Source organism: Urtica dioica, chromosome 8, assembly GCF_054948205.1.
Source record: "Urtica dioica subsp. dioica isolate 48M chromosome 8, U.dioica_male_clone48M_v1_H2, whole genome shotgun sequence".
In the NCBI taxonomy this organism is placed as follows: Eukaryota; Viridiplantae; Streptophyta; class Magnoliopsida; order Rosales; family Urticaceae; genus Urtica; species Urtica dioica.
In genome coordinates this window covers 36,070,608-36,142,696 of record NC_142763.1, presented here as the reverse complement: position 1 = coordinate 36,142,696, position 72,089 = coordinate 36,070,608, and the positions used below count along the sequence as shown (strand labels likewise).

The following is a 72,089-nucleotide window of genomic DNA, read 5'->3' as shown; positions in this document are numbered from 1 at the left end:
CTTCAACAGAAAAATGTCTCACCTACAATGAACAAGTATTTATAGTTAGTTCTGGAAAAATAAGTAATTTTTGTTCTTTTTTATTTATTTATAATAATGTCAATAAACATTGGAACTTATTGGTATTAATGTCATTAAAAAATCACTGAGTTATAGAAAAATAGTTAGTTCATGTTTTTTTAATTCAAATTAATGTCAATAAACATTGGAACTTATTGATATTAATGTCAATAAAAAAGGCACAGTGAGTTATTGAAAAATAATTAATTCTTGTTCTTTTTTTATTCATATTAATGTCAATAAACATTGAAACTTATTGGTATTAATGTCAATAAAAAGTCACTGTGAGTTATAGAAAAATAATTAATTCATGTTCTTTTTTTTTATTCATATTAATGTCAATAAACATTGGAACTTATTAGTATTAATGTCAATAAAAAGTCACAGTGAGTTATTGAAAAATAATTGTGAGAAAGAACATATCACATTAGTATAGATCTTACCAACATTAAAGTAGAAAGAGCATGAAGGTTTAACCCATGTACCACTATGCTTGACATACACTAAAATATCACCCATTACTGCATAAAAGAGTGTAATCGGGATGTTAATTTCATATTTTAAACGTTTAAAATTCCTTTATAAACATTTAAAATCATAACAAAAAAAATTAAAAAACTGTGAAGATTTATTGACATTGATGTCAATAAAATTGCATTTTTATTGACATTGATATCAATAAATCTTCAAAGGATTTTCCCAGAACCGTTGAAGATTTATTGACATTAATGTCAATAAAAATGCAACAATGTCAATAAATCTTCAACGATTCCCATAAATTTTCAGAATTTTTTTCCAGATTTTCCATGCTTCCAAGAATCGTTCTTTTATTGTTTAGGGGAATTAAAATTATACCCATAATCGATAATAAGAGGAAAATCCTGATGATTATTGTTACTATTTACAGAAATTAAACAAGACTATTTCACATACGACATAAAAAAAATTATAAATAATTAATCACCTTGCTCTTCTGTTTTGAAACCAAACTTCAACCTGCCTTGGCTTCAGATTCAACTGCCCAGCAAGTTCCAATTTGTTTGCCTGCAATTATTTTTTTTTCCCACAAATCAAAATTACTATATCTCTATCTACATAATACCGAAAAGACATTGAAGATGAAAAGTTTAAGTCTTTATACAGCAATCGATATTCACACAGACAAACAAAAGAATTGCATAAGTACCAAAAAAAAAATTGGTAAATAAAACTAATGCAAAAATTATACACACAAATATATTTATACCCGAGTTAGGGTAGAATTTGATTTGAAATAACTTTCCAAAGTGCTCGTTTGGTTTTCTGTAAGCTTCAGCTTCTTTCTGCAGCCATTATTCTAATCGTCGCTTTTCATAGCAGCGTCACAATATGGGTATCAAACTATCAATAACCCGAGAGAGAGAGAGAGAGAGAGAGAGAGAGAGAGAAGAAGAGAGAGACCAGGAAATTCAAATACTAAAATAAAATAAAAAACGAAATGTTAATAAAATTGAGGGTATTTTTGTACTTAAAGAAAATAGGTAGTCATAGAATAGGATTAAATTAGACTTATTTGATTTTGGTCCAAAATCATTGTAGATGTCATAGAATAGGAATAATCCCTTTTTCATTTCAACCCAAACAATCGAAACCAAAAACTGAAACCCATTTCCGAAATAAATCAAATGGTTTTGCAGACGGAACAAAAAAGCTTCAGAACAACCAAAAATCTTTAAAAAAATGTTTTTGCATATAAATAAATCTTTTAGGCGTACCTTGTATTCAACCGTCGGGTTAGATATCATTCTTAGTTCTTCAATCGCCGGTTAGGGGTTTCTCTTGCCTTTTTTTTTTTTTTTTTTTTTCTTTTTCAAATATGTAGAGTTTGGGTTTGCGTATGATCTTTTGTATGCCGTGTAAATCAAATATCCCTTGATTTGCGCGACTGCAGTTGTTGCCGAATATTTGATTTGCTTTGTATTTAATCGGCTGAAAATAATAGGCGGGAATTGGTTGAGTTAAAAAAGTCTTTTTGTATCTCGTTAATAAGGTACCGTGGCTATTTACAGAAAATTAACAAAACGTTGGCTATATTACAAAACACTACAACATAAATGGCTATATAGCTAAAAGACCCTATTAAAAATTTGAAAAAAAAACATGATATAAATGGGAAAAAAAGAAAAAAATCATATAAACTATGGTTTCATCTCAATAACAATTTTCGTTCTACAAAGCTAATCAATAACAGTTGAAAATAGCACAAATAACAAAACAAGATTGAGTGAGAAAAACAACATTAGATCCCGAAAGGTTCGCCGCCGGACCAAAACAACATGGGTTTTCAGCATGTCCTCCGCCGGAGTCTCTTGCCGCCGGATCTCATAAGGTTTCGAGATCACGGCGACGCGGCCTTTTTGGTGGGCCATGGCAGCGGCGCTGTGGAGGCAGACCAAGGTCTTATCAGCGTTGATTACAGCGAAGTCGTTTCGGGTACCAGAGACTTATCTTGAACGAACGTCGATTTCGTAAGCCGTGACTTGTGGATTTGCAAAAAAAAAAAAAAAAAATCGATAATTACTCTTAAGCTTTGCGTGAGTTAGGACTCTTTTTCTCACTCAATAAAATACCTCGTGACACCTCTTTAATGACGTTCATGTAAAAAAAATGCCACTAAAACAGCATTTTTAATTTCCAACTTGCTTTCTTTTGGAATTAAAATCCAATAAAAGAGCGCCCCGTCATTTCGAGGAATCCGATGAGAGTTGGCGGTCGAGGAAGATCCATTAGGCCGTTCAGTGACCGATGCGGATCCTTGAAAACATGCCAAAATTTACATCTGAATATATCGTTAAGTTAATACCTCAGTGAACCTCCGCATTTAAAAAAAAAAAAAAAAAAAAAAAAAAAACCCCTCAAATCAAAGGTGTCCAAATCACAAATTAAAGATGTCGAATCCACATATGATAAGAATTACCTATTGCAGGCGGAAGCTAGACTACTAGAGTTTTGCAGAAATCTCAACACAATTGCTGAACATCGAGAATATTTCAAAAATTGATTCAAACAAGCTACATTGGATTAATCGCTCCATCCACGGACGATTAAATAATCGAAAAAAAAAGAGAAGAAGAAGATAGCATTTCAAAGCGAATGCCATATAGTTCTAGTTTATATCCAATTGAAGTTGTTTCCCATAGTTTCCAGTTTATTAAAAACGTGTGATAATTCGCAGGAATATGCATAACTATATCAAATTCACAAAATAAAACGCGGTTTAATTGACCAAAGATACACACACAAGTGACAAGGAAATGGTCTTCTTCAAAGTTTTTTCGAACACAAAAAGAGAGTATACTGATTTCATTTCCCAGTTCGTAGGAAATCAATAGAACAATCCGAGATAATCGATGCTTAAAAACCAACCTCAATTACTTGGAATGAAAATGTTGAACAAACAATTAACCAATGTAATGAACAAGTATGTTCAGATTCTTAACAAGTTCAACGCTAAACTCAACTTTATTGATCGTATTCCTGTGTTTGAGAAGAACAAGAAAAAAAACAAAAATTCACAAACAAAAAGAGAGGGAAGTTCATACACCGCCCTTGATGATCTTCCGTCTGGCCAAGAACCTGGCGATCGGTGGAGTCAGAGCTAGGGTGATCGGAACCCTAATCGGGAAGAGAGCCTTGTTGCAGAGCACGGCCAAGGCCAGAGCACCGCCACTCGACGTCGCAAGCTCCGCCGTCCGATTCGAATCCGGCGTCTCGATTTCGCCGGATTTGGGAGCGTCTTCCGGCGAGTGACCGACGTAGGGAATTTTCTGGAGGATGGACTCGACGTCGACGTTGCTCTTGATGGCAACGTAGAGGCCGGCAACGGAGGCGCCGGAGACGGTGAGGTGGACCCCGGCGGCGACCTTGCCGTACTTCTTCATGAGCTCACGGAATCGACCGCCGCTGCTGAAGAACGCCATTGATGGGAAGCTTGGAGCTCGGCGAAGAAGAGAGAAGAGGGTTTCTAGTTAGGGTTTAGCGGTGTCGTATTGGGTTTTTTCTTTTGGTAGGAAGGATAGCGAAATGAGTAGTGTCTCGATTTCAATTTTAGTAATTAGATCAGATTATCAGAACAATTGGCAAAGCTTTAGACTTATTTGTCATGTTAATTTGTCACATTGTTTATTTCCGTAACCATATTTGGAAATAAATTTGTTATTGAATTTTGTTTACGACTAGAATTGCCATAATATAGTTTTTTTTTCAATAAAAGAAGATAAATACAAAAAATTTACATTAAAAAAAGTGCAAAAAAATTCAAAATTTTGTAGGAGAAGTTGATGAAAATGTAGCACAAACAATCATTAATTCAACAAAATAACTCGTGAGTTACTCATCTATGCAAGTAACCAGTTATTATGAGATTATTACGAATCATGACTGTTGTAGATTGCGATTTTAAGAATTTTGCCCGATTGAGATCCACGTCCAAAGAAAATCATATCTTAGATTTAAGATTCAGATTTGAAAAAATATTCAAAATACGGATTATTGAAACATAATCAAAAGATAAAGTAAAAGATTAAAAAGAAAATAAAGATAAAAAGTACATTTTCCTAAGCCAAAAGTCTTCCATTGAAAGTTCAAGTCTTGATTTTTTTGGAGTCTTCGTATTTTAGGGGAGACGACAATACCAAAGATTGAAAGTTCAAGTCTTGATTTTTTTGGAGAGAGAGCGCGGCGGAGTTTGAGAGAGAGAGAGAGAGAGAAAGAATGTTTTAGTGTGATGAATATCCATAATATAATTATGACTATGAGTGATTAATTGAAGTAAATATTCATTTGCTAGTAATTTTTTTAACTACTAATTTTTACGGATCATCAAAGTCATATTTATTAGGGGTTAATTATATCTAAGGGCACCAATTTATTTTATTTTATTTTTAAGTGCATTACGCATCTGTCATAATATTTGTAAATTTTACTACACGACACAACACATATTTAAGGCTAAATCTAATACCAGAAATAAAATATTTGCTTATTTCGTAATGTTTGTTGATGTCCATTTTTTATTGATCGACAATCACAAATAAATAAATTTCAAAATACGATATTTATTTTTATGGGTTTAGAAAGACGTCGTATAAGAAACAATATGGAAATAAAAGCTATAATAATAAGAGGAAAATATTAATATTCTTTATTTATCGGTCAGCAAATTACAAATAGGACGAGAAGTCGAACTCAGGATGACGAGCTCGAGACTGTAAATATATGAATACAAAATATAATTGATTTGAGAACTAGGATTGGAAGCTTGCGCGTGTCGAAAATTGTCGTCTCCTCTTCTATTTATAGGCGAGATGGAACCATCTGGCCGAAGACACGTGTTCATCGATCCACACTCCTCGTCAGGGTTGAAGTCGTCTCAGATCCGGTCTTCGCGGCGTGGTCCTTTCTTTGATTGACCGATTCTTCTGGCCAAGAGGACGTGGTCGAGCTGGAGTCCTTCAACGAGCTAGGAAATGGTGCTGGACTTGGGCCGATCTATCGAGATCGAACTAGGCCCATAATTGATTCCGTGGGTCGGTCTTTAAATGGATTAGGACTTTGGTCGGGCCAAAGCCCATCCGAGATAATTATTTAGATAATTGAATTTTTATACCCCCACAATTAGCCCCCAAATATTTTGAAAATACTTCGAATATTTTGAAAATATTTACTGCGGAAAATTCGAACCACCTCGAATTAAAAAGGGGGGAAATCAAATATTTAGGGTCACGTGGCATCATGCGAAAACGCGTCTTCTTCACACGTGGCATATCACGATTGCACTTCGTAGGTCGAAGTCGAAGAGTCGGAAAATCTGTTGATATCTTTGCAAATATCAAGGAAATATCTTTGATTTTATTCGATTTATTTTCCGTAATCATTAGATTTTTTCGGAATTTCGGTTAATAATGAAATGTATAAATAACCGGGCCGAAGAGTCGCTACTTCTCATTTATATTCATCATTCGCGGTTAAAAAAGGTATCTCTCTCTCTCTCTCTCTTTCTAACTTCTCTCTTCTTTACTTCAATTCTCGAGTTCTCTCTCTAAGTTTTTTAAATTTGCTTAGAGTTCGGCTATTTTCAACTCTCAGTTCGACTAACAAACTCAAACGAGTTCATAGATTTAAACACTTCGCCCGTAAAAAAACCTTAGAACTAAATGTCGAGCTCGGGACTTCGACCATCAGGGTCTCAACCCCTAGGAAACGAGGACATCTTATTACCCTCTGCCGTGACCTCGACCGACCTTAAGAGGATCCGTGAAAAATACCATATTCCCCCAGAAATAAATATCCTTCTTCCTCATCCTGGGGCCACAGTTGATACTGTCGTGGAGGGTTTCTGTTGTATTTATGAGATCTGGCTAGAGAAGTGCGGGCTAATATTTCCTATTCACCCCCTCTTATTCGACTTCGTCCAAACTCTAGGGTTGACCCTTCCCCAAATGTGTCCGAACTTCGTTAGGATGGTGATGGGTCTGATAGTCGTGGCTCACGAGAAAAAAGTCGAAGTCTCATTGATGGATTTAGTCCGTCTTTGTGCAGTTAAGGCGAATTCGAAACACGATCCGAAGTGTTTCTACCTTTCGAGGGCTGCAGGCAAGGGAGTGATCTCGGGGCTGCCCTCGAAAGATAAATATTGGGGAAGGCGATATTTTTACTTCGCCGTAAACGAGCATTCACTCGGGGATCGAGCTCGTCTTTTCTCCTCGAAGTGGGCGAGCTCGCCGAGTATGCAAAAATTTAATTTATCTTTTTCAATTTACGTTTTATGGGAGGGTGAAATAAACTAACACATTTTTTTTAGAGAAAATCAAGGCGCCTTTCCAGGGAGTAGACTTCGTCGAGAAGCTCTCGATACTGCAGGAGGGCGTAATCGAGTGGTCGACCTTTACTTCTTACAAGTTTATTTCAGCCAGGCTTTGGCCTTACCTACCAACTCATTTAGAAGAATTCGAAGAAGGTTAGTTCGACAACTTGATCTCGTCCTTTTCTTGCGTTCCATATTAACCAAGTTTTCATCATTTTTTGTAATTTGTCGTAGGAGACAACATGAATACTCCAATCAGCGCCCATGAGGTGAGGAAACAAAAGAAGGGGGGCGTTGCTTCGACTTCGACCCCAACCCCAACTGTTCCTGCTAACGATCCTGAGGTCGAAGTGACCGGAGTTCGTCTGCTGTCCGAGGTTCCAGTCGTCCCGGTATCTTCTGGCGAGGTACCTGAGTCGGCCGAGGCCGCTCCGACAGTCGTCCCGGGAGCCGAAGCCCCCGGGACCGAAGAAGAGCGAGCCCCCAAAAGGGCCGAGGTCGTAGCGGTACCCAAGAAAAGAAAGACACCGGCGAATCGGGTCTCGGAGGGAGAAGTCCCTGGAGAAGGGGAGAAGAAGAAGAAGAAGAAAAAGAAAGATTCGGTCCCTGACCCCGTCGGCCAGGACGAAGAAGAGCCCACCCTTGAGGCCCCGGCTACCGTGGTAGTTCGGACGGATAAGGGCAAGGCGGCAGCAGAAGGGAGTCGGTCTTCGTCGAAGTCGAAGTCCGGGGGACGCTCTGACTCCGCTCCTTTTGCGTCCCGAAAGAAGAAGCATATCGTCAACTTTCATCATGCACAGGATCACATGCTGTGCGACGATATCTATTCTTCGGCGGGGTTTCTTCGCCAGCTGACCTGTTCCGGCATGGTGCTTCCAAAAGTCCCAGAACTTACCTAAGCGGACTGGTACAGGATGATGGCTTTGGCCATAACCGGGGTGAGTGTCTTCATCATTCTCTCTTTTTTTTTGTCGAACTGTTGTACTTTGCATAATTTCGGATGATTTGTTGAAGTTGAATTAACTGGGGTTTGGTACTTTCAGCTGTCGACACAATTGAACCGAGGTGTTTTTCGCTATGAGAAGCGTCTCCATGATGCCAAGGTCGAGCAGGAGAAGCTCGCCGAGGTTCAGAAGGGGACGGAGTCTTTGCAGAACGAGCTCCAGGGGATGAATGACAAGATCGCCACTCTCCAAGATGATCTTCTGGCTAAAGATGCCCTATTGGAGAAGTCATACAACAAGATTGAACGCATCAACGGCAAAGTTCTGTACTTGTCTGTTGACCTCGACGATAAGAAAGAGAAAATCAAAGGGTGGGCGGCTCGTTCTGGCGGCTTTGAAAGAGAAAAGGCGAAGCTAGCGGCCGACCTGGAGGTTCGGGACAAAGAGATGAAGGACGCTCTCGAATAGCTTGCCCGGATGAAGAGGACGGCGAAGGCGGAGCGAGACCGGGCTGTGCACGCGGCGAAGAAGGTGACCTCGCTGAAGTATCGTGAACAGATACTTAAGCATCGTGCGCAGAAGGAGAAGATGGACGAGGTTGTCATCATCCTTAAGATGCTTGAGCAGTGCCGGGGGAACAAAGAGTTGATCTCGGAGGCCTTGAAGGGAGAGATCTCAGATTGGGCGGCCGAGATGAAGGATACTGAGGATGACATCGCTCAGTACGAAGCCGATTACGCGGCCATCGCCATTCCTGAGATCGAGGACGTCCCGTTCACCCCGTACTCGAACCGATTTCCCGCCGACGCCCCCACGACCGAGGTCGAACCCGCGGCAGCCCTTAACAAGCACGGCTCGATGCTTGATCGAACTGAGGAGGTCCTCAACTCCATCCCGGAGGGGAATGAAGAAGTGGCGGCGTTTACACCCACTCCAGAGCGTCGAGACGTCGAAGTCGAACCCCATGACCAAGCTTAAGTCCTCCAGCCGTCATTTTCTTTGATTTTAATAAAAATGTTTATTTTATTTCTGGGGCCCGTGTGTTTTGGGCGAAGTTTTTATCGTTTTTGATACAATTATTGGGGGCTTCGGTACCTCTTATTTTATATTTAAATTATTTTTCTTATTATATTTTGTGCAATGCAATTTTATTTTTTAGAATTTTGCCAAGTCTTTTAGCTCGCCAAATTTTCTTTTGCATGCACAAATGCTTATTTTATGTCTGTTATTCAGTCTGTTCGACCGATCTGAAAATGTTTAAAATATTATTTTGTTCGCCTCTGAGATAACTCGGACTTGCAAAATCTGTTAAGTCTTTTAGGTCGCCCGTACTCGGCCTAAAATGTTTCCCTTAAAGATTTCAGAGGATTCGCTAAGTCTTTTAGATCGTCAGAAATCTAAAAAGTTTCCCTTAGGCTGAGGTTCTGAATTAGTTCGTCTTTCAAAATACGTCAAGTTGTTCGGATTATTGCCGGTCCGAAACGTTTCCCTTTAGATTTGAAGCCGAAGTCCGCAGATAAATTTGGTTAAGATTCTGTTAAGTCTTTTAGATCATCGGAGATCTAAAAAGTTTCCCTTAAGATTTTCGGATGAGGTCGACCTTTTGGGGTGCGACCTCCGATCTGGATGACGCTGTGAGATATCGGTTCTCGCCAGAGACATCGTGAGGTATTTGCACTGTTGGCCTAGTCCGAGGTCGGGGTCATCGGCCGAGATACGAGCTCTGTAGCTCAAAAAGGTGGGGGACTATGCTTTTGTAGAGAAAGGCTGCCTACGTACCCTTATGTAGGGATCAAGTCAGACGTAGTTCGATTCTTACTAGTTTTAACAGTAGTATTTTTTGAGGTTCGAGACGTTCCATGATCTTAAAATAGGGATTCTGTTGAGTGTTTCAAGTTCATAAACGCCGGGGTAAGTTACTCTGGTGACCCTATATGGGCCTTCCCATTTCGCCCCGAGTTTTCCGGCATTTGCCTCGACAGTGTTTTGGAAGATTTTTCGGAGGACCAAGTCCCCTACGTCAAATCTTCTCGTGTTAACGTCTTTGTTGTAGAATCTAGCGATGGATTGCCTATAACGGGATAATCGTGCTAGGGCTGAATCCCGCTTTTCCTCCACAAGATCTAAAGCATCGCATAGTGCCTCATCATATTTTGGCTCATCCTTAGGTGCGTGTATTACCCTAAGGGTTTGCACCTGGTGTTCGATTGGGATGACAAATTCGACTCCATGGACGAGGGAAAATGGAGTTTCCCCTGTCGGCCTTCGCGGGCTGGTTCGGTACGCCCACAACACACCTGGCAGCTCTTCTGCCCACCGCCCTTTCTTGGCATCGAGCCTTTTCCTTATGGAATATACTATTGTCTTATTTGTTGCTTCCGCGTGCCCATTTCCTTGAGGATATCGTGGTGTTGACATTCTTACCTCAATGTTATTATGGAAACAAAAGTTCCTGAATTTTTTCGATATGAACTGTGACCCGTTGTCCGTTATGATCTCGTGGGGAGTTCCATGTCGACAGATTATATTTTTCCAGATGAATGTTGTGACGTCGACATTCTTTATTAAGACGAAGGCGCAAGCTTCCACCCACTTTGAAAAATAATCTGTTAAGATTAATAGAAATCTTAATCCGCCAAGGGCGACCGACATTGGTCCCACAATGTCCATAGACCATTTCATGAATGGGTATGGCTCCGAGATAGAGGACAACTCTTCCGCGGGTCTTTTTATGTGGGAGCATGGCGTTGGCATTGATCGCAGCGGCGCGAGTGCGCCTCGCAGTCTGCTAGCATGGTCGGCCAAAAGTAGCCTTGCCTCTTTATTTTGATGGCAAGCGCTCGCCCGCCCGCGTGACTTCCACATTTTCCTTCATGCTCGTCTTCCAGGATTCGCTTGGACTCCTCCATCCCGACGCACTTGAGGTAGGGTCCTGCGAAGCTTCTCTTGAATAGGTTTCCATCTATGATACAAAACCTCGCGCTTCTCAGCATAAGTTTACGTTTTGCCGTCTTATCGGATGAGACCGTACCAGTCGTGATGTAATGTAATATTTCATCTCTCCAATCCCCCCTTCTATTATTATGACCGTGGTATTGGTCATGACAATGGAAGGTTGTTTGATTGTTTCGACTGGGATGATCCTTTTCAGGTCCGGATCCGAGGTAAATGCCAAGGCAGCCAATGCGTCGGCCGAAGTATTCTCGCCACGAGGAATCCTTGTCAGGGAGAATTCTTCGAAATGTTTCGTAAGATCTTTCACGACTTTCAGGTAAGCTTCAATTCGTTCATCCCTAGCCTCGTATTCTCCGGAGTATTGGTTTGCCACGAGTTGAGAATCGCAGAAAGCTTCCACTTTCTTTGATCCGACTGCTGTAGCCAACCTAAGTCCGGTAATTAGTGCTTCGTATTCAGCTTCGTTGTTTGATGCGACGAAGTCGAGCCTGAACGATTGTTCTATAGTCTCACCGTGAGGGGATGTCAGGTGTAATCCCACTCCTGCCCATTGCTTTTACGATGCCCCGTCCACTTTAAGTGTCCAGGTGCCTTCGACCTCGGTCACGGTGGGGCTTTCCCTCGGGAGTTCGATGATGAAGTCCGCTAAAACTTGCGATTTTGCGGATGTCTTCACTCGGTACTCAATATCGTATTCGCTCAGCTCAACGGCCCACTTAGTTAATCTTCCTGATTGATTGGGGCTATGTAGGAAACTTCTGAGCGGATGTGATGTCATCACTATTATGGTGTGAGATTGGAAGTATGGCCGAAGTTTTCGCGCAGCGAAAATGACGGCCAAGGCTAACTTCTCCATAATAGGATATCGAGTTTCAGCATCGACTAACGACTTGCTTGTATAAAAGATTGGTCGTTGGTCCCCTTGCTCTTCTCTGACGAGTACTCCACTAACTGCCGCTTGAGACACTGCGACGTATAGATAGAGTGGATCCCCTGCAACGGGTTTTGCCAAGATTGGGGGTGTCGATAGATACTCTTTCAATTTTTTGAACGCCTCTTCGCACTTGTCGTCCCATTCGAGCTACTTGTTTCCTTTAAGGAGTCGATAGAAAGGAAGACATTTATCTGTAGACCAAGAGATGAAGCGGTTGAGGGCAGCGATGCGTCCCCTCAACCTTTGAACTTCACGCCTATTACGGGGTGAAGGCATTTCTCGCAAGGCGTATAGCTGATCTGGGTTAGGTTCAATTCCTCGTTGGGTAACTAAATACCCAAGGAACTTACCGGATGAGACTCTGAATGAACATTTGGTGGGATTGAGTTTCATTTGATACTTATTCAATACCTCGAAACATTCCTCCAAATGTCCTATATGGTCGTTCTCCCTTAGGGATTTTACGAGCATGTCGTCGATATACACTTCCATTGTTTTCCCTATCTTTTCTTTGAACATTTCGTTGACTAACCTTTGATAGGTGGCGCCAGCGTTTTTTAGTCCAAAGGGCATGACCTTGTAGCAATACATGCCTCGGTCGGTGATGAAAGCTGTTTTTTCTTGGTCGTCTGGATGCATCAGGATTTTATCTTGAGAATGCGTCCATGAACGACATGATTTTATGTCCCACGGTTGCTTCGACTAGCTGGTCGATATGAGGCAGCGGGAAGCTGTCTTTGGGGCATACTTTATTTAGATCGGTGAAATCAACGCATACCCGCCATTTCCCATTCTTTTTCTTCACGACGACAGTGTTCGCCAGCCAATCCGGGTATTTTACTTCGCGAATTGAATCTGCATTGAGTAGTCTTTCGACTTCGTCGTTAACAACCCGTGCCCTATCGGGATCGAGTTTTCGTCTTTTTTTTGTTACAGGTTTAAAACTGGGATCGACGTTAAGTTGGTGAGACGTGACATCGATGCTTATTCCTGGCATATCTTCGGTTGACCAGGCGAAAGTGGACTTGTTTGTTTTAAGAAACAGATCAGCTCTCGCCTAATACCACCTTTAAGCTTAGTTCCGATTCCGACACACTTGGAAGGATCGGAGCCATCGAGCTGTATTTGGACTGTTATCTCAGTACTCGGCGCATCAAGGGAGTCGGGTTCTTCTAGAGTAGAGACACTCTCGTCCGACTCCACGTTCATTTATTGCTATTGTTCTTCTTTAATTGTTTTAGCGCAATGTTTGTGGCTAGTGAGATAGCAACTGCGGGAGGTTGCCTGATTGCCTCGGATCTCTATTATCCCCTCAGGCGTAGGGAAGCGAATACATTGATGAAAGGTTGAAGGCACAGCCCTCATCCTATGTATCCATGGTCTTCCCAAGATAATGTTGTAAGGGGAGAGACAGTCTAGTACCTGAAATTCTACAATTTTGTTGATTCCATGTGTTTTTACGGGCAACCTGATCGTTCCTAAGGATGGAGTATTGGACCCATTGAAACCTGTCAAATGGGTTTGTTCCCTTTCAATCTCGTCTTCGCTGATTCCCATCCTGGCCAGGGTATCTTTGAAGATAAGATCTACGGAGCTGCCTCCATCAATTGGAACTCTCGCGACCTCACAGTTAGACACGTCAATCGTGATTACGAGTGCGTCATCGTGCGGTTCGGTTGTCCCTACCGCTTATTTTTCGGAGAACGAGATTTGTGTTGGAATTGATCTAGGGTTTAAGAAAAAGTTTAACGCTTCGGTAAGCGGCGGAATTTTAAAAAATTTATTTTGACAAGTAAAACGATTTTACTAACCTAGACAAAGAGCAAGCACATGTAAATAAAACTATTATGAGCATAAAAGATTACTAACCAAGTGATGCATGTCATCAAATGACCATGTCAAAAAAAAATTATTGACATTCATTTCATCCTATGTCTCAAAAGATAAAAATACATTTTTGACAATTTTCGTAAAACTTGTCTCGTTTTTGTTTTGACTTAGCTTCTAGTTTAACTATTCCTACTCGATGTGATTTGTGACAGTGACCTCATGGATCCAAATGAACAAAGCTTGAGCTAAACACTTGGACTCAAAAGTTCACAAATCTTTTTCCAAGTTTAGCTTAATGTCAACTGACTCCACTAAAGAGTTGACACTGAAAATCTCTCGGTTCAAATGAATTTATTTTCTACTCAAGAATTCAACTAAATTATGATGAGCGGATCCACTGAATATTATCTATGTTTACCCTTCATGAATATCATCAGCTAGTCGGGATTTACAAAATTACCATTTTACCCTTCTAGCTGTTATTTCCTCAACTCCTTTGTCGCGTGTGAATAAGTTAGAAACAATGTATTGACGAGGAGCTAACAAGTCACATTGTTTCATCCAAAAGAGTCAAGACTCAATTTGGACACTGACCAGTTCATTTATTCACATTCCAAGGAACAAAGCATGAGGTGATATACATTGCATTTAAGCAATCTTGTATATGAATTCCATATCTATGAGAACTTCACAAAGTTACTCATGACATCTTCATAACTTAGTACTTCACCAATTGGTCCTGTTCGGAATCACATAGTGAGTCCGAACTCTGACTTTCTCAAATGAGAATACGTAAGCTATGAAATGGCATGTCTCATTTCAGGATTAAGGTAAGCACGATGCAATTCATACGTAGTGACTTCGAGACATAAGAGGTTAAATGGTTTGTTCTTATTTGTCTCAGAAGTGCACTGGCCAATTCAGTACATTCGGAAGATACCTAGAAGAACTATAGAGTCTCCAACTCTCAATGCTCCATAACCAGACATCATAGATTCTCTTAACAATCGTACTGAGGTCAATAGTCCTTTGACCATTAGATTGCGAATATATCGTTTTAAGTAAACTACGAAGAGTTTGTTCATGCAAATCTACATTTGTCTCTTCGTAAGTTGTTAAGTTTGTTTATGGACTAAAGACTAATGTTTTATCATAAAGCTTCAAACAGACAAGGAGGAATGAATGAACGTTTCAACTTTTTATTAATGAATAAGCAATTACAAGAAAGAGTCTTCGTGAGACTTTATTACATCAAATGTACAAAATAAAGACTACAACTCTTCTTGTGGGCACCATTAACAACAGACTCCCACTTGACTAAAAGAAGATGTGTGTAGTCCTTCATGGTTAATCCATCTCGATGTTGGTTGAAGACCTTGTTCGCTAGGGCCTTGGTGAATGGATCTGCTAGGTTGTCCACCGTTGAGATCTTCTTCACTTCCACGTCTCCGCGTTGCACGATCTCTCGAATAAAATGGTATTTTCTCTCAATATGTTTAGAGCGCTTATGGGTTCGAGGTTCCTTTGAGTTAGCGATAGCCGCACTATTATCACAATAAAGAGTCATGGGCTCGTCGATGTTTGGAACAACTTCCAAATACTTAAGGAATTTTCTAAGCCATACAACCTCTTTGGATGCTTCACAAGCAGCCACATATTCTGCTTCCATTGTGGAGTCAGCAATGCAAGAGTGCTTAATACTCCTCCACACAACAGCTCCACCATTAAGGATGAACACAGATCCCGAAGTGGATTTCCTGGAATCCTTATCCGCTTGAAAATCGGAGTCGGCATATCCCGTCATAGTCAGGTCAGTACCTGAGTATGTAAGCATCAAGTTCCTAGTTCTTCGAAGATACTTAAGGACATGCTTAACAGCAATCCAGTGCTCGGGTCCAGGGTTGGATTGGAAACGGTTAACTACGCCAACGGCGAAACATATATCAGGTCTAGTGCAAAGCATAGCATACATGAGGCTTCCTACGGCAGAGGCGTAAGGAATTTTCCTCATGTCTTCAATCCCTTGTGCAGTCTTGGGAGACTGGTCCTTAGAGAGTGAGACTCTATGCCTAAAGGGTGTTTGGCCCTTCTTGGAGTCTTGCATCGAGAAGCGATCCATTACCTTATCAATATAAGATGCTTGAGAGAGCGACAAGGTCCGGTTTTTCCGATCTCGAAAGATTTGGATCCCCAGAATGTACGCGGCTTCTCTTAGATCCTTCATGTTGAATTGCTTTGATAGCCAGACCTTAACCTCAGATCATTTACCCACATCGTTACCTATGAGTAATATATCATCGACATACAGTACTAGAAACACAACTTTGCCTTCGTGTATTAACTTGTAAACACAAGGCTCATCTATTGACTGTTCAAAGCCGAAGCTTTTCACAGTTTCATCGAATCTAATGTTCCATGACCTAGATGCTTGCTTTAGTCCATAAATGGACTTAAGTAACTCACAAACCTTGGTCTCTTGACCTTTTCCACGAAATCGTCTGGTTGAGCCATGTAAATGCGCTCGTCAAGATTGCCATTCAAGAAGGCTGTCTTGACATTCACTTGCCTGATCTCATAGTCGAGAGCTGCAGCTATGGATTGGAGTATGCGGATGGATTTAAGCATCGCGACTGGCGTGAAGGTTTCTTCATAGTCAATCCTTTCTTGTTGGGTATAACCCTTAGCCACAAGTCGTGCTTTGAACGTCTCGACGTTCCCATCCGGACCCCTTTTCTTCTTGTATATCCACTTACACCCTACGGGTTTAATCCCTTCAGGAAGGTCTACAAGTTTCCAGACTTTGTTGACATACATCGAGTGCATTTCAGCTTTCATGGCGTCAAGCCAAAGGTTTGATTAAGAACAAGCCATTGCTTGGCTATAGGAAACAGGGTCATCCATGTCAGAGACGGCTACGAGAGAGTCTCTATAGGACATGTACCTTTCAGGCTTTTGAGTAGCCCTCCCACTACGTTGAAGTACTACTTGACAAGATTCTAAAGAGTTAGGTTGTGTTTCAGTTGGGGTAAGAACAGTTCTTACAGATGAGGTAGAAGCTTTCTCACCCAACTTTTCTTCAAGCACAATTTTGCTTCTAGGTTTTGCATCCTTCATAAAGTCCTCCTCAAGGAAACGAGCATTCGTGTTAACGAAAGTCTTATCGTCCTCGGGACTATAGAAAGTAAAACATTTGGTTTCCTTTGGATATCCAACGAACAGACACAATTCTGACCTACTAGCCAACTTGCTAGTCTTTTGCCTCAGCACGTGTGCAGGGCAACCCCAAATTTTGATGCGGCCAAGATTTACCCTACGGCCAGTCCATCGTTCATTAGGAGTACCAGGAACCTTTTTGGACGAAACTTGGTTCAGAATGTAAGCGGCTGTTTCGAGGGCATATCCCCAAAAGGAAAGAGGGAGTGATGAGTAACTCATCATTGATCTAACCATCTCCATAAGAGTTCGATTTCTTCTCTCTGATACTCCGTTTTGTTGGGGTGTGCCAGGTGCAGTAAGCTGAGAAGTGATACCTTCTTCTTTAAGAAATTCATCGAACTCTCCAGACATATACTCACCACCTCGATCAGATCGAAGGGTTTTGATCACTTTGCCAGTTTGCTTTTCCACTAAAGCCCTAAAGACCTTAAATATGTTAAAGGTCTCGGATTTGTGTTTGAGCAAATAGACAAAACCATATCGCGAGTAATCATCGGTGAAGGTAACGAAGTATTCGTATCCTCCGCGTGCCTGTTGCTGGTGCGGACCACATACATCAGAATGTACTAGTTCCAGCAACTCAGTGGCTCTTCGACCCTTATCGGAGAAAGGTCGCTTAGTCATTTTTCCTTATATGCAGGATTCCCAAGTAGGTAGTGAACCTATTGCAGAGGCTTGGAGTGGATCATCCCTCACAAGTCTCTTAATCCTATCTAGACTCATATGACCAAGTCTTAAGTGCCATAGGTATGTTGATTTTGTTAGATCGGAGGATTCAGAAAGTTTGATCCTCTTTGGCTCCCTAATAAGATCGTTATCTATTTCGGTGTCTAAAAGAGAAGGTTGAGTGGGATAAATATAAAAAAGACCATTCTTCATACATGCATCAGTGACAAAAGAATTTGAAAAAGAAATACGAATTCCATTCTTTATAAACTTTAAATAATAATCTTGCTCGAAATATTGAGCAACAAATATTAAGTTTTTCCCAAAGTAAGGAACATAATAAACATTATTCAAATTTAAAGTGCGATCTTCAAAAGATAGCGTCACGGATCCCACAGCCTTCGCAGACACCACGCTCCCATCACCCCACTTGAAGCAGAAGTCGCCATCCTCTAAGCTTTTGCTTTTCCTAAAACCAGTTAAGGAGCAACAAATATGGTTAGTAGCAGCGGAGTTAATAATCCACGATGATACATTATCAGCTACTAAACAAGCTTCAGTAATAAGTACAATACATTTTACTTTGGTTTTGAGGTAGGCAGGACAGTTCCTACGCCAGTGACCAGGCTCATTGCAGTGGTGGCACTTGTCGTTAGACTTGTCCACCTTCGGAGCCTTTGGCGCCTTCTTCTTCATTTGAACCTTAGGTTGGTTCTTCTTCTCGGCCTTGCGAGGTCTCTTCTTAGATCCAGAGGTGGAGGCAGTAGCATGTACCTCTCCTTGAGCCCTCTTTTTCATAGTGAGTCCCTCAGCGGTTTGAAGCTCCTTCATAAGCTCGGTAACAGTGTACTCTAGCTTGTTCATGGAGTAGTTCAGCTTGAAGGTATCAAAAGACTCGGGGAGAGTTTCCACGATCATGTCTATTTTAGTCTCCCCATCAATCTCAGATCAAATGATCTCCATTTTGTTTAGATAGCTAATGATCAGCATCATATGATCTCTAACGGGAGTCACACCCTTCATGCGACAGTTCATAAACTCTCGGACCGCTTGTTGCCTAGCTTGACGTCCTTGCCCTCCAAACATCACATAGAGATTATAGAGCATATCAGTGGCAGTCTCGAAATCACGATGTTGTTGTTGCAAGACATTGTTCATTGATGCTAAAATATAGCACCTCGCAATCTCATAGACATTGCAAGGCCGTCTTTTTCCTCTTGTATCGAATCTTCATTCGTTTGAGGACAGGGGTGGTGAGAACCCATTTGTGCTTGTCGACAGTAAGGACTATGTCGAGGTTACGTTTCCAGTCGACGTAATTGTCGCCTTCGAGTTTATTCGAGGAAATAATGGTTGAGAGAAGGTTGAGAGACATTTTGCCTATAAGAGTTGAAACAAGTTTATGATTAGTCTTTGGTTTAGGATTTAAGTTTTTAACATTTGATAAAATCCAAAAGTGTTATAAACCAAACGATAATTTACTCCCTCAAGAGAAGGCCGCAAAAAATCTTCATTTATAAGTAAATGACACATCATTAATGCTTAGCCAAGATGTCAATACACCAACTTTGAATAGCCACCTTTTAAATTGGTTTAATCACTCACATCCTTTCGCAGAGCCTCAAGGGAGGATTACTAGAGATTGAGCCTAAGTGTGAAACCAACCACTTAGTCCAAAATGTCAACTTTGAAAAACAATCCCCCAAGGGGAGGCCTTGTCATCATCGTCTCACTCTCGGACGTAGCTCATTGAGCAATGATCGAAGCAAAAACGCCTTCAGTACTCCCATTTAAGAAAGGGCCACTAGAGCGGCTCTTAGTCTCACGTTAATTGCTTCTTTCATTAGTGTTGGGGATCGTGGGTTACAAACACCAAGTATAACCATCACACTTAGTTTTTGGAGTTGGTACATCGACTCTTATAAGTTCGGAAACGGATTTCCTAGTTATAGAGCGATAGAGTGGACAACTATAAAAGAATCCTAGATTTTCATGTTCAGAGCAGTGTTAGTGCATAAAGGCACAAGGTACATACTCGGATCTTTTCCTATTTTCTATTCGGGAAAGTGCATGAGGGAAGTGTGAACTTCAACTCACTCGAAACATTTTTTCTCAAGAAAATTTTCTCATTAGAGTTCTATAACTCATGGTAGTGGGGCTGAAAATCCGGATTTCTAAAAAACTGGAATTTCGGAACAGCCGCGCACCACTGAGTAAAATCGCCATAACTGGCAGCTCCGATGTCCTTTCGGAACAGACCTTTAATTTGATTCAAGAATCATTAAATTTCGAATTATGAGCAGAGAGTTATGCCACTTTTACTGCGGGTTTTACCCCAGCTCGAAGAAAACAGAAATAATTAAAATTCGGTCTTATAGTGCGAAAAAGAATCGAGTGTAACGGAACGTTTTAGGAAGTTGTTAAGGCTTTTATTTGAGGTTTTATTAACATGGTAATAACATGGTATAAAAGGAATAACAACAAGCATAAAACGATTCAAGCAAATAAAAGAAACTAGCAAGACAATATAACTAGTCACAAAATTTACTCGAAATTTTCTCAAACTTAAAACACGGTTTTTAATATAAAAAATTAAAAACTTTTAGAACTGATTCTAATGTGTTTTAATAACATCTCAAACTCATAGAAAAACAACATGATTTTTAATTTAAAGGCAAGAGCAATAAATTTAAAAAAATCTAAGAAAACAATTCTAACTTATCACAAAATTAGTAAACTTTCGAAAACGATTTTCAAGCTCATAATTTTAATTACATGTACATGCATATCTTTGACCATAGCTCTGATACCATTTGTTGGAATTGATCTAGGGTTTAATAAAAAGTTTAACGCTTCGGTAAGCGGCGGAATTTTAAAAATTTTCTTTTGACAAGTAAAACGATTTTACTAACCTAGACAAAGAGCAAGCACATGTGCAAATTTTGCCTTATTCCCTCATGAGTCACACGGCCAAGACAGCCTTCTAGAAGGCTTGGATTTGTTTCCTTTTTTGTTCCTTGCCTTGCCTTTGACTCTCTTGGCCGAAATTCCCTTATGCATGGATGGGAAATTTGTTTCCTCTTTTTCTTTTGGCAAGTATCTTGATACATTTATGCACAAAATATTCTCTCTTTTCCCTTGGGTAGTAGGCGCCCAACATCATCTAGAAAAGGCTTCTAGAAGCTTTTCCATTTGTTCATGATAACATGAAAAATGCCAATTAAGAATTTTCAATAAAATTCTTATGAAATGAAATTAATCCACAAGGCCCAATAAAACTAATATTGGCCGAGTGATGCATGTCATGTCAAAAAAAAATTATTGACATTCATTTCATCCTATGTCTTAAAAGATAAAAATACCCTTTTGAAAATTTTCGTAAAACTTGTCTCGTTTTTGTTTTGACTTAGCTTCTAGTTTAACTATTACTACTCGATGTGATTTGTGACAGTGACCTCATGGAACCAAATGAACAAAGCTTGAGCTAAACACTTGGACTCAAAAGTTCACAAACCTTTTCCAAGTTTAGCTTAATGTCAACTGACTCCACTAAAGAGTTGACACTGAAAATCTCTCGGTTCAAATGAATTTATTTTCTACTCAAGAATTCAACTAAATTATGATGAGCGGATCCACTGAATATTATCTATGTTTACCCTTCATGAATATCATCAGCTAGTCCGGATTTACGAAATTACCATTTTACCCTTCTAGCTGTTATTTCCTCAACTCCTTTGTCGCTTGTGAATAAGTTAGAAACAATGTATAGACGAGGATCTAACAAGTCACATTGTTTCATCCAAAAGAGTCAAGACTCAATTTGGACACTGACCAGTTCATTTATTCACATTCCAAGGAACAAAGCATGAGGTGATATACATTGCATTTCAGCAATCTTGTATATGAATCCCATATCTATGAGAACTTCACAAAGTTACTCATGACATCTTCATAACTTAGTACTTCACCAATAGGTCATGTTCGGAATCACATAGTGAGTCCGAACTCTGACTTTCTCAAATGAGAATACGTAAGCTATGAAATGGCATGTCTTATTTCAGGATTAAGGTAAGAACGATGCAATTCATAGGTAGTGACTTCGAGACATAAGAGGTTAAATGGTTTGTTCCTATTTTGTCTCTAGAAGTGCACTGGCCAATTCAGTACATTCGGAAGATACCTAGAAGAACTATAGAGTCTCCAACTCTCAATGCTCCATAACCAGACATCATAGATTCTCCTAACAATCGTACTGAGGTCAATAGTCATTTGACCCTTAGATTGCGAATATATCGTTTTAAGCAAACTACGAAGAGTTTGTTCATGCAAATCTACATTTGTCTCTTCGTAAGTTGTTAAGTTTGTTTATGGACTAAAGACTAATGTTTTATCATAAAGCTTCAAACAGACAAGGAGGAATGAATGAACGTTTCAACTTTTTATTAATGAATAAGCAATTACAAGCAAGAGTCTTCGTGATACTTTATTACATCAAATGTACAAAATAAAGACTACAACTCTTCTTGTGGGCACCATTGACAACAATTTGAACATCTTATTCTAGTCTGACTCTGGTGGTTTGGTTACTTAACTGACGTTGATGTGCTTTGATTGAGTTAACCGTTCCGTTGCAAAACTTTGAGCCGTCCATTATGAAGTCAACCCTGTGTTTTGCGACAATCGGTGGGGAATTTGGTTTCCCTTCCTCATCGGGTCTTGCTCTCTTGGGGGAGGGGTTGCCCCTTCCTCTGTTGTTGTTATTATAGACCTTCTTCTTTGGCGGGGGTCTTAGATCAACGTCTTTCAGTTCCCATTTTGCATATTTTTCTGCTAGAGCCTTACGCATGGTTTCACAATTAACCGTGTCGTGGCCGTTAGCTTTGTGGAAACTGCAATACGCATTGGGGTCTCGTGTACATTTCTTTGCCAGGGGACCTCCCTCCTTAATGTCATCATCGACATTGAATGTGTAATTAGGAGGGGCGTGTTGCTTTCTGGCATGAGGTGTAGCGTCGTGGGGATTGATCCTACGAGGGTTGCCCCCAACATTTGCAGGCCTTACCCAAGTATTAGAGGGCGGTTTCTTTTCAGCCGCGCGTTGCCTCTCGTAGGAAGCAGATTCTTCTTCAGCTTTTGCATAATTCGCGGCTTTGTGAATTGCATCCTCTAATGTGAGGGGACGGTTAACAGTCATCTCTAGTTTCAGCTTTGAGTCGTGCCTTAATCCGTTCCTTAGAGAGGTTATGGCAGATTCGTGGCATACGTTAGAGATTTTCGAGAGTACGTCCTTGTAACGGGTGAAATCCTTCAAGGATTCGTTCTCTCTCTGCTGGATTCCCCATAAGTCTGCTATGGTCAGATCGTCCTCCACGAACATCGAATAGTGTTTCAGGAATGCAGCCGATAGTTTGTCGAAACTATCGATGGAGTTCGGCTCGAGTTTGGAGAACCACTCTAAAGCGGACCCAGACATGCTTTCAGCGAATAGTTGGCAGTACCCTGCCTCAAGTTCTCTCTCTGCGAGCATAACCCGTCCCATTGTGACTCTAAAGGACAAGATAAAAGCTTTCGGACTTGAAGTGCCACTATACCGCGGAAGGCGAACCTTTCCGGTATCTCTTAGCTGCACTTCAGTGATATTTCTGGCGAATGGAGTCCTCCTTGTTTCTTCAACGAGACGATCTATCTCGGGGGCCGAGCTGGTTGCAGAGTGAAATTCTGAGCGAACAGCTCTCAGTTCGGCCATTATTGATTCCTTAAATCGGTCTAGCTCGGTCATGCTGGGTTCGCCCCCGTGAAAAAGGCGATGTCCCGTATGTGCAGGAGTGACCGCGGTCGCACCTACCGGGCTATGACGGGTCTGATTCATCCCACCAAAACGCTGTGGGATGAACGTTTGATAGGTCGCCGAAGGGCGAGGTCCTGCATTAGTCGGGAAGGACCCGGATGACGCTCCCTCAAGGGGAGGCGGATGGAGACCGGAATGGTCGATCGTGACTTCAGCCGCGACTTCGCTAGCAGTCCCCCCAAGCTGAAAGCTTGTGCTGGGAGACTGGTCTGTTCCTTGGTCAATCTATATCCCAGAGAAATCCAGACGGACTTCGGGAGGGAGAGCCCGGCTCGTTTGCGCAACCGAGGCTACTTGACGAGCATATTCCGAAACGGTCATATCTCCGGATCCCACCTGAGGGTCCGAGGTGTTTTGAGGAGTCGATAGAGTATTCAACCGGTCATTAAGAGCACGGTTGGTCTCAGCTTGCTCGTCTATTTTTTTGGTCAGCATATCCAGGATTGCCCTGATCCTCGGAGGGATCTCCTCTCCGGATTCGTAATGAGTCGGAGTGGAAGACATGATAATAATTTTTTTTTACGAACTGCTTCTTTCGAGGTTGGTCTTTCTGAGTTTTCCCACAGACGGCGCCAAATTGTTGATGTCGATTTTTTTATTGATCGACAATCACAAATAAAGAAATTTCAAAATACGATATTTATTTTTATGGGTTTAGAAAGACGTCGTATAAGAAACAATATGGAAATAAAAGCTATAATAATATGAGGAAAATATTAATATTCTTTATTTTTCGGGCAGAAAATTACAAATAGGACGAGAAGTCGAACTCAGGATGACGAGCTCGAGACTGTAAATATATGAATACAAAATATAATTGATTTGAGAACTGGGATTGGAAGCTTGCGCGTGTCGAAAATTATCGTCTCCTCTTCTATTTATAGGCGAGATGGAACCTTCTGGCCGAAGACACGTGTTCATCGATCCACACTCCTCGTCAGGGCTGAAGTCGTCTCAGATCCGGTCTTCGCGGCGTGGTCCTTTCTTTGATTGACCGATTCTTATGGCCGAGAGGACGTGGTCGAACTGGAGTCCTTCAACGAGCTGGGAAATGTTGCTCGACTTGGGCCGATCTATCGAGATCGAACTAGGCCCATAATTGATTCTGTGGATCGGTCTTTAAATGGATTATGGGCTTTGGTCGGGCCAAAGCCCATCCGAGATAATTATTTAGATAATTGAATTTTTATACCCCACAATGTTTATGTCATTGGAAAGAACAAAAAATGTATTACGAAATGAGCGACTCTTTAAAACACTTAATAAATAATCATAAGTATAACAATACATCTTTGTACTGGACCCTCGAATTCATAAATTCCAAACGATAAAAAATAAAAAGGTAAGACGGTATCATAATAATTCTAACACCATTAAGATTTGATGCATTCAGCTATATTTACACAGCCGTCCAATCAGAGCAATTTTCTATCATTATCCATTATCACTTTCATCTATTGGAATTCCTTCCTCCGTCCATCCTTTACAACAGATACCAAAAACATTGCATGAAACATCAAATCTCATGGTTCTTTTAGCGTAAGTTAAAGTTGTCAAAAGAGTTGAGCGACCCCCTTTCTCAAGCCCAATGGAAGCCCAGACTCAAGCATGGCCAATGTATTTTTTGTTGGGGAAGCACAAGTTGTGGTATCAGATAAGAACACTCGCTCCAATACCAATTGTTGGGTAAATTACATCTATTGAGGGTTAATTACGATCTCATGTATTGAGCATAAACGATCATTTCAATATTGGGTAACCAATCTCTTAACCATACAATATGTCAAATACGGAATAAAAGAAAACGCAAAAAATTGATAATCTTTAATATAAACGATAATTACCAGGATACTCAAAATCAATCAACAATATGCACTTACTTGAGAGGAATTGTGCAAGGATGGGCCATTTTTGCCTTAGCCTAAGCCCCCCTATTTATGACTTTCTAGCTCACCCCAAATAAAAATATGCACTTACTTGATTTGATCTTATTCTATTTAATATGAGATATTGATTCTATGAATAGAGCAAATCAAGCATCTTCTAGATACTTAATAAATAAAATATCCATATCATATCTGATATTTATTTACTTATCATATTAAAATATTAGTTAGGTAATTGATTAATATGGAATATCTTTATGATATTATCAATAAATAACATAATTAATATTTTTTTTCACAATCAGGATTACTATTATATAAATAGAATAATAGAGAATATCTCCATGACACTCTCAATAAATAACATAATTAATATATTATTTGTTTCTCAATATAAAATATATTATTTTATAAATAGAACAGTAGAGAATATCTTCATGATACTCTCATAAATAATTACTATATTATATCATCACCAAGTTTGATCATATTTAATATATAATATTCATTTCATATTTAAGAAAAGCCTCATTCCTATTGGACTTTGATCAAACAAAGTCAAGTCCATGTATCTATATGTACACGCCTACCACAAGCTGTATTGGGCTTTGTGGGGTGGTTTCAATTTCTCTTTTACAATCCCAGTTAAATCTAAGTGATATTCTAAAGTTACTTAACACGTAATAACTTATTCGTAAAATACTTTATTACGAATGCGAAAGATATTTCAACCAAGTTATTCATCAATCTCGGCGTCACTCCTCAAGATGAGCCAAGACTGCACTCTTCTTGTTACGAGAATTATATTTTACTCAATTTTATGAGCGTCTATTGATATAGTAAGTTGATGAGTTCAATCCTCCAGGTTCAACTCGTATTGAGAAATGTCAATTATTTCGTTATACCTTTCTTGATACATATGAGCCTTAAGTATCATTGCTTCTCCAAAAAAAGAAAAAGTTCTTTCGTACGTACTTGCTACGAAAGTGCTAGCAATCAATTGATTATGGAATCAACCCTTAGGTGAGTGAACATTGACATTCTTTCCGGATTGCTGGATTCCTGTTAAAAATGCTCCAACTCAATCAATGCATTATCAACACTAACTTGGTTTGTGTCTCCTTATTACATCACACTCGCACAAATCATTGTCGATGTTTAAGGTAATAATTGGTTAGACGCAATCATTGCTCTAAATAGTTCTTAACTTTAATTATAAAGTTACATTCAACATAATAAATAAATAAAAACAATTAATATTATCTAAATTTCTAACATAGATTTATTAATTAGAAAATACATATTTTTCTTATGAACATTCAATTCCTTCATTTTTTGTATCATTCGTTTCTAGGGCAAACATTCATGCATATCACAATATCATAAAACATTCAATAATAAAAAAAAATATTTATTGACACAATCATGTTATAAAAAATAAAGAAATAAATCATAAAGAAAAATAAAAATTCATAATATCTTAAATAGCCATAAAATGGCTACAATCCAAAAAAAACTTGGATTATTATTCTGACACATCACGATGTTCATAAATAAATAATTAATCCACTATATGAAATAAACAAAACTAGCTGGATATTAGATTTTCAATTGTAGCACGAGCTTCTCTACAATTCGGGCTTGAATATGACATTGTTTAGCAAGCTCCTCGATTCTATCGAGCTCCATCATATCTGCTCTGCAGCATAAACTTTGAATGCTTGTGATTAATTATCCTAAAAAATTATTTTAGGATATCTTTAATAATGAATTTTAAGGTACTATATCAACATTCTTCTTATTGTTTTCAAGCTCGGTCAAGTGCAAAGGACAATGCCTTTTCCAATGACCATCAGTGTTGCAGTGGTGACGCTAATGCTATCAAGCTTCTTTTTTCCCCTTTTCCATTCCGCTTGAATTTTCTCTTTTCCTTCTTGACAGAAGCTTTCCCCTTTGAATTACTAGGATGTGCTTTAGATGACTCAGGACCAAAAGACCATTCCTTCTTGGTTTTAAGCAAAGAACCTTTGTCAGCATAGCGAGTCGACCCCTTGTTCTTACTATGTCGAGAAATAGATCAAAAGTCTGTAAATTCATTCAGCAACTGAGGCAGTCTATAACTCAACTTATTCATGATATAGTTGGATGTCAATTGTATAAAGTCACTCGACAAGGAGTTCGGAATCGGGCATGGATTTCAACTTCGGCAAAGTAATTAGTCATTTTCATGACATGATCCCTTACCCAAGTCTTAGCCATCATCCTTGTACTAGAATACTTATGAGTGAGTTCTATGTGGGCTCGCTCACTTTGCATCCCAAACATTTCTTGTAGTGAGTTAAGGATCTCCACATAAGTCTCATTCTCTTTCATTTTTGTTCGCAACGCATCAGATATGCTTGCGAACATGTAGGCTACGACCTTGTTGTTTTCCATAACCCACTTGTCATAATCCTATCTCAAGTTTCTAGAGGCATTAGCACCAGGAAATGGAGATATATCTTCAGTGAGAACAAAGCAGGTGCTTTCACTCACTAGTACATTATTCAGGTTCAAAGAAACAACTATCGAAAAGATTTAGGAAGTAAAAACATAATGCACACAGGCCGGGATAGAATACTAATATTAAAAGAACCCAGTTTTTATGTTCCTTGGTAATTCGACCAATAGTCACCCTATGTCTCCGTACAGGAACGTAGTAGTCGCACCTAGCCAAAAATTAATACCATTTCTAATTAATGAGAAATTATCATTCATGTACTTCTTCACAACTATGCTCACTAACTACCAGTTTTTAGGAATTGTGGCCACATGCAACAATTAAATTGTCTGTGCATGAGTCGACCCAACATTTCACACTATTAAGAACTTAGCCCAAGCGTTCTAATAGAGATTAGTCAGGAACATAATACATCTTCTTTTACCTATCGTCAGAGACCCAACCTTGTTATTAGAATCAGAAAAGGCCTTCTGTACGGAACATCAGATCATAGCATTCACTTAGAAGAGTTGCTGACACAAGGCGATCTTTCATCCTCACGGTGTTTGTATCAATGTTGGAGCCCAAGAAATGACTCAATATACTTTTAGTATTTTAATTTTTCTAACATTAATCGTTAATCTAGATGAGTCACTTTTAGGTTTTGTGACTTACTAGTCTTTAAACCCTACAGTTTTCCATCACAAACAACTTCCAGTAGGGAAGAAGGGACAGCGAGGTCCACTTCAGTACCTTTCCCGCTTAACCTCTTATCGGTCTTAAGACAAAGCATGTCTGATCCGTTCTGCTTATTCATTAAAACTTATTTCTAATTAATTAGATGTTTGACATGAATAATGACCTTGCATAATAATAAACCCCGAAAACAATTCAAGTTTACATAAAACAAGCTAGGCAAGCATAATCAATTCAAATGCAAGAATATTAAGTAAATAATAATCAAGTTGTGGTTTGTTATAAATAATGATCATTTATTATTTTGAAAAACATTTGAAATTAAAATGGGATTAACTTTGAAAAAAGTCTAGGCCCAAAACCCTTTGACCTTATTTTAATTTTAAAAACTGTGGTTTATTTTCAAAATAATAAATTACAACATTTGATATTGAGCAAATACAATTTGTGTATATGAATTAGGCCCAATACCATTGGCCATTAAAATTAAATTAAATTTAATAAGAAAAATAATTAAATTTCAAATCTATGGAAGTAGGCCCAATGAGCCCACATTCCCGCAAGCTCGGTCTCCAGGAGGTATGGACCAAGTCCATATCATCACATCCCCTTTTAAGTGTGGGCCTTAAACTCTTTTTCCATTAAGAAAAACACTTTTAAGCATAAAAAAGCTTGATGACATAAAAATTCTTGAAATACCTACTTTCCAGAAATACCCATTTTTCAATATTAATTTCTCTAAAAAGAAATCCGGAAATAAACAAAATAAAACCGGCTATAACCTAAGAAAGAGTATTTAGTTATGACAATGAATATAGACTTTGAATCTTTTATAAACCTTTAAAAATTCAAATATTTTATTTTAGAAGACAAAATCTTTTATTTAAAAAAACAAGAGTTCTTTAAAAAGAGGATTCACAACAAATCAGGTCAAATTTATTTGATATCCTTATAAAGTAGGATTTTCAATCCAATAATTTTTTTTAATTTATAACTGATCAAAGTAAATAAAATATTCTCATATAGAATATTATGAACATAGTCCATATTTCATCGAACCAATGAATCTAACTTTATTTTGATAATTAAAAACATGTTCTTGAATAGTTTTAGCTTTGAATGATCAAACATATCTCTTATATTTTGATAAAGGTTGTAAATCGAAAATCATGATTCTAGAGTCAAATGGTAAATTGGGAGAATCTAACTCTAGCTATAATACCAATTGATGGAAAAACATGTTGATATCAAATACAAACAATCGCTCTAATACCAATTGTTGGTGAAGTACAAGTTATGGTATCAGATACAAACAATTGTTGGGTAAATTACTTCCACTAAGAGTTAATTACGGTTCTCATACGATCGTTTCAATACTTCTTATTGGGTACCAATATCTTAACCCTACAATATGTTTAAAAATGCGGAATAGAAGAAAATGCGAACGATCGCTAATCTTTAGTGTAAACAATAATTATCATGATACTTAAAATCATTCAACAACAACAGATCTAACATAAGGCAACCAGAATAAAAACAATACCATGCGAGGAGTTCAGTTACATATATTTCGGCTCATCTACAGATCCTCCACGTTCCTAGCTTTTGAATCTCCTTGGAGACAATGTACCTATTAACTGAAGCCCCCCCAAATCCGAACATACATACGAAATCTCTATTTTCTCTTGTTCATTCAATTCGTCAATCTCGGCATCACTCTACAAGATGAGCCGAGACTGCACTCTTCTTGTTACTAGAATTATATTTTACTCAATCTTGTGAGCGTCCATTTATATAGTTAGTTCATGTGCTCAATCCTCTAGGTTCAACTCGTATCGAGAAAAGTCAATTATTTTGTTATATATATACTAAGTATCGTTGCTTCTCCAACAAAAGATTTTTTTTTATATGTACTTACTACGAAAGTGCACATAGTCAATCGGTTATGGAATCAACTTTTAGGTAAGTGAACATTGAACTTCTTTCAAGAATGCTGGATTCGTATTTGTGAATCATTTTCCGCTCGGATAATATTTAAATTCCCGAGACATACGTATTTAGGCATCTACAAGTAGGCGTTACTGCGCGAATGAGTCAAAGAACTCAGTAATACAACCTAGAAGGCCGTGATCACTTCAGAATTTAGACCAGATCTCACTATGATCATTATAGCGACCTTGATTAGTGTGTCGTAACGGTGCTTAAATGATACATCAACAACCAAAGTTTGTCTGGATCATACATATATCAAATGTGTACAATGCTCTCCCCAAGTGATCAACATTTCACTTGTGTTCCACATATGTGATTTTAGATCCAGTTACATGATTAATATATTCTAAAGTGATCTTATTTATTAAAGTATCTATAATATATTTAATTTGTTCTATTAATAAAATAATCATCTCACACTAATTTGAATAAGATAAAAGTAAATCAGGAAATTGCATATTCTATGATAAGCTAGAAAGCTATAAATAAGGGGTTGGGTAGTGCAAAAATCGCCCAACTAAGCCTTATTCCACACTACAAATTCAGCAACCCCTCTCCCTCTGGTCTGGATGTTTTTTTTCCTCTCTCCCAGAGTTGGAAAATTCGTTCATACCACTTCCCAAAGAAAGAATAATTATTCTGACACCTCGCTGGAATAATAAGTGAGAAAAGAGTTGACCCACACCTTGGTCTCTGTCCTTCCGGAGATTACATATCTTAAAAAGACTCTAGTTTCGATAATAAACGAGCAAATGATGAACCGAAAGATCCAAAGAGAAAGGAGTCGCCGAGGAGTCCGAAATCTTGGAGATTCAAATTAAAGACCCAAAGAGCAAGGAGCCGCAGAAGAATTCCAAAAGCAAGGAGATCCAAAGCTAGGAGCGTGGAAGATCTATAACTGAGCCGAAATGTAAGTATAATTAAATGGTCTTATGGTTTATCTTGACTACGCTTGTCTAAATATTCAATTTGTTGTTGAATAATTTTGAGTATCCTAGTAATTATTGTTTACGTTGAATATTAGCGATTGTTCGCATCTTCTTCTATTCAACACTAGTAACCATATTGCAATGGTTAATAGATTGATTACCCTATAAGAAGTACTGAAACGATTGTTCGCGTTAAATACATGAGAATGGTAATTAACGTCAGGGAAGTAATTTACCTATCAAATGGCATCAGAGCGATCGTTCGTGTCCGATACCAAACCTATATTCCCATCACTTGGTATCAGAACAATTTTTCGTGTTTAATAACAATTTGTAACTTCCCAATAATTGGTATCAGAGTTATTGTTCATGTTTGATACCAACTTGTGACTTCTCACAAATTGGTATCAGACCGATTGTTTATGTTTGATACCAACATGTGACTTCCCAATAATAAGGCCCAACTTGGGACTAAGACTATGGTTCTTGGGGATGAGGTTCGGGTTTGAGTCCGAGCTTTAAAAAATTTATTCAATAAAAACTCAGGCATGGGGATGAGCATGGCCCGTTCTCTTTCTCAAGCCAAGTGGAGGCCCAGATTGAAGCATGGCCCATGCTCTTTTATGGGGGGTTGGGACCGAGGAATGACATAAGGCCCAACTTGGGACTAAGACTATGGTTCTTGGGGATGATGTTCGGGCTTGAGTCCGAGCTTTAAAAATTTATATAAAAAAGCTCAAGCATAGGGATGAGCATGGCCCGTGCTCTTTCTCAAGCCAAGTGGAGGCTTAGACTCAAGCATGGCCCGTGCTCTTTTATAGGCGGTTGAGCCCGATGAATGACATAAGACCTAACTTGGGACTAAGACTATGGTTCTTGGGGATGATGTTCGAACTTGAGTCCGATCTTGAAAAAATTTATATGAAAAAAGCTCAAGCATGAGGATGAACATGGCTCGTGCTCTTTCTCAAGCCAAGTGGAGGCCCAGACTCAAGCATGGCCCATACTCTTTTATGGGCGGTTGACCCCGAAGACTGATATAAAACCTAACTTTGGACTACGACTATGGCCTTTGGGGATGAGGTACGGGCTTGAGCCCGAACTTTAAAAAATCTAAAAAAAAGCTCAAATTATAAACGTAATATTCACTTTCAATCCTTACAATATATTTTGTTTAATCTTAAAACGTATATCATCAATAATAAACTTAAATAAAAAAAAAGTATATCTAAAAACATGTTTTATAAATAAAAATTATTGTTACAAAAAAAAGAAGAAGAAGTGTTTTTATGTATAAGTATATATTTTATTTTAAAAAAGAATATTTTATATTCTATTCTAAAATGGTTGAGATAGGCTTGACTTTTTTTAGGGTGTGAGTTGGGCTCAAGTCCATGTAATTCCCTTAAACAAGCTTAATTCGGCCTAAGGGATTATTCCTATTCTATGACCTCCACAATGATTTTGGACCAAAATCAAATAAGTTCAATTTAATCCTAAACTATGACTATCTATTTTCTTTAAGTACAAAAATACTCTCAATAACTCACTGTGACTTTTTATTGACATTAATACAAATAAGTTCCAATGTTTATTGACATTAATATATAAAAAAAAAACAGGAATTAATTATTTTTCAATAACTCACTGTGACTTTTTATTGACATTAATACAAATAAGTTCCAATGTTTATTGACATTAATATAAATAAAAAAGAACATGAATTAATTATTTTTCAATAACTCACTGTGACTCTTTATTGACATTAATACAAATAAGTTCCAATGTTTATTGACATTAATATAAATAAAAAAGAACATGAATTAATTATTTTTCAATAACTCACTGTGACATTTTACTGACATCAATACCAATAAGTTCCAATGTTTATTGACATTAATATAAATAAAAAAAGAACATGCTCATGTTTAGAATTTCAAACAGAACATGCTAATAAAACAGATGGTTTATTGACATCAATGTCAATAAACTAGATAGTTTATTAACATCAATGTCAATAAACCAGCTACTGTCAACCCCGGCAACACCAAACACATGTTATCAAAATTGGGAATCAACAATATTGTATAAACACACATTTGAGCGCAGTTATCCACCCGACGTTCTCTCGATTCTACCCGGCCTCGCCTTGCCGACGCTCGTGCGACAGCTCCGTCATGTCTCGGGCCGTGTCCTCGTCGACCCGAACCGCCGCTGTGGGCTCTGCGTAGCCCGCCCTAATCGAGCCTAGACCCTCGAGAACAAAACTCAAACGAAGACCAAACAAAATCCATAACAACTCAGTTACACACGGCAAAAAAAAATAGCATACACGGTCAAGTCTCACGGCCAAGTCCAAAACACGTCCAAAAATCAGCAAATCCATGGTAAATTCATCCAAAATTCGAAAAAAGCCCAAATCAACAATCCCAAGCATAATTCCAAACACAAAATCGACTCACAATATCAACAATTCCCAAGATTATCAAAACCCCCAATTTCTAATGAACATACCCTGATTTTTCGGCCAAAATAATCAAGAGAAAATCCAAACAATAATCTTAATCCATGAATCCGAGTAACAACATCACAACCGAGCTCAAATCAAGTCCAGAGTACATCAATTTCACGAAATCAAACCAGAAAATCAAAAATCTCAATCTCATGAACAAACCCTAATCTAAAAATCCATTTTCGGGTTTGATTTTTCTTACCCAATTCCTGTGAAATTCACTCTCCTCGGTGGGTTCTCTTCCTTTCCCGGCGTTCGCTTCCCGGTCGGTCTCCACGGCGACGCGCGACGTTCTCGTCTCCTCGGCCAAGGCGCGCACGGTGGAGAACTGGTGGCTTGAGCTGTCGGCCGAGCTTCCTCTTCCTCCGCGAGCTCAACTCCGTCTCACTCTCACTCTCTCTCTCTCTCTCCCGAATTCTCGTTCTTCTTCTTCCTCGCTCAACTCGGCGACAAACCACGAGAACCCCAAACTAATTTTAGGGGTTTGAAACCCCCGTGATAAGCCTCGACGGAGTTCTTCTTCTTTTGGACGCAAGAGAGAGAGAGAGAGAGAGAGAGAGAGAGAGAGAGAGAGAGAGAGAAAGAGAGAGAGAGAGAGAGAGAGATTTTGGACGAAGAAGAAGAAGAAAAGAAACGCAGAAGAAGAAAAGAAATAAAGGATAAAAAAAGCAATGAGAAAAAATTGAAAGAAATAAAAAGATAAAAACGTAATTGTGTAAAAAAAACAAGTCATGTTTTTGGATTAAATTAGAGATATTGGATTTTGGTCCAAAACTATTGTGAAGGTCATAGTTTAGGAATCAAGCCGTGCCATACCAGCTTAAAATCATTAATAAGAAGGTCGGGCTAGGCAGTCAACGGATGCCCCGACCCAATTGAGGTTATTAGAATTGCTTTATGCTTTTTTCAAAAAAAAAAAAAAGAATTGCTTTCTGCTTCATGCCATTAAGAGCCACATGTATAATGTTAGGAAGTCCCATCATTATCATTTAATTTTGTATCGTGTTTTCTTTTCATTTTCTTATGTATTGTGACGGGTCAATTTCAAGTGGGTAATTTCTTATATAAAAAGTGCATTTTGGAAATGACTAATTCTTTTCCACACACGTTATGTATACTAGAATTTATAACCGAGTCGTAATTTGTAAATAATAAAGATATATAATTTTTTATACTTCATTAGAAGAAAAAAAAATCTTTCAATTAAATGAATAACGAAGAATAAAATAGTGAATGTGCCAAATGTACTATATGAATTTGAAAACAAATTAAAAAGAATTTAAACGAATCTTTACGATAAACTTGCGCAGTTTTATTGAACATTTCAAGAAAGAAACGCTACATTCATATTGCATTTGAAATTGTCAAAAAAAAAAAAACACAATGGTAACTTGACACTTCATTCACAATATTTTTTGTTTTTTTAAAACAAACAAAAACAAAACAGAAAGTAAAACTAAAATAAAAAAATAAAAATAAAAAACAAAAACAAAAGTGTGTACCTGGACCAGAATGATCCAACGAATATAAAAATAATATAGATCTCAATTTCTTTCTTTTTTGGGCGAGACCCAGTTCTTCTTTCTTTCTTTCCTTCTTTCTTCAATTTTGGTACCAGTACAACACGCTTTTCTGATCTAAATTATTTGTATATTAATCTTATCATTATTTCTAAACAATTTTGCAGGCTTTCATCAAGTTGCAGGAACAAGTCATAGGAAACAATCAACCACAATCAAGTAGTGTACCTTTTATATATAAGCCATCGCTTTTTTCACAATCACTTCAAAATCAAAGGTCTCGCCACAAAACCTCCAAGATATATCAAAAGAAAGTCATGAGAGAAAGAAATCCCCTCAACACCTTAAGTTTCTTATCATTAACCATAGTAATCTACACAACTTTGCTTGTGAAGTGTGTAAGATCTGAAGAGTTTGTTGTTGGCAATGAAGATGAATGGGACAGCCAGGGAAATTATCTAAATTGGTCACAAAGACACAATTTCACTGTTGGTGATGCTCTAGGTATAATCCTTTTTCACACTTGAAAATCCATTTAGACATAGCAAAATCATGTGTTACACAGTTTTTTATTTTTTGGGGTGTGTGTATAGTTTTCAAGTATGTTGAAGGGCAACACAACGTGTTCGAGGTAGACGAAAGCACGTACAGATCGTGCGACTCGAGCGTGGGAGTTTTGTCGAGGCACACGACCGGGAACGACAGAATTGAGTTGACTGAGGCGAGGAAATATTGGTTCATATGCGACATCGTTGGTCATTGCCTCGGAGGAATGAGGTTCGGGATCGAAGTGGGGCGATCTCGTAATTCCACGGACGATATTGTACCGAACGGTTCGCCATCTGGCGCACCACCACAGGTTACGGTGGCCCGGAGCTCCTGTGATTGCTTGTTGAGCAAAGGCTTGGGAAATTGGGTTTTGTTTGTAACCTTTTTCGTTTTTCTGTTTGCTCAAATTTCACTACCGCTGTAAAGAAAATATAATGGTTTAAAGTGAATTTTTTTGAACTGTCGGTCTATTTTTAACTATTGGTAGCTATATCCGTTGGTGGATAGGGGAAAAAAAAAAGCAGTACATTGGTTTGTGTTAAATGGCTATTAAGAAGATTTAAAATACTTTTATGACCATAAGAATTTTTTTGTAACTCACTAGATTGGCTGTAATTTTTTTTTTTTAAATCAGATGGCGAAATTGAATTATATATGACACGGTAACGCGTGTGATCGTGATATATATATATATATATATATATATATATATATATATATATATATATATATATATATATAGTATACACATCAAATTGTAGTAAGGCAGACGACCAATAGTGCTCTTGAAGTTTATCATCATTGTTCAATTTTTTAATGTAAAATAATAAACCTCTTGAAGATTATCATCATTGTTAATTTTTATGATTTAACTAACTATATTTAACCTTCATATCATACATTATGTAGACAAAAGAATCATAAATTATTAATTTCTAGTGTATGTTCTGAATTCAAGTAAAATATGACTGAATTAAAACTTGAATTAGTGTGATAAGTTTTGTTACAATTGTACCCAATTATTTATTTTTAAATTTCAATTATCCAATAATCTTTAATTAATTTTATGATTTAAATAACTTTATATTCTCTTCATGCTACATTGAGATGCTAATTAACAATTATTTTTTATTTTTTATTTTAATATAAGTTGTAATGTAAGTAAATTTTATTTATTTTTATTAGTTTAAAAAAATAAAATCTGTTAATTGCCTACATAATTTTTTCATATATAATTTTAAAGATAATAAAATGATAAATTGATTATACTTAAATTAACCTTATGCCCCCACCGAAGCCGATCACTCTAGATCCGTAACCTTAACTGTTTCATTTGTCATCTGAAAGAGAGTGCAAATTACATAAGCTAGCAATATATCACTTCTCATTCTTATTTGGAAAGTGGAAGGATTGATTAAGATGAAAAGATTTTACTATGAAAATAAATATATTGTGTTGTTTGATAGAGAGGAGGAAAAACAAAATGAAAGGATTGAGAATGATTAGCTTTTCGTGGGACCCACAAAAAAATTATCTCTCTCAATTTAGAAAGATTGAGAAAGATGGAAAAAAAATGAAAGTAAATAATGCAAAATAATACATATATATAATTTAATACTATAATTGAAATTTAAAAATAAATAATTGGGTACAATTGTAACAAAACTAATCATTCTAAGATTGTTTCCTTTGATTTTTAAATTGCAAAATAATAAATTTATTGTGTTGTTTGGTAGAGAGAAGGGAAAACAAAATGAAATGATTGAGAATGATTAGCTTTAGTGGGACCCACAAAAAAACTATCTCTCAATTTAGAAAGATTGAGAAAGATGGAAACAAAAAAAAAATGAAAGTAAATAATGCAAAATAATGATAATTACATGTATATAATTTAATACTATAATTATTATTGCAAAATAATAGCAATTTAGTAATTTTAGTACACAAAACATCAACCATTCCTCTCTATTTTAGTTTATATGAAAAAAACAAATGAATGGATTCTTTTCATCACATTATGCTAATCAACTTTTTAAAAATTTATAATTCACAATTTTCCTTTTCTTTCTTCCCTCGTTGTTACTCCATCCATTCAATTTTCTATCATCCCTACCAATCAAAAGCCTAGTTTTATTTGACTTTTTTTTTTTTTCAATGTTATAGTTTCATTTAATTTTCCGTTTACAGTTTCATTTAAAATAAGGCAATATCATCTGAAATTTAAAAATAAGATATTTATCGAATATTTGAAAGAGAGGTATATGTGTAATTTCTTCTCAGAAAGAAGGCTAGTTAGTCATTTCGCACCAGTAAAGCCTAAAAAGACGTCTTACCAGCATATACATATCAATAACTAATTAAAGAAAATTAAGACCGATAAACAAACTAATAGAATAATGATTGTCAACAGATATTAGTTAAGGTGTACTAAATTAGAGAGAAACATCAATGATGTGAAATTATAAATAAATAATCAGTAGGTTTGTTGGTGATGAAGGTGTTGTTGATAGTCAAGGAGACTTCCATTTCCATTTTCAGGGGGTTTAGACATGTCACACAATCCTCTTGATGGATTCCTTGTGAACTCCAACAAGATATCCCTCAAGTTATCAGCTTGGACTACCATTTTACTATCCTTCTTCTGCCACCCAAGAAACAAGAATAAAAACAAATGAAATTGATTTCATATCCCATTATAATAAGTAAGATATTGATAACTAGTTGATACATTTTACAAAAAAAAAAAAAAAAAGCAAATAACCACGTTTTATGATTTCACTGATGATAGGTAAAAATAAGACTATTTTAAAGATTTTGAAGGTTATTTGATTACTTTGCTATCAATAGCAAACTAAGTTACATATCAATCTGGTCACTCGCTTTTTTCTAATAAGTATTATTACTTATTTAATGAAACCATAGTACAGAAGTTAAGTCATTATGACCACTAAAATGTTATGTGAATGGATGGCTTCTTGTAAAAGAAAGAGAAAGGAATAAAAAAGAAAAGAAATGATTAAATATTTTTTAGTTGTGTTTGATATAGATGAGAGAAAAATGATAGATCTATGAATTATTTAGAAGTATATTTGCACAAAACAATATTTTTTCTTTTAAAATTGGAAGAATTAAAAATGCTGAGTCCGATAATTTCATAATATATACCTCCAAAACCTTCACCCTTTTTCTTTTTACCCTCTACCAAATAACTACAAATGTCATATTAATAATAAAAGAGAATCATCTCTCTCTCTCTCTCTCTCTCTCTCTCTCTCTCTCACACACACAAAAACTCAAACACGGCTTAAAACAAGATATCTAATTATAAACTACCATGTCTATGTCAAAACTCATAACTTGACAAATTAAAAACCAAAGCAATGATAATAATAATAACTTGTTTCACAAGAAATAAGAGTTAACCAAAGGAACATACCTCGACTTTGAGAACGTTAGACACAAGGTTTCTGAAGGTGGTGACATTGGCATTAGTGACTTCTAGTCCCAAAGAGTTCAGAGCCTCCAATAGCCTCACGAATCTCCCGGGCTTGTGCTCACAAAACACCTTCACATAGAACTCATTCCCATCTATTTGAGCCACTTCAACTTGGGGCTATATATAAATCATATTAAATAAACAAAAAAGTATTTAGTAAACATAATTGAGTATTGCCTTTAGAATTTATATATTTATTTACTACCAAACTCTACCTCCATTTGTGGCGCCTTGTCATTCGCAGTGGTATCAGAGTCGAGGTTTTGTTTCGATGCGGTTATCTCATTGTTACCCGATGCTTCAAAGGAATAAATGTTAGGGGACTCGGAATCGGCCCCAAAATTCAAAATCTCAGACTTGGGATTGTTTCTTTTTCCGTTTGCTCCGTCGATCTCGGAATGTTCCTCGAGCTCATCTTGAAGCTCTTTTTCTTGTCTTTTCAAGTCCTTCACGTACTCTATTGCGTCACCAAGAATCGAAGCCCTATCCAACTATTCGTCAACAAAAAAAAATACTGTTAATAGTATGAAAAGTATTTCAAGGTGTATAAACTATGTGTACAGATGATCAAAGTTTAAATAACAATTAAGATTCTTAAAGTTACGAAATATGAGCACATCTATGTGGTATCAAATCGGAGACCGGATCGTTTTAAATGGTTTGGATAAATTGAGACCGCCCAAATAAGAAAACAAAATTATGGACCAATAAATCCACTTTGACCGTTTGTTCTAGTTTTAACCGTTTAAGACACGATAATTTTTATTTTACTAGTTTAACTAAAAAACATCTAAATTAAATAAATTATCATTAGTTGTGATGAAAAAAAAAACATGCTAAAAATTAATATATTTAACTCAAACTCGATATATTCAGCGCCAAATATTAAGTTCAAATGCACTAAAGTTAAACAAAAAATTATTGACAAAATATGAAGTCTCGGAACAAGTCCGCAATCCGACCTATACATCAGTTTCAATATAGCAATATGAACTGGACTGTTTATTAAGAACGAATTTAAGATTAAAAAAAAAGGGGGGACTAGATTAGTAACAATCATTTTGGTCTGATTTATGATTTTCAGATTATTTTTTCAAAGCCCTCAACAACGAATAAATAAAAATCGAGCTATTTTTTTTAACATTTAGTGAAAATAGTCATAAAACAAGTAAATTTCTAAATCCGAGTTTTATAAAATATTTAGGAGTAATTATTTTCTATGTTAATGGCAAGTACATATATAGTGAAAATAGTGATAAAAACAATGAGATGAAGTTGGTTTAATTACCTTGGAAATATTCGGAACTAAAGACCTAAGAGTGTAGAGCCTCTCGTTGAGCTTCTTTCTGCGCTTCCTTTCAGCGACAAGGTTTTTGCTCTGCGGCCCTTTCCCCGACGACGACTTTCTGCTTCCGTGCTGCTTATTCCCTTCGTTGTCTTCCTCGTCGCTGCAATCCGACATCGAGTTCGACCGTTCTTGCCCTCTCTTCGCTCCCTTGTCCTCCGCCTCCAAAAACGACGCCTCGTTTCTCGCCCCGAACTGCACTGGGATGTCGTACGGCGACAGGTTCAGCCCCTCGAACGCCGTCGCCGGCGACACGGGTGGCTTCTCTGCTGTCGCTGTCTCTGTTGTGGGGTCCACTATTTTGTCCGACTCGTCGTTCATGACGAACGCTCTCGACGATTGGATTATTTGATCGTTCATGTCGATGATGAAGCTTGCCGTCGTTGCGTCGTTTTGATGATGATCGAGTAGTGGCGGTGATATGTTGCATTGCGACGTTACGAAATCAATCACGTTTGGGTCTTCTGGTATCTGTGAAATAAAATAAATATGTATTAATTAGTTTGAAACATGTAATTCATATTCACGAATGTGTGTGACTGACTGTGAACATACTTGCTTGTTAACGAAAAGCTCAACCAACCCTCCTGCCATTGGAATCAAAACCCTGGTCCCACTACATTCCTGCAATATTACTATTAAGTTAGTAAATTCCTTTATCTACAATAAATATCGTTATAATTAATTATTTACTAGATAGAAGTAACCTCAAGAAAATGGGAGCCTGTGACACTAGAAGAGTTTAGCCAACTGGGCTGGTTTGATATCAACGTCTGTGCATAAATTCTGTTCATTTGGAGAGGAAAAAAGAAAAAGTCAAGTTATGATACAAAATCATTATCTGCATGCTAATAATGGTACTTAATAAGTGAAATGAATTTATAGTAAATACATACCCAGAGTCCAAAGGCATGGAAGTTGGCAATTGGAAAAGAAGGTCACAAGAGTTGGTTCTTGGGTGTTGAAACATGGTGTCTCTGCATGGAATGAGTGGCGAAACTGGGAAAAGAAGTTCTTCATCTCCACAATTATTGTTATTATTCGCTTCTTGTGAGGTTTCAGCCCCACCACAACAACAATTCATCCACTCAACAAATCTGTAACAATAAGACACCATCAATAATGTCACAAATATAACATTTTAATCATATATATTTCTCTACTTGATTGATTTATATATAACCTTTGGTCTTCACTTAATTTCCATAGGACACAAAAGTCCCACCCTTTTGATCCCACGAGAGGTCTAAGACTTTCCATCATGTTTTGCATAAGCATGTACATATCACCTGCAATAAATAAATCAATGAGAATATTATCTACCACTAGCTAACCCTAATTATATACGCATTTTTTTTTTTTTGGTAATGAAAAACTTTGCTACCTCTTTTGGTTGAAGGAAGCAAGTAATAAAAGCATAGGCAGGTTGGAATAACAAGCAGAATATATAGGCAGCAGAAAATACAAAGGAAGACCTCCATATATGTATGTAAATGAGTATATATATGCGTATGTATATACATATATATATATGTGTGTATGTATGTATATATATGTATTTATATATATATATATATATATATGTGTGTGTGTGTGTGCAGTGACGGAGCCAGAAATGCCCACCAGGGGGGCTAATTTGAAAAAAAAGTTTCAGGGGGGGCTTGATTGTAAAATTTTTATAAAAATTGGGCCAAAAGTATAAATTTTCAAGTAATTTTTTTAAAAAATGGGCAAAAAGTGCAAAAAAAAAAAATTTGAGGGGGGGCTTAAGCCCCCCTGGGCCTATACTGGCTCCGAGTCACTGTGTGTGTGTGTGTTTGTGTGTACATACAAGAATGATAAATCTTTGAATCACTCTATGTATTGTAGACCCCACTTTCAAAACCAAAAGTACAAAGCGAAAATCAGAAAATAGAGAAACAAACAAATTAAAAAGAAATCATAATATACATTAACCTCTTAAATTGCCATATGATATTGGTAGGTGAACTATAAGCATGGCATGAAAGACTGATTTTATTAACGAATTAAATATAAAGTATTCAAGGGTATACAAATTATCATTTAAAAAATAATTAAAATCAGAAAGTTAGTTATGATAGCAGGACCATATTGCATGACCTAAAAGTGTGGCGTTATACTTTAACTACCTTTAAGTTTTTCACTCGCTTGGGGATTAATTTTATATTATTTCATGTCTCAACTACTCTCGAACTCTTGAACCCGAAACGAAAAAAAAAAAAAAACGCGTAAGAAAAGTTCACAGAAGGAAACATATATATATATATATATATATATATATATATATATACCAATTCGTCTATATATAGTCGGGGGTTAAAGTTATATATATTCAAGGCTTGAAATTTATAATTTTAACCCCGACTATATATAGACGAATTGGTATTAAGTTTTTCCAACTACTTTATATATGTCGCATGTCACGTTTTTCCTAAATCTAACTCTTTGATTTTATGCTTATGAACAAGTCTGAAATGGTGCTACGTTATTCATCCTAAATTGAAAAAATTTCCCCCTTTTGAGAATAAATTTCCTTTTATGTAACAAAACTTTATTCTCCTTCTTTTACTTTTTCTGTTAGAGAGTATACTTGAGAGACGAGAAGATAAGAGAGAGAAATAAATATATACATAAGAAAATAAAAAAAAAAATTATTTTTAGTTGGTAATGATGAGAGGGTGATATCTGCATGACCCAACTTAATGCCTACAAAACCCTACCTACCTTTGCTTTCGCTGAAGTTTTTTAATGTACATTTTGGCTTAATATTTTGTTTCATTTTCCAACTACTCTCTCAAGCTTTGTTTCGCATTTGGGAAACAATATACACATTAAAGTCTCTTCTTCTAGTTAGGTATAGTATAGTCTGTGTTATTAATTAGTCTAGTTAATTAATTGACGATACACTTTCTTTTGGAAAAAAAAAAACTATATCTGTTCCAAAGCACTATTTTTAGTATAATCAAATATTAAACAACAATCTTGCAACATATGTGTACATTCCTTATACATCTATATGTTATACATGGATCCGTATTGTTAGTGATTTTTCTGCACGTGAAAAGGCAAACGCTGATTTAATAATTATCATACGTGCAAATAACCTTGCTAGCTAACCAACATATAACAAAATTAATATTTTAGAACAATAAGTCATAAACGATGATATTGTCTAATGGTACTACTACATATATATAATACCGTTATTATTTTTTCTGTAGTCAAAATTATAAATTGACCTCTTTTTAAACGTGATGATTGTTCTTTTTTATTTTTATTTTTTATGTTAAAAATCCCCTAGTACTTTTTTTTTAAACAGACCACCCCAGGAACTCTCAGCTCATTCGTAAGAAGAGCAGCAGAGGGAGAGGAGGCAAGGAATTCATTCAACAAGATCAAACGTCAAAGCGTTCCGCACAGGGGGCGGAACCTCCCCGGACTCACAATACCCAAAAACTTCACAACCCATTTACAAAGGCTATGCAACTCCATTTACTGTCCTACTACACCACACGAACTTAACATCAACAAACTCTTTTGCTAATTCTAAAGCTGAATTAAACAAAGGAATAACAGACTAAAAAGGGCTGTCTTTTGATCTCGCCAAGCTGTCCATGACGATTTTGTTATCACCCTCTATCTCCAAACGCCTGATGTTTCGGAATCTAGCCAAGAGCAAGGCCATCTGGACAGCCTTGAGTTCAGCTTCTGCAACAGAGTCCGCTTCGATACGGCACCGCCACAGCCACAGCAGAGCGCCGACTTCATCCCGGGCGATGACTCCACACGAAGCTCCGGAGGTACTGAAGGAGGCGTTGACGTTAAGTTTGGTCCACCCATGAGCTGGAGGCTCCCACCTCAGACAAGGATGCGCGGAGGAACTCGTCGGCCGGATCCTGCCTCGCTGGGAGGTAATGTGACCAGCAAGACGAGACTTGATTATTCTGAGAGGCGCTTCACTGTTGCACTTGGTACCTCTGAAAGTGAGTTCGTTCCTCCGATCCCAGAGCTCTTCAAAGATCGCCCAGGCTCTAATGAAAAAATCATCCAGCAAGCCCCCACTTTTGTTCAGTGAATCATTGAGTTCTAAGACTGAGATGAGAGCAACACCCCCCGTCTGATTGGGCCAATCCCAAGAGCAGCTGAGCCCTTCCGCTAACCAAAAACCTTTTGCAGGCACGCACCGGAATAAGAGATGGGCTACGGTCTCCTCTTCAGCTTTGCAATATCTGCAGCACGGATCCACGGCCATCCTGCGACGGACCAGTAAAGGCCCTAAGTTAAAGCAGTTAGAGGCTATCCTCCATAGAAATAATTTGGCTCGTTCGTGAGATCGTCGTGGGCTTGAGAGAGTTTTCTCAAAGCCGATTTAACAGAAAAAGCCCCATTATCGCTGGCTGTCCAACATAAAGTATCACGGCGGTTGCCTTGGGAGATTTTGATTTTTCCGATATGTGGCACCCATTCTTCTCCACAATAATCATCAGTTCTTTGACTCTCCCAAGCTCTTTCCGAGTCGGACATAATATCCTTCACTAAGATCCCTTTGAAATCTCTAACTCCTTCATCGGCTAAGCATATGGACGGCCCTATCCAGAAGTCTGTGAATAAATTGACCTCTTCTCCATTCCCAATACTATAGCACGAGTTTTGCTTGATGAAATCTCTAGTCGAGCTGATATCTTTCCACCCCGGGAAGTGATTTTGCTTGCTATCCGAATCCAAAAAATTTTCCTTCTCACAATATCGTTTCTGAAGAAGGTTCACCCACAAGGAATTGGAGTTAGAAGCCATTTTCCAGCTCAATTTTGCCACTAAGGCTTTGTTGATGTTTTCAAATTTGTTAAAACCCATGCCGCATCTCTCCTGAGGAGAACAAAGTCGATCCCCGCTCATGAAAGCAAGGAATCTTCCATTTTCCCCTGAGCCTTTCCACCAAAAATTTCTAGACATCTTGTCTAAGTCGTTGCAGAACTTCTTTGGAAGCATAAAAGTAGGCATGGCATAAACCGGGATACTTTGGACCACCGATTTAATCACCGTGCTTCTCCCGGCTCTAGAGATTGTTTTAGCCATCCACCCATCGAGCCGATCTTGCACCTTCTTCTTCAAAAAATTGAAACTCTCGGACTTGATTCTCCCAATGAAAAACGGATTACCCAAATGATAAATGTCCTTATGGCATTCTTTCATGCCTAGGTGAGCTCTGATGCGTCTCTTAATCTCTCTCGAGCAATTATTAGAGAAGATTATCCCGGATTTGTTGAGATTGACTTTTTGACCCGACCATCCAAGATACTTCTCCACACAATTCCACACGCAATACACCTATTTCTCGCTAGCCCGGCAAAAGAGAATAGTGTCATCGGTGAACATGAGATGGGAAATGCTCGACACTTGTCTACCAATTTTGATTCCATGGAACCCTCCTCTCGATTCTTCTTAGGCTAGAAGCCTACTTAGCACCTCCGAGGCGATGATGAATAAGTAAGGCGAGAGGGGATCACCTTGTCGGAGGCCTTGTTCAAGCTTCAATCTTTGGAGAGGGTTCTCATTGAGGAGGATGGCACTCGATGCCGAGCTAATGTATTGTTGGATTATCTCCACCATACGATCCGACATTCCAAAATTCTTAAGGACTTTAAGGATGAAACTCCACTCCATCTTATCATAGGCTTTGGACATCTCAATTTTGATGCCCACTAACCCTCATTTCCCTTCTTTTTTCTTCATCTTGTTCATCGCTTCTCGAGCCATGATAGTGTTCTCCGTTATCCATCTCCTCGGGACGAACGCGGATTGAAAAGGAGAAATCATGGAATTGAGGTAAACTCGAAGCCGGGCTGTGATGATCTTGGTGATAACTTTGAAGCTAAAGTTACATAGACTTATCGGGCGTAACTTATCCACGGTCTCCGCTCCGCTACATTTAGGAATGAGCACTACATGCGCAAAGCTAACCTCGGGATCTAGCTCCGTGCCGCCAAAAAAATCTTGAAGGAATGAGACTAGGGAATCTCCAACAATATCCCAAAACTTTTTATAGAAGGCTTCTTGGAGCCCATCCGGCCCCGGAGCTTTAAGAGCGGGCATGGCCCAAACCGTCTTCTTGACTTCCTCTCCGGTAGGAATAGCTCCGAGCATCTCATTGTCATCTCTCCCTAAAATTGGCTCCACGAGCCCTTCAAGGTTATCCGGGGAGGAATGATTCGAGGATTTGAAAAGCTCACCAAATTTGAGGTTCAAGAATCTCCCAATAGTTCTTCTCGCTCCGAGGGTACGTCCTCTATCATCTAATAGCCGGCCAATGTAGTTTCTTTTTCTTCTAACCATCGTGGCCGTATGGAAAAAGCAGGTGTTAGCATCCCCCTCCTTTAGCCATAATTCCCTTGACTTTTGCCTTCACACCATCTCCAGTTTAGAGGAGAGCCTCTCTTCTAGAATCACATTTTCTTGGAGGATATTACCGGCTGAAAGGTTGTCACTTTGAATCTTCAAAAGATCTTCCTCTTTGGATTTGATGGTATTTTTCGCCTTCTCCCAATTCTCTCTTTCCCATTTTTGAAGGTACTTACCCTCCCCCCGTCTTTTTCTAACAAAACTCTCCTAGGTTGACCCAAGCTTCGCTTGTTGCCTAGCTCAACTTTTTCTCTACATCCCGTGTCACCACCCCAAGTTTCCTAAATCCCGGGTCATCACCCCAAGCTTCATAGTAACGAAAAGGTTTCCTTCCTTTTTCATCTAGAATGTAACCATCCAAAAGGATAGGATTGTGATCCAACCCGCTATTAGGGAGAACCCGGACTCTGGCATGGTTATAAAGATCAAGCCACGAAGGACACACTAGCGCTCTATCCAACCTAGCCCTAACCCGGTGGCCCACTTTCCTCCTATTATTCCATGTGTATTTCCCATTTATAAGCCCAAGATCCCCCTGTAGCATGAATGAAATCTCTAAGGATACTCCATTTGGCCCTAGACACTATAGTCCCCCCTTGTTTGTCCCCCTCCTCTAAGATCAAATTAAAATCACCAACAATAACCCAAGGCCTTTCTAAACTAGTGATAACATCCCCAAAAGATTCCCAAAAAGGCTTTCTATCGCTCTCATACGGAAGGCCCATAAACCCCGAAAAGGTCTCAATCCCTCGATCTAGACCCGCCTCTAACCACTGCCCAAATATAATTACTAGTGAGATTCCAAATATCAAGAAAGATCCAACGTCACCACCAAATACATAAACCTCCGTCTAGCTCATTAGCCGCCACGCTTCCTCACCCCAAAAACCAAAACGAGCTCTCAAGGCTTGCATAGAATTATAACTCATCTTTGTCTCCATAAGAATTAAGATATCCAGATTACCTCTCCTCACGAGCCCCCGAAGGGCTCCCTCTGCCGAGTCTCGGTTGAGACCCCGAAAATTCCAAGAGAGGAATAACATTGGGGGGTGGGGGCTTGGGATGACCCGCCTCCTCGGTCTTGAAGGTTGATGCATTTGCTGTGGAAGAGTCATCTTCCTTCGTATTTTTCTTGTTGCCGTCGTCCCTCGTCAATCCACTTCTATTTGCATTTCCTATCCTCTTGGCTTTGAGAATTTTCCTCAATGAGACTTTCCCTTTGACCATGTTGTCTTCCCTTCATTGGTTAAAATTCATGTTGGGGCTTAGGGCTAAAACTGCAGGTTCTTGCTCCACTAGATGGGATTTTTGGCCGTTAGAGACAACCTATCGTTTGATACAGGATCCCTCTTCTTTTCCCGATACATGATCCACTACTAGGCCCATCCTGGCATCTCTTAATAAAGTGGCCTTTCCTATGTTTTTTTTTCGGCCCAAATGTTGTCAATGGTGCCCACAAGAAGAGCTGTAGTCTTTATTTTGTACATTTGATGTAATAAAGTCTCACGAAGACTCTTGCTTGTAATTGCTTATTCATTAATAAAAAGTTGAAACGTTCATTCATTCTTCCTTGTCTGTTTGAAGCTTTATGATAAAACACTAGTTTTTAGTCCATAAACAAACTTAACAACTTACGAAGAGACAAATGTAGATTTGCATGGACAAACTCTTCGTAGTTTGCTTAAAACGATATATTCGCAATCTAAGGGTCAAATGACTATTGACCTCAGTACGATTGTTAGGAGAATCTATGATGTCTGGTTATTGGGCATTGAGAGTTGGAGACTCTATAGTTCTTCTAGGTATCTTCCGAAGGTATTGAATTGACCAGTGCACTTCTAGAGACAAAATAAGAACAAACCATTTAACCTCTTATGTCTCGAAGTCACTACGTATGAATTGCATCGTGCTTACCTTAATCCTGAAATGAGACATGCCATTTCACAGCTTACGTATTCTCATTTGAGAAAGTCAGAGTTCGGACTCACTATGTGATTCTGAGCAGGGCCTATTGGTGAAGTACTAAGTTGTGAGATTGTCATGAGTAACTTTGTGAAGTTCTCATAGATATGGAATTCATGTACAAGATTGCTAAAATGCAATGTATATCACCTCATGCTTTGTTCCTTGGAATGTGAATAAATGAACTGGCCAGTGTCCAAATTGAGTCTTGACTCTTTTGGATGAAACAATGTGACTTGTTAGCTCATCGTCAATACATTGTTTCTAACTTATTCACAAGCGACAAAAGAGTTGAGGAAATAACAGCTAGAAGGGTAAAATGGTAATATTGTAAATCCCGACTAGCTGATGATATTCATGAAGGGTAAACACAGATAATATTCAGTGGATCCGCTCATCATAATTTGGTTGAATTCTTGAGTAGAAAATAAATTCATTTGAACTGAGAGATTTTCAGTGTCAACTCTTTAGTGGAGTCAGTTGACATTAAGCTAAACTTGGAAAAGGTTTGTGAACTTTTGAGTCCAAGTGTTTAGCTCAAGATTTATTCATTTGGATCCATGAGGTCACTGTCATGAATCACATCGAGTAGGAATAGTTAAACTAGAAGCTAAGTCAAAACAAAAACGAGACAAGTTTTACGAAAATTGTCAAAAGGGTATTTTTTGTCTTTTGAGACATAGGATGAAATGAATGTCAATAAATTTTTTGACATGATCATTTGATGACAAGCATCACTCGACCAATATTAGTTTTATTGGGCCTTGTGAATTAATTTCATTTCATAAGAATTTTATTGAAAATTCTTAATGGACATTTTTCATGTTGTCATGAACAAATGGAAAAGCTTCTAGAAGGCCTTTCTGGAAGATGTTGGGCGCCTACTACCCAAGGGAAAAGAGAGAATATTTTGTGCATAAATGTATCAAGATACTTGCCAAAAGAAAAAGAGGAAACAAATTTCCCAGGCATGCATAAGGGAATTTCGGCCAAGAGAGTCAAAGGCAAGGCAAGGAATAAAAGAGGAAACAAATCCAAGGTGTCATAAAGGCACATGTTGGCCGTGTGACTTGGATGGCAATGGGCAATAAAGGATTGCTCATGAAGGCTTGGAAAATAAGAGGAAACTACTTATTTCCAATGCCAACCCTTCTCCTATAAATAGGTCCCTCATTACTCTCATTCTAATCATCCAAGTTTTAGAGATTTGAGAGCTTCTCTCTCTAGCTTGGCCGACTCCTCTCTCTCTCTCTCTATTCAATTTCGTTTTTGGTTTTGGCACCTAGGTCCTCATTTGACCTAGCATTTTAGCTCTTCGACTCTAAGACTTGTTCTTGAGTCGTCGTGTTTAAAAGTGCCCACTCACTAATTCCTTTTTCTCTCGAGTGATTTAGTGATAGAAACTTTCGTGGTTGCTCGAGTTGGCGAGGAAAGAAAGAGAGACGTGCTACGAGGGAGACGAACGTTGCAACCTTTCCAAAAGCTTCTCAAAGTTCAAGCTTCTAAAAAGGTTAGTAATCTTTTATGCTCATATTAGTTTTTATTTACATGTGCTTACTCTTTGTCTAGGTTAGTAAAAACGTTTTACTTGTCAAAGAAAATTTTTAAAATTCCGCCGCTTACCGAAGCGTTAAACTTTTTCTTAAACCCTAGATCAATTCCAACAAATGGTATCAGAGCTATGGTCAAAGATATGCATGTACATGTAATTAAAAATATGAGCTTGAAAATCGTTTTCGAAAGTTTACTAATTTTGTGACAAGTTAGAATTGTTTTCTTAGATTTTTTTTAATTTATTGCTCTTGCCTTTAAATTAAAAATCATGTTGGTTTTTTATGAGTTTGAGATGTTATTAAAACACATTAGAATCAGTTCTAAAAGTTTTAATTTTTTATATTAAAAAACGTGTTTTTAAGTTTGAGAAAATTTCGAGTAAATTTTGTGACTAGTTTTCTTGTCTTACTAGTTTCTTTTATTTACTTGAATCGTTTTATGCTTGTTGTTATTTCTTTTATATCATGTTATTACCTTGCTAATAAAACAAAATAAAAGCTTTAACAACTTCCTAAAACGTTCCGTTACACTCGATTCTTTTTCGCACCTAAAAGGACCGAACTTTAATTATTTCTTTTTCTTCGAGCTGGAGTAAAACCCGCAGTAAAAGTGGCATAACTCTCTGCTCCGAAATCTAAATTTAATGATTCTTGAATCAAATTGAAGGTCTGTCTGTCCTCTTTCCAATTCCACCGGTTTTCGGTCAAAAGGACATTGGAGCCGTCAGTTATGGTGATTTTACTCCGAGGTGCACGGCTGTTCCAAAAGTCCAGTTTTTTAGAAATCCGGATTTTCAGCCCCACTACCATGAGTTATAGAACTCTAATGAGAAAATTTTCTTGAGAAAAAATGTTTTTCATAAGATTATAAAAATGATGTGTAAGATTAAAATGTTTTGATTTTGAAAATTTAACTTGAAATTGAATTTTTACAAAACTGGTTTGATTTTTGAAAAACCGTTTTCATTTTCAAACTTGAAAATATTTTGTCATCCAAATCAAATAAGTTTTCAAAATGTTTTCAAAACTATATCTATGTCACATATGTTCAAAATCTATATGCTCTTGAAAATTTGAGTGGGAGGTCTCCTTGTAGACAAGCCGAAAAATAAAAAGATGTGTAATCTCAAACTTTCAAGTGTTCGAGTGAGTTGAAGTTCACACTTCCCTCATGCACTTTCCCGAAATAGAAAATAGGAAAAGATCCGAGTATGTCCCTTGTGCCTTTATGTACTAACACTGCTCTGAACATGATGATCTAGGATTCTTTTCTAGTTGTCCGCTCTGTCGCTCTCTAATTAGGAAACCCGTTTCCGAAATTATAAGAGTCGATGTACCAACTCCAAAAAATAAGTGGGAGGGTTATACTTGTTGTTTGTAACCCACGATGCCCAACAGTAATGAAAGAAGCAATTAACGTGAGACTAAGAGCCGCTCTTGTGGCCCTCTCTTAAATGGAAGTACTCTAAGGCGTTTTTGCTTCGATCATTGCTCAATGAGCTACGTCCGAGAGTGAAACGATGATGACAAGGCCTCCCCTTGGGGGATTGTTTTTCAAAGTTGATCTTTTGGACTAAGTGGTTGGTTGCACACTTAGGCTCAATCCCTAGTAATCCTCCCTTGAGGCTCTGCGAAAGGATGTGAGTGATCAAACCAATTTAAAAGGTGGCTAGTCAAAATTGGTGTATTGACATCTTGGCTAAGCATTAATGATGTGTCATTTACTTATAAATGGAGATTTTTTGCGGCCTTCTCTTGAGGGAGTAAATTATCGTTTGGTTTATAACACCTTTGGATTTTATCAAGTCTTAAACAAACTTAAATCCTAAACAAAAGACTAATCATAAACTTGTTTAAACTTTTATAGGCAAAATGTCTCTCAACCCTCTCTCAACAATTCTTACCTCGAATAAACTCGAAGGCGACAATTACATCGACTGGAAACGTAACCTCGACATAGTCCTTACTGTCGACAAGCACAAATGGGTTCTCACCACCCCCTGTCCTCAAACGAATGAAGATTCGACACAAGAGGAAAAAGACGCCCTGGCGGCCTGGCTTCGATCCGATGAGATTGCGAGGTGCTATATTTTAGCATCTATGAACAATGTGTTGCAACAACAACATCGTGACATCGAGACTGCCACCGATATGCTCTACAATCTTCATGAGATGTTTGGAGGGCAAGGACGTCAAGTTAGGCAACAAGCGGTCCGACAGTTTATGAACTATCGCATGAAGGCTAGGACTCCCGTTAGAGATCATATGATGCTGATCATTAGCTATCTAAACGAAATGGAGATCCTTGGATCTGAGATTGATGGGGAGACTAAAATAGACATGATCTTGGAAACTCTCCCCGAGTCTTTTGATACCTTCAAATTTAATTACTCCATGAACAAGCTAGAGTACACTGTTACCGAGCTTATGAAGGAGCTTCAAACCGCTGAGGGACTCACTATGAAAAAGAGGGCTCAAGGAGAGGTACTTGCTACTGCCTCCACCTCTGGATCTAAGAAGAGACCTCGCAAGGCCGAGAAGAAGAACCAACCTAAGGTTCAAATGAAGAAGAAGGCGTCAAAGGCTCCGAAGGTGGACAAGTCTAACGACAAGTGCCACCACTGCAATGAGCCTGGTCACTAGCGTAGAAACTGTCCTGCCTACCTCAAAACCAAAGTAATATATCATCGTTACCCACATCGTTACCTATGAGTAATATATCATCGAAATATAATACCAGAAACACAACTTTGCCTTCGTGTATTAACTTGTAAACACAAGGCTCATCTATTGACTGTTCAAAACCGAAGCTTTTCACAGTTTCATAGAATCTAATATTCCATGACCTAGATGCTTGCTTGAGTCCATAAATGGACTTAAGTAACTCACAAACCTTGGTCTCTTGACCTTTTTTCCACGAAACCGTCTGGTTGAGCCATGTAAATGCGCTCGTCAAGATTGCCATTCAGGAAGGCTGTCTTGACATCCATTTGCCAGATCTTATAGTCGAGAGCTGCAGCTATGGATAAGAGTATGCGGATGGATTTAAGCATCGCGACTGGCGAGAAGGTTTCTTCATAGTCAATCCCTTCTTGTTGGGTATAACCCTTAGCCACAAGTCGTGCTTTGAACGTCTCGACGTTCCCATCCGGACCCTTTTTCTTCTTGTATATTCACTTACACCCTACGGGTTTAATCCCTTCAGGAAGGTCTACAAGTTTCCAGACTTTGTTGACATACATCGAGTGCATTTCAACTTTCATGGCGTCAAGCCAAAGGTTTGATTCAGAACAAGCCATCGCTTGGCTATAGGAAGCAGGGTCATCCATGTCAGAGACGGCTACGAGAGAGTCTCCATAGGACATGTACCTGTCAGGCTTTTGAGTAGCCCTCCCACTACGTCGAAGTACTACTTGACGAGATTCTGAAGAGTTAGGTTGTGTTTCAGTTGGGGTAAGAACAGTTCTTACAGATGAGGTAGAAGCTTCCTCACCCAACTTTTCTTCAAGCACAATTTTGCTTCTAGGTTTTGCGTCCTTCATAAAGTCCTCCTCAAGGAAATGAGCATTCGTGCTAACGAAAGTCTTATAATCCTCGGGACTATAGAAAGTAAAACCTTTGGTTTCCTTCGGATATCCAACGAATAGACACAATTCTGACCTACTAGCCAACTTGCTAGTCTTTTGCCTTAGCACGTGTGCATGGCAACCCCAAATTTTGATGCAGCCAATATTCACTTTACGGCCAGTCCATCTTTCATAAGGAGTACCAGGAACCGTTTTAGACTGAACTTGGTTCAGAATGTAAGCGGCTGTTTCGAGGGCATATCCTCAAAAGGAAAGAGGGAGTGATGAGTAACTCATCATTGATCTAACCATTTCCATAAGAGTTCGATTTCTTCTCTCTGACACTCCGTTTTATTGAGGTGTGCCAGGTGCGGTAAGCTGAGAAGCAATACCTTCTTCTTTAAGAAAGTCATCGAACTCTCCAGACATATACTCACCACCTCGATCAAATCGAAGGATTTTGATCACTTTGCCAGTTTGCTTTTCCACTAAAGCCCTAAAGACCTTAAATACGTTAAAGGTCTCGGATTTGTGTTTGAGCAAATAGACAAAACCATATCGCGAGTAATCATCGGTGAAGGTAACGAAGTATTCGTATCCTCCACGTGTCTGTTGGCTGAGCGGACCACATATATCAGAATGTACTAGCTCCAGCAACTCGGTGGCTCTTCGACCCTTATCGGAGAAAGGTCGCTTAGTCATTTTTCCTTCTATGCAGGATTCACAAGTAGGTAGTGAACCTATTGTAGAGGCTTGGAGTGGACCGTCCCTCACAAGTCTCTTAATCCTATCTAGACTGATATGACCAAGTCTTAAGTGCCATAGGTATGTTGATTTTGTTAGATCGGAGGATTCAGAAAGTTTGATCCTCTTTGGCTCCCTAATTAGATCATTATCTATTTCGGTGTCTAAAATGGAAGGTTGAGTGGGATAAATGTTAAAAAGACCATTCTTCATACATGCATCAGTGACAAAAGAATTAGAAAAAGAAATACGAATTCCATTCTTTATAAACTTTAAATAATAATCTTGCTCGAAAAGTTGAGCAACAGATATTAGGTTTTTCCCAAAGGAAGGAACATAATAAACATTACTCAAATTTAAAGTTCGATCTTCAAAAGATAGCGTCACGGATCCCACAGCCTTCGCAGACACCATGCTCCCATCACCCCACTTGAAGCAGAAGTCGCCATCCTCTAAGCTTTTGCTTTTCCTAAAACCAGTTAAGGAGCAGCAAATATGGTTAGTAGCAGCGGAGTCAATAATCCACGATGATACGTTATCAGCTACTAAACAAGCTTCGGTTATAAGTACAATACCTTTTTCCTTGGTCTTGAGGTAGGCATGACAATTCCTTCGCCAGTGACCAGGCTCATTGCAATGGTGGCACTTGTCGTTAGACTTGTCCACCTTTGGAGCCTATGGCGCCTTCTTCTTCTTTTGAACCTTAGCTTGGTTCTTCTTCTCGGCCTTGCGAGGTCTCTTCTTAGATCCAGAGGTGGAGGCAATAGCATATACCTCTCCTAGAGCCATCTTTTTCTTAGTGAGTCCCTCAGCGGTGTGAAGCTCCTTCATAAGCTCGGTAACAGTGTACTCTAGCTTGTTCATGGAGTAGTTCAGCTTGAAGGTATCGAAATATTCGGGGAGAGTTTCCAAGATCATATCTATTTTAGTCTCTCCATCAATTTCGGATCCAAGAATCTCCATTTCGTTTAGATAACTAATGATCAGCATCATATGGTCTCTAACGGGAGTTCCAGCCTTCATACGACAGTTCATAAACTGTTGGACCGCTTGTTGCCTAACTTGACGTCCTTGCCCTCCAAACATCTCGTGGAGATTGTAGAGCATGTCGGCGGCAGTCTCGATATCATGATGTTGTTGTTGCAACACATTGTTCATAGATGCTAAAATATAGCACCTCGCAATCTCATCGGATCGGAGCCAGGCCGCCAGGGCGTCTTTTTCCTCTTGGGTCGAATCTTCATTCGCTTGAGGACAAGGGGTGGTGAGAACCCATTTGTGCTTGTCGACAGTAAGGACTATGTCCAGGTTACGTTTCCAGTCGACATAATTGTCGCCTTCGAGTTTGTTTGAGGAAAGAATGGTTTAGAGAGGGTTGAGAGATATTTTGCCTATAAAAGTTGAAACAAGTTTATGATTTAGTCTTTGGTTTAGGATTTAAGTTTTATTTAAGACTTGATAAAATCCAAAGGTGTTATAAACTAAACGATAATTTACTCCCTCAAGAGAAGGCCGCAAAAAATCTTCATTTATAAGTAAATGACACATCATTAATGCTTAGCCAAGATGTCAATACACCAATTTTGACTAGCCACCTTTTAAATTGGTTTGATCACTCACATCATTTCGCAGAGCCTCAATGGAGGATTACTAGGGATTGAGCCTAAGTGTGCAACCAACCACTTAGTCCAAAAGGTCAACTTTGAAAAACAATCCCCCAAGGGGAGGCCTTGCCTTCATTGTATCACTCTCAGACGTAGCTCATTGAGCAATGATTGAAGCAAAAATGCCTTGGAGTACTCCCATTTAAGAGAGGGTCGCAAGAGCGGCTCTTAGTCTCACGTTAATTGCTTCTTTCATTAGTGTTGGGGATCATGGGTTACAAACAACAAGTATAACCCTCCCACTTAGTTTTTGGAGTTGGTACATCGACTCTTATAAGTTCGGAAACGGTTTTCCTAGTTATAGAGCGATATAGCGGACAACTAGAAAAGAATTCTAGAAGTTCATGTTCAGAGCAGTGTTAGTGCATAAAGGCACAAGGGACATACTCGGATCTTTTCCTATTTTCTATTCGGGGAAAGTGCATGAGGGAAGTGTGAACTTCAACTCACTGGAACACTTGGAAGTTTGAGATTACACATCTTTTTATTTTCGGCTTGTCTACGAAGAGACCTCCCACTTAAATTTTCAAGAGCATATAGATTTTGAACATATGTGATATAGATATAGTTTTGAAAACATTTTGAAAACTTGTTTGATTTGGATGACAAAATATTTTCAAGTTTGAAAACGAAAACAGATTTTCAAAATTCAAAATAGTTTTGTAAAAATTCAATTTCAATTAAACTTTCAAAAATAAAAACATTTTAATCTTTCACATCATGTTTATAATCTTATTAAAAAAAACATTTTTGCTCAAGAAAATTTTCTCATTAGAGTTCTATAACTCATGATAGTGGGGCTGAAAATCCAGATTTAAAAAAAAAAAACTGGACTTTCGGAACAACCGCGCACCTCGGAGTAAAATCGCCATAACTGGCGGCTCCGATGTCATTTTGACCCAAAAGCAGTGGCATTGGAAAGAGGACAGAAAGAGATTTAATTTGATTCAAGAATCATTAAATTTCGATTTCTAAGCAGAGAGTTATGCCACTTTTACTGCGGGTTTTGCTGCAGCTCGAAGAAAAAGAAATAATTAAAATTCGGTCTTTTTAGGTGCGAAAAAGAATCGAGTGTAACGGAACGTTTTAGGAAGTTGTTAAAGCTTTTATTTGTGTTTTATTAGAAAGGTAATAACATGGTATAAAAGAAATAACAATAAGCATAAAACGATTCAAGTAAAATTAAGAAACTAGTAAGACAAGAAAACTAGTCACAAAATTTACTCGAAAATTTTCTCAAACTTAAAAACACGTTTTTCAATATAAAAAATTTAAAACTTTTAGAACTGATTCTAATGTGTTTTAATATCATCCCAAACTCATAGAAAATCAACATAATTTTTAATTTAAAGCCAAGAGCAATAAATTAAAAAAAAATCTAAGAAAACAATTCTAACTTGTCACAAAATTAGTAAACTTTCGAAAACGATTTTCAAGCTCATATTTTTAATTACATGTACATGCATATCTTTGACCATAGCTCTGATACCATTTGTTGGAATTGATCTAGGGTTTAAGAAAAAGTTTAACGCTTCGGTAAGCGGCAGAATTTTAAAAATTTTCTTTTAAGAAGTAAAACGTTTTTACTAACCTAGTGTTGTCGCAGTTATTCAGACAACGATTTGGGAGTCGCAGACGGTTAGACCCAAGGCCGGACCAAGTGGTCTCGTCTTGACTCGAGCGTGTCGGGCTTGGTATCCCAAGCCGTCCCTAGCTGTAGGTGGTCTCTATCTCGTCCAAGCACCTGAAATGTGAACAAAAATGTGTGAACTACAAAGGGGAAACAGAGGGGTTGCCTCTGTTTACCTCTCCGACGCTCAACATTAGTGGGATTGAGGTGGTTTGTAGAGGGTTTGGTGTTTAGGGGTCGAGACTTGAGAGAAACGAGCGAGGTACGAGTTCGACAGCGTTTCAGTACTCAAATTCGGATTACCTGGACCAAGGGAGGTACCTTGGTATTTATAGGCGACCAAGGAGCGTCATGGACAGCCCCTTGGCCGAGGGCCGCCTCTGACCCGGCCATGGCCGGCTCTGACTCGGCCGTGGAGGCCATGGCCGGCTCTGACCCGGCCATGGCCGGCTCTGACTCGGCCGTGGAGGCCATGGCCGGCTCTGACTCGGCCGTGGAGGCCATGGCCTGCTCTGACCCGGCCATGGCCGGCTCTGACTCGGCCATGGAGGCCATGGCCGGCTCTGACTCGGCCATGGCTGGCTCTGACTCGGCCATGGCTGGCTCTGAGGTGGCCGTGCGCCGGGAAAGACTCGGGGAAGCCGCCATGTGTTGTCGTTGCCATACCGGGCCGGAATGGACCGGTAACATTAGCCCCCCGAGTTTCCGGTCGAGCGTAGGTCGAGTGGAAACTCAAAGTCAACGCTTTCGTGCGGATACGGGATGAATGCTCTCGGGTTTGTGTCACGGGGGACGGCTTTCGCGCGTCGCGAGGGACGGCTTTTGTGCGTCATGATGCCACATTTGTACGAAGAGGTTTTTCGTGGACGCTGGCTGGACCAGATAAGCCCAGCGAACGCAAGCCTTGAACCCATTTGTAACTCGTCGCATATCGGCTCACGAGCTGGGCGGCGAGCGCGATGCCACATTTGTGTGGCGAGGTTTCCCGTGGACGCTAGCTAGACCAAATACGCCCAGCGGACGCAAACCTTGAACCCATTTGTAACTCGTCGCCTTATCGGCTCACGAGCTGGGCGGCGAGCGCGATGCCACATTTGTGTGGCGAGGTTTCCCGTGGACGCTGGCTAGACCAGATACGCCCAACGGACGCAAACCTTGAACCCATTTGTAACTCGTCGCCTTATCGGCTCACGAGCTGGGCGGCGAGCGCGATGCCACATTTGTGTGGCGAGGTTTCCCGCGGACGCTGGCTAGACCAGATACGCCCAGCGGACGCAAACCTTGAACCCATTTGTAACTCGTCGTCTTATCGGCTCACGAGCTGGGCGGCGAGCGCGACGCCACATTTGTGTGGCGAGGTTTCCCGCGGACGCTGGCTAGACCAGATACGCCCAGCGGACGCAAACCTTGAACCCATTTGTAACTCGTCGCCTTATCGGCTCATGAGCTGGGCGGCGAGCGCGATGCCACATTTGTACGACGAGGTTTTTCGTGGGCGCTGGCTGGACCAGATACGCCCAGCGGACGTAAACCTTGAACCCATTTGTAACTCGTCGCCTATCGGCTCACGAGCTGGGCGGCGAGCGCGATGCCACATTTGTGTGGCGAGGTTTCCCGTGGACGCTGGCTAGACCAGATACGCCCAAGAAAAAGGCTTCAAGGCCAAATGTAATCTAATTATCATGTCGAAATAGTCAAAAATTACATTCCCAGGCCACCGGCCTTATTAAAATTTGAAATTGTCTTAAAATCGGAAATAAAATGACATAAATCAGGCGTAGAGAAGACGGGAGTGGGGGTGTTCGGGTAGCCGAGGTTCGACCTTGTTTTCGAGTTGGAGGATGGTGCCCACCATCTTTCCCTTGCCTTTCCCATCCACGCCTTGGATGTAGCACATCCTTGCCATCGATTGATCTCCCAACATAATGGCAATCCCCTTGTCAGTCGGGAACTTCATCATCAAGTGGTAAGTGGACGTAATGGCCTTCAAACGGTTGAGAGTCGGGCGACCTATGATGATGTTGTACGCCGAAGGCTGGTCCACGACCAGGAATGACACGACGCGAGTGACCTCGAGCCCTCTCGGCGTCCCGAAGGTGACCGGGAGGTCGATAGTGCCCTCCGTCATGACCCTCACCCCGGAGAAGCCAAAGAGTGGGGTCGAGATTGTGGTCGGTTTCAGTCCGGTTAGCTTCATCCTGTCCAACGCTGATTTGAAGATGATGTCGGCCGAGCTGCCGTTATCAATCGGGATTCTTCGGACGAGATTGTTGGCGACCGGGGCCGAGACGACTATCGCGTCATTGTGCGGGTGGAGAACTCGTGTCGCCTCTTGGCCGGTGAAGAACATGGACTCGAACGGGGCCGGAGGGGGAGCCTCGTACGTATGGTTGATGTAGTGCGCAATTTTTCCTTGGGAAACCTCGCGCACGTACTTCTTCCTTTGCGTGGACGAGTCCCCAAACTCCGGGCCACCCATGATCGAGCCCACGACGTGCAGCTGTAAGCTCTCTGGTTCTTCAATCGCTGCCCGGTCCGTGACAGTCACCGTCGCATGACCCTTCCTTCCTTGCCGTGGACGGCCTTCGTGTGCCGCGGCCGTCCCGATTGTTCGAAGGACGTACTCTTTCAACTTCTCATCCTGAATGAGGGCCTCGATCTGGCGCTTGAGCTGGTAACACTCGAACGTCAGGTGCCCGTGGTCTTGGTGATACTAACAGAACTTGGTTCGATCTCGCTTTGCGGGATCCCTTGTGAGTGGAACGGGGCTCCCCAGCTCATCGCGATGCAAAGCCAGGATCCGCTCTCGCGAGGTGTTTAGAGGGGTGAACGTCGATAACGCTCGGAAGCTATCGATGTGCGACGACCTCGGCCCGGGGAGGGAGCGACCGTTAGGGGCCTGGCCTCCCTTGTTCCTCTTCCTTCGAGGGTCGGGACGATCTTCGTCTTGGTCGTCGCGGCTGCGACTACCTTGCCCTCCTGACTTCCGGCCGTCTCGGCCATCGAGATAGTCCTCGATTCCCATATACGCGCGGGCTCTCGTCATCAGCTCCGCCATGTCTCGCGGGACTTGCCCGACGATGGACTTGAGGAAGTCGCTCGTGCAAACTCCCTCGGTGATCGCCGTGATGGCGTCCTTATCGTCGAACCCTTCGACTTTGTGAGACTCCTCGGTGAAGCGAGCGAGGTATTGTCTCAATGTCTCATCTCTCCCTTGCCGAATGGAGAGGAGGTGGGTCTTCGACTTCTTTTGCGCCACGAGGGTGGCGAATCGAGCAAGGAAAACCTCTCGCAAGGCTCGGAAAGACGAGATGCTTCCCGGCCTTAGGCTTCGGAACCACTCAAATCCTGACCCTGTGAGGGTCAGGCTGAAGGCCTGGCAGAGGGCGGCGTCCGTCTGTCCTTGCATTGTCATCCACGTCTCGTAATGTTGGATGTGGAAGTTCGGGTCAGTCCGTCCATCATAGGGTGGGATGGACGGCAATTTGAAGTTCCCCACGCAAGGCTGCGCGAGGATTTGTGCGGCGAAGGGAGAGTATGATTCCTCGATCCCTCCATATGATCTTTGCCTCCCCGATTCCCTCATCTCGATGATTTGGTTTTGGAGGCTCTGAATCATCGTGACCATATCAAGCCCGTTGGCCGGGCCGATTGTCGGGGCCACGGGGGTCACCGGTCGGCGTTCGTTGGACGCTTGGTCCACGACATTGGCCTGAGGTCGGCCGAGAGTTGCGGCGGGCAGCGCGTCCCGCTGAGAATTGAGCCTTTGGCGGAGATCCTCCCCTCGGGAGTTTCTTTGCGCCGTCAAGTGTTCTCTAAGGTCAGCGCTAGGTGCGTGGCGAGGCGAGGTCGCCCTTGGTCGGGCCGTCCGGCGAGCGCTTCGGCTATCGGCCCCATCGTCAACCAGAGTCGCTCTCTCCTCGGCGAGGGGCCGTGTCCGGCCACCTCTTGAAACCGAGGGGGCAAGTCCCCGGGACTGTGACCGTGCCTGTCGTCGAGCCGGGTGCAAGTGATCGGCCAACGCACCATTGGTCCTCTCGGGTCGTGCTTGAGCGAGGCTAGGGGTGGCCTCGTTGGTTCTTGACTCTCCCACGTATTCGGGGTCGGAGTCATCCTGAGCGGATCGATCCTCGACGTCGTAGCCGAGGAGATCGGCGATGAGGGAGCCATCAACGCCGGGACGGTCAAGGAGCTCCGCGAGCCGCCGGGCCGTGTCCTCTCGGAGCTCGGCCTCGGGGTCGATCACCGGGTCTTGGGGCTGACTCTCGCTATCGCGAGGTTGCCCTTCAAGACGGTGTGCGAGGAGTCGGAGACCATACCTCGAGCTCGTCGCTCGCGTTCCCACGGAGGTAGTGGGTAGGTGACTCATCTCTCGAGAGTCGCGAGAACAAAGATAGAAAATTGGTAGAGGGAATACGTCGTCAAGGTCGAGAGATCCCCTCCTTCTAGCGCCAAAATGTTGTCGCAGTTTTTCGGACAACGATTTAGGAGTCGCAGACGGTTAGACCCAAGGCCGGACCAAGTGGTCTCGTCTTGACTCGAGCGTGTCGGGCTTGGTATCCCAAGCCGCCCCTTAGCTGTAGGTGGTCTCTATCTCGTCCAAGCACCTGAAATGTGAACAAAAAGGTGTGAACTACAAAGGGGAAACAGAGGGGTTGCCTCTGTTTACCTCTCCGACGCTCAACATTAGTGGGATTGAGGTGGTTTGTAGAGGGTTTGGTGTTTAGGGGTCGAGACTTGAGAGAAACGAGCGAGGTACGAGTTCGACAGCGTTTCAGTACTCAAATTCGGATTACCTGGACCAAGGGAGGTACCTTGGTATTTATAGGCGACCAAGGAGCGTCATGGACAGCCCCTTGGCCGAGGGCCGCCTCTGACCCGACCATGGCCGGCTCTGACCCGGCCATGGCCGGCTCTGACTCGGCCGTGGAGGCCATGGCCGGCTCTGACCCGGCCATGGCCGGCTCTGACTCGGCCGTGGAGGCCATGGCCGGCTCTGACCCGGCCATGACCGGCTCTGACTCGGCCGTGGAGGCCATGGCCGGCTCTGACTCGGCCGTGGAGGCCATGGCCGGCTCTGACTCGGCCGTGGAGGCCATGGCCGGCTCTGACTCGGCCGTGGAGGCCATGGCCGGCTCTGACCCGGCCATGGCCGGCTCTGACTCGGCCGTGGAGGCCATGGCCGGCTCTGACTCGGCCATGGCCGGCTCTGACTCGGCCATGGAGGCCATGGCCGGCTCTGACTCGGCCATGGCCGGCTCTGAGGTGGCCGTGCGCCGGGAAAGACTCGGGGAAGCCGCCATGTGTTGTCGTTGCCATACCGGGCCGGAATGGACCGGTAACAAGGTCTTCTAGAAGCCTTGATTTGTTTCCTATTTTGTTCCTTGATTTGTTCCTATGTTGTCGTTCCATGTGTTGTCGTTGCCATACCGGGCCAAACAAGGTCTTCTAGAAGCCTTGATTTGTTTCCTATTTTGTTCCTTTCTCTAGCTTGGCCGATTCCCTTAGTGCATCCACATGCAAATTTGTTTCCTCTTTTTCTTTTGGCTAGTATCTTGATACATTCATGCACAAAATATTCTCTCTTTCCCTTGGGTAGTAGGCGCCAATATTCAATCTAGAAGGGGCTTCTAGAAGCTCCTTCATTTGTTCATGACAACATGAAAAAGGCCCATCAAGAATTTTCAGTAAAACTCTTATGAAATGAAATTAATCCACAAGGCCCAATTAAAACAATTTTGGCCGAGTGGTCTTAAGTCATCAAATGACCTTGTCAAAAAATTTATTGACATTCATTTCATCCTATGTCCAAAAAGACAAAATACCCTTTTGACAATTTTCATAAAACTTGTCTCGTTCTTGTTTTGACTTAGCTTCTAGTTTAACTATTCCTACTCGATGTGATTCGTGACAGTGACCTCATGGATCCAAATGAACAAAGCTTGAGTTAAACACTTGGACTCAAAAGTTCACAAACCTTTTCCAAGTTTAGCTTAATGTCAACTGACTCCACTAAAGAGTTGACACTGAAAATCTCTCGGTTTAAATGAATTTATTTTCTACTCAAGAATTCAACCAAATTATGATGAACGGATCCACTGAATATTATCTATGTTTACCCTTCATGAATATCATCAGCTAGTCGGGATTTACAAAATTACCATTTTACCCTTTTAGCTGTTATTTCCTCAACTCCTTTGTCGCTTGTGAATAAGTTAGAAACAATGTATTGACGAGGAGCTAACAAGTCACATTGTTTCATCCAAAAGAGTCAGGACTCAATTTGGACACTGGCCAGTTCATTTATTCACACTCCAAGGAACAAAGCATGAGGTGATATACATTGCATTTCAGCAATCTTGTACATGAATTCCATATCTATGAGATCTTCACAAAGTTACTCATGACATCTTCACATCTTAGTACTTCACCAATAGGTCATGTTCGGAATCACATAGTGAGTCCGAACTCTGACTCTCTCAAATGAGAATACGTAAGCTGTGAAATGGCATGTCTCATTTCAGGATTAAGGTAAGCACGATGCAATTCATACGTAGTGACTTCGAGACATAAGAGGTTAAATGGTTTGTTCTTATCTTGTCTCCAGAAGTGCACTGGTCAATTCAGTACCTTCGGAAGATACCTAGAAGAACTATAGAGTCTCCAACTCTCAATGCCCCATAACCAGACATCATAGATTCTCCTAACAATCATACTGAGGTCAATAGTCCTTTGACCCTTAGATTGCGAATATATCGTTTTAAGTAAACTACGAAGAGTTTGTTCATGCAAATCTACATTTGTCTCTTCGTAAGTTGTTAAGTTTGTTTATGGACTAAAGACTAATGTTTTATCATAAAGCTTCAAACAGACAAGGAATAATGAATGAACGTTTCAACTTTTTATTAATGAATAAGCAATTACAAGCAAGAGTCTTCGTGAGACTTTATTACATCAAATGTACAAAATAAAGACTACAACTCTTCTTGTGGGCACCATTGACAACACACCCGCCACATGGTGGGAATCCAAGGAGGTAAGTTTTAGGTCTATCAATTTTCCGACCATTTTCACATTCTCCGATGATATGCCATATATTACTTTTCTTCTCTGGTCTTGGATGTCAAAAGGATGATTCCCTCCAGATTCTGCGTGCAGCCACGCTCCATACATTTTAACGGAGGGGAAGTAGGTCAACTGAATCATTATGGTCTTGGCTAGTTTGCAATTTTGAGCATTATGCCCTAGAAGACCGCATTGGAAGCAGAATTTTCCCAGGTTTTCATACCTACATTGAATCCATAATGGTGGCATATTTCCTCTGTCTACATTTTGAAATTTATCTAATGTATTAACAGATCCGGTGGCCATGGAACCAAAAGCAACTGAGCTCCATTTAGTGTCCATGGTCTCCCTCTGATAACTTTGTTCCAATCCTCTTTCAATCTGAACCTGAACTCATAAAATCCTGGTTTGACCTCCTTGACTCTCCATGGCATTTGACATCTCCATATTTGGAGAAGAGCTTCTTATGTTTTTTTTTGCCCCAGGAGGCCATCTCGCCAATATCTTCCCGCCCAACAAGAATTCTTCGTCTTTGCTTTCGCTTTCGACACTGGTGAGGATCAGGGTCCTCATCAATGCCTTCGTCATGGATTCCACCAGTCCTTCTACCTCTGCCTGGTTTGACATACTCTTTGCTACTCTCCCAAACACACACAGGAAAAAAAAAACAACAAAAAACCCCTAAAGTGTTTCCCACAAACTGAATCTCTCATGTATTTCCCACGAACAAACAACAGAGAGAAAGAAAAACAGAGCCAAACTAAAGAAACGACTTTGAAAAAGGTGAAGCACAGCCAAAGTCAACTAACAACTCACTCAAACTAGAAAAACTTAGAGCCCATGCCCTACTTGTACAGAGAGAAAAGGGGAAAAAAAACTCGAACACTTGCCTAAGCTCTGTGCATAATTCTAATCCCCTAGTACTTTGCTTGACTCTAATTCATGTATGAATATGTACGAGAAGTTCGTTTTATATTGTTTTAATACCACATTCTAGCAGGAAAAAGTCTCAAGCAGTCTTCAAGCTTCTTTTCGGTCCGTTGATTTTTCATTCTGTTATTTTGTAAGAATTTGTTGGAAACATTTAGTGGCTATATGGTTAATTTTATGGTAATTTTGTTTTTTTTATCAAACATTTTATGGTAATTATTTGAGTTGAAACTTGAAATGAACATATTTTTACTTTCATGTCGCAATAATGTGTATAAACCCGATTATTATTTTGTTGCTCAAAGATTATTGAAATAATCATGTGAATGGTTTATTAGCAAAGCATTTGGAATTCTGTTTAGACAGTGTCAATGTGTCGGACACGATGTAAAGTCAATACGACAACTTAAACTGATATAATAGAGGGATAAATAAATAGACAATGCGTAAACGAAACAACGCAATATGTGATAACCAGTTCGGTGCAACGTCACCTACTCTGAGGGCAGTATGGCTAAGTGAAAAGGAAATTCACTATATGAAAAGTGGTACAAGTACAACGATGGACTTATATGAACAATCCTTACTTCAATGCCCATTAAATTTCTAACAAATATATAACTAAAAGAACATTATAACACTCACTTATAGTATATGAACGGAACACTAAGTCCTTCATACTCTATTACATCCACATTATTAAGCATAAGGCATTCATGCATAAATATTATCATAAAAACTTCAAATGCATTCCAGAAATCAAGGAGGAAAAACGTACCGAAGGCATTGAAAATGCTCGAGGTATTGAACGCAGTATTCATATGACAAACCATGTGTTCATAAAAGAATATAAAACATAATGTATAAGAGAAAAGAAAATATTTATCCTATCTGAAATAGCCACGAAGGCTACAGTTTAGAAAACCTCGGATGATAAAGACACATCAATATGTTCAACATATCATTCCAAGAAAATGAAACTAGCAAGAAAATAGATCTTTTCAGACGGTGCATCAGCTTCTCTACAACTCGGGCTTGAATCCGACATTGTTTAGCAAGCTCATCTACACTTGCGTGCTCCATCAGATCTACTCTGCAACAAGAGAAGATGTATGCTCATGAATAATTATCCTTAAAAACATTTTTAGGATATATTTAATCATGAATTTTAAGGTACCATACCAGCATTCTTCTTAATTTTTCTCAAGCTCGGCCAAATACAAAGGACAGTGCCTTCGCCAATGGCCCTCAGTGTTGCAGCAGTGACATTTACCAATGCTTTCTTGCTTCTTATCTTTTCCTTTTCCACTCCTCTTGAAGTTTTTTCGTTCCCTCTTAGCGGGAGCTTTCCCCTTTGAGGTACTAGGTCGTGCCTTAGATGAATCAGCACCAGAAGTCCAACTTTGATTGGTTATTTGAGATGAACTCTTGGGCCGACACTTTGTTCTTCCTATATCGAGTGATAGACTCGAAATTCTGTAATTCATTCAACAACTGAGATAATTCATAACTCAACTTATTCATGATATAATTGGATGTGAACTGTATGAAGTCACTTGAAAGAGAATTTGGGATTATTCCCACCTGAGTGACCTCATCCATCTGTGCTACATGAAGTTTAGCCTCGGTGAAGTAGTTAGTCATTTTCATGACATGATCCCTCACCGAGGTTTCCACAGTCATCCTAGTGCTAGTGCACTTACGGGTGAGCTCTCTGCGGGCTTGCTCGCTTTGCATCCCAAACATTTCCTGCAGCGAGTCAAGGATTTCCACGACAGTCTCCTTCTTCCTTTTTCGTTCGCAATGCATCAGATATGCTCGCGAGCATGTAGGCCATAGCTTTGTTGTTAGCCATGATCCACTTGTCATAATCCTCCCTTAATTTCTTGAAGGCATTAGGAGCAGGAAATGGAGGTCGCTCTTCAGTGATGATAAAGCGTATGCTTTCACTCACCAGCATGATGTTAAGGTTTGACTTCCATTTCGAGAAGTTATCACTAGTGAGAACGTCTTTCGACAACAAGGCCATAATAAGGTTCGACATGATTACTACAATTTATAATGGCAATTATTAACAATATGAAAAGAAAAAACTATCAATAGTATTTAGGAAAATAAAAACATAATGCATAAGCACGGGAAAAAAAATACTAATCTCTAAAAAGACTCAATTTTTATATTTCATGATAATTCACCAATAGCCACAGTCCGTTTCACTAAGGTGACGTAACGGAATGCACTTAGCGAAAATGAGGACCATATCAGATTAGTAAAGCAATCTTGGTTCATGTACATTCATAACTATGCTTACTAACTACCAGTTTTATAGGAATCGTTGGCCATATGAGACAACCACTAGTCATCTCATACTTGAGTCGACCCAACATTTTAGCAGACAAAGCTTAGCCCGTGTGTGCTAGGGAAGCCTAGGTCAGACACGAGATCCACTTCTCCACCTATCGTCAGAAACACAACCTTGGTATTGGAATGTGCTTACACCTTCCGAAGGGAATGGACCACCATGTCTAAAAGACCGCCGATCACGAGGCGAGCAAGACCACCCTCACGGTGTTGTGTTAATGTTGGAGACCTTACAGACTCAATATACTTTTAGTATTTTAATGTTCCTAGCATTAACATTAATCTAGGTGATCCAGGTGAGTTAACTAAATCGTATTTAAAACTCGAGTATTTCTAGGCTACCCTTAAAAACATAAGTTTCGATATAACTTAGTTATTAGGAATTTCGTGACATCTAGTCTTGATTATCCTAATAGTATTCCATCACAGAAAAGCTTTCAGTTGGGAGGGAATACATCGTCTTTTATTAAACCCATACTTAGCCTCTTATCGGCTTGGTAACAAAGCTTTTCGATCAATTCAACTCATTCATTAATTAACTATCATAATTATATTAGATAATTTCAAAAGAATGAAAGCCCATGATAACCCACAACACCAAGTTATATCAAGCATGACAAAGCAATTAAATAAATAAGCAAAGCAAGTAAGTATGGTTTGATTCAGTTTGATCGTATCCTATTTGGCTCTTTATAAATAAAAAGAGATGAACCCAATATCAAATTGGTTCAAGGATAAGTTATGGGCCCGTAGCTATGTCCCAAAAAATAAATCGATATAAAATTATTTATTTTCATTCAAACCATTTAAATTTAATAACTTGAACAAATCGATTAATAAGTAAATCATCTAGCTCTGATACCACTTGTTGGAGTATTGGACATAAACGATTGCTCTGACACAACTCGTCGGTGAAGCACTAGGATATCAGACATGAACAATCGCTTTAATACCACTTGTTGGAGAAACACGATTGGTATCGGACACGAACAATCGCTCCAATACCACTTGTTGTAATTATGTGCTCACCTTAATAACCATGTAAGTTGCGGAATAAATTAATTACCCTAACAAGAGCTAATTAAATGTATGGTTATCTAACAAGATCTAGATTTACTTTATTAATTAAATAATGAAAGCATTCAAACATGTCAAGCAGCCAATAAGAACAAAGAACAAGGTTCATAGAGAACTTATGGATTAGGCTCATGAACAAAAACTTCAAGTTTTGTCAATCCATCTTCAAACGCCTTTGATCTCCTTCTTCAAGCTTTCAGATCCTCGCACTCCTCTTGATACACCGTAGTCTTCCGAAACGTAATCTCTGGACGAATAAAGAAAGACGGCGTGAGACCACACTCTTTAATCTCACACGATCAAGAAACAAATGTTGTTTCAAGATCACACTCTTATTTTCTAAGAACGGAATAGAGTAATTCCAAGGGGTAGAGAGAGAGAGAGAGAGAGAGAGAGAGAGAGAGAGAGAGAGAGAGAGAGAATCAGCCACCCTATTTATAGTAGTGCAAATGATATATTCCATAAGCTTGAGTTGAATTATTTTTCTCTTCTCATGAACTCATATTTATAGTAGTGCAAATGATATATTCTTGGTAGTTTCCAAAATATATTATTTCATTTAATTACGTTCACACTAGTGAATCAAAGCTTAGCCCTTGAATCTCATCTCATGAATTATACTTTCTCTCTTAGCCGTCAGATCAATATCTATGAGATTTTATTTTGTGTTTAAATAAAGAATATTTAATTATGAGAGAATAAAGAAAATATTTTATTTCATTTTAAATATTATTCTCTCATAATATTCATGAGAGAGAATAAACGATAATATATTATTTCATTTTAAATATTATTATCTCCTAATATTCATAAGAGAGAATAAAGGACAATATCTTATTTCATTTTAAATATTATTCTCTCTAAATATTCATGAGAGAGAATAAATGACAACATCTTATTTCCTTTTAAATATTTTTCTATCTCCTTTATTTAAACAACTAAAGAGAAAATATTGGTAACTACCATATGGCATGAACGAATTTTACGGCACACGGCCAAGGGGTTGGCGCAAATTCCAAAGCCCAAAAACCCTAAAAATTGTCCACCTCATTTAGTGCAAGGCCGGATTGCTTAAAACCCAATTAATTATTTATTTACTTGATCCAACAATAAATAATTAATGGATCAATTGATTATTTACTTGATCAAACAATAAATAAACAATTCTACTATAAATACTTTATTAATCAAGCAAATACCCGTTTTCAGAATTTAATGCTGTCAATCACTATTACAGCTTGTGAGATCTATAATAATGAAACACGTTATTATAAGAGGTTCTTTATTCGTCTTATCAAAGTCGAATCGGGGACTATGGACCTAGTAATAGAAGCTTAACAAATCCGACGAAAAGACGAAAAAGTCCTTTTTCTTTTCCACATCGATTTGTCTAATCTTAGTCAGACTCCACCTAGGTATACCAAGACTGATCTCTCATTTATACTAGAATTATATGTACGAGGATATTATAGTAATTTGTATAATAAACTTAAAAACACTTTTTCTAAAAGCTAGGAATCGTAGCTTTTCCAACTCATGTTCAAAATCTAAAATCGCTTTTGAAATTTTTTGTAAAAACAGTTTTTGCCAAACACCAGATAAACAGTTTAGATTATTCTAAAAACAAAAACAAGGCTTTTTAATCTCAATCAAACGCAACCAATATCTTATTTCTTTATCTAATGGAGAGAATATCTCTATCAATATTATTCTCCTAGTTATTAGGAAATTAATTATGAGAGAGAATAAATGACAATATCTTATTTCCTTATTTAATGGAGAAAAAATATCTCAACTATTATTATTCTCTCTCTTATTTAATTAGTTACCTGATTTTTTTTTCCACAAATCTAGCAATTTATTAAAAAGAGAATATTGAGTAATTAATACCTATAGCAGGCGCCCAACTTCATGGCCATGGGCCAAGGAATTTCAAATTTTACAATGTTCATAAGACCCAACTTAAAATTCAATTAATTATTTACTTGATCTAACATAAAATAATTAATTACACAATAAATGTTTCATTCGGCAAATAGAGAAATTTCTGAATGAATGCTGCTAAACAATTTACAGCTGTGATATTGTAATAATAATAAATAATCTTTATCTTTATTATTAATAGAGAGTCCTTGTCTGCCTTAGTCAGAGCCGAATAGAGGACTATGGACCTAGTAACAGAAGCTCCTACAAATCCAATCAATCTTGTTAGTGTCCACTGATCTAGTCAGTTCGTGATCAAGATCCTCTATGTTCAACCCGTATCGAGTAAGGTCAATTATTCTGTTATACATTTCTCGATACATATATACCCTAAGCACCGTTGCTTCCCCAGCGAAAGATTGTTATGTACGTTACTTACTACGAAAGTGCTAGCAATATATCGGTTTTGGAATCAACCCTTAGGTGAGTGAAC

At 39.3% G+C, this 72,089-nt stretch overlaps 4 protein-coding genes and 1 long non-coding RNA gene across 5 annotated transcripts; all 5 read right to left on the bottom strand.

Annotated features, from left to right (window-relative positions):
- Window positions 1–507: 507 nt before the first annotated feature.
- Window positions 508–1,433, bottom strand: LOC149389558 (uncharacterized). The gene is made up of 3 exons (XR_016300583.1): window positions 1,307–1,433; window positions 1,025–1,104; window positions 508–581 (listed from the first exon to the last, which is right to left on the bottom strand). It is a non-coding gene; the product is annotated as an uncharacterized LOC149389558 (long non-coding RNA).
- A 2,010-nt stretch (window positions 1,434–3,443) lies between these two features.
- LOC149389557 (transmembrane protein, putative (DUF1279)) lies at window positions 3,444–4,159 on the bottom strand. The gene has a single exon (XM_089623632.1). The coding sequence runs from the start codon at window positions 4,017–4,019 to the stop codon at window positions 3,636–3,638; it is 384 nt and encodes a 127-aa protein (XP_089479758.1). The 5' UTR covers window positions 4,020–4,159; the 3' UTR covers window positions 3,444–3,635.
- Window positions 4,160–22,004: 17,845 nt separating this feature from the next.
- LOC149389556 (uncharacterized) lies at window positions 22,005–23,195 on the bottom strand. The gene has a single exon (XM_089622664.1). The coding sequence runs from the start codon at window positions 23,193–23,195 to the stop codon at window positions 22,005–22,007; it is 1,191 nt and encodes a 396-aa protein (XP_089478790.1).
- Window positions 23,196–38,333: 15,138 nt separating this feature from the next.
- On the bottom strand, window positions 38,334–41,985 carry AMS (basic helix-loop-helix (bHLH) DNA-binding superfamily protein). The gene is made up of 8 exons (XM_089622663.1): window positions 41,885–41,985; window positions 41,598–41,798; window positions 41,409–41,487; window positions 41,257–41,325; window positions 40,645–41,172; window positions 39,572–39,847; window positions 39,297–39,473; window positions 38,334–38,501 (listed from the first exon to the last, which is right to left on the bottom strand). Exons 1-8 carry the CDS (start codon window positions 41,983–41,985, stop codon window positions 38,334–38,336), a joined length of 1,599 nt encoding a protein of 532 aa, XP_089478789.1.
- Window positions 41,986–44,299: 2,314 nt separating this feature from the next.
- Window positions 44,300–44,974, bottom strand: LOC149389554 (uncharacterized). The gene has a single exon (XM_089622662.1). The coding sequence runs from the start codon at window positions 44,972–44,974 to the stop codon at window positions 44,300–44,302; it is 675 nt and encodes a 224-aa protein (XP_089478788.1).
- Between the last annotated feature and the right edge of the window lie 27,115 nt (window positions 44,975–72,089).

Excerpts from the sequence above, each read along its gene's own strand:
- AMS (XM_089622663.1), bottom strand. The coding sequence starts at position 41,985 with ATGTACATGCTTATGCAAAACATGATGGAAAGTCTTAGACCTCTCGTG. Across the intron at positions 39,474-39,571 it reads ACAAGGCGCCACAAATGGAG|CCCCAAGTTGAAGTGGCTCA; the intron begins GTAGAGTTTGGT and ends ATTTATATATAG. Across the intron at positions 38,502-39,296 it reads CTAACGTTCTCAAAGTCGAG|AAGAAGGATAGTAAAATGGT; the intron begins GTATGTTCCTTT and ends CTTGGGTGGCAG.
- LOC149389554 (XM_089622662.1), bottom strand. The coding sequence starts at position 44,974 with ATGGCCGTGGATCCGTGCTGCAGATATTGCAAAGCTGAAGAGGAGACC.
- LOC149389556 (XM_089622664.1), bottom strand. The coding sequence starts at position 23,195 with ATGGCCGAACTGAGAGCTGTTCGCTCAGAATTTCACTCTGCAACCAGC.
- LOC149389557 (XM_089623632.1), bottom strand. The coding sequence starts at position 4,019 with ATGGCGTTCTTCAGCAGCGGCGGTCGATTCCGTGAGCTCATGAAGAAG.